Source organism: Chenopodium quinoa, unplaced genomic scaffold, assembly GCF_001683475.1.
Source record: "Chenopodium quinoa cultivar QQ74 unplaced genomic scaffold, ASM168347v1, whole genome shotgun sequence".
Taxonomy (NCBI): domain Eukaryota; kingdom Viridiplantae; phylum Streptophyta; class Magnoliopsida; order Caryophyllales; family Amaranthaceae; genus Chenopodium; species Chenopodium quinoa.
Window position 1 is genome coordinate 3,918,577 of NW_018744991.1, and position 72,089 is coordinate 3,990,665.

Below are 72,089 nucleotides of genomic sequence, written 5' to 3' on the forward strand. Positions count from 1 at the left end.
AAACATAACTCATTATTGATACTTTATAGATATATTTATAGGTGTGCTATGGTTTCAAACGACGTTATATGACCCCGGGAGTCACCCCACATATTCAGTTCAATTTTTACAAAAAGTCAAAAAATGACCCTAAAACGTGTATTATAGCCTTCAATTTTGGACAAGTTTTTACTTTTTAAACTCGGGAAAAAAAAATTCGAGATGCTTCCCATGGACCCTAATACACCCCGAGAGTCCATTTGGGTGGGTTAAACCATCTAATACACCTTCAAACTATCAATTTATCCGTTTACAAATTGTACCGATTTCATAAACTCGATGCTACCACGGACATTTATGGAAACATATAATGATCCTATATGGTTCCAAACGACATTATATAACCTTGGGATGTATCCTATGATATCTCGAGACTTTTTGTCACCGGATCCCGAGACCTCCGAAATTGGCCAAAAAGCATGTATATAGCCTTCAATTTTGCCAATTTTTTATAATTTTTGACCGGAATCCAAAATTGCTAAGAAGCTACCTATAGACCCTAATACCCTTCGGGAGTCCAATTGGGTGGGTGGAACCATCCAATTTTCCTTTAAGCATCCAATTTACCAATTTTCATACACGCCCCTTGTATTGGTTAGTGGCTTCCACAAGGCCTATATGTAGCCGAATTATGGTTGTATATGGGTCCAAAAAACATCATATGATATCGAAATGCATCCCGTAAAATTCCGTGAATTACTGACACCGGATCCCGACACCTAATAAATTGCTCCAAATTTGGCTTATGCACATCATTATTTCACCCGGCAAGATTATGCATTCAAGTACTTCCATGAGTTCCCAAAGGGCCCTAGGAGTCATGGATAATGCCCAGAACCATCTCATTCATCCATAATCACCATGTCTTAAGGCAACAATGGCATACCCTCAAACGACAAAACAAGTTGTTTAATTTTGTATGCTTTGTCATAAGGTGCACATGTCTTGTGCGCATGCCACACGACCCCTTGCACCATCCCACACCCCAACAATTTGGCTTTGTGACTTGTATCAATCCACTACATAGCAATTTTTAGCATATAAGAAGCCACGCTAACCCAAAAACTTTTGTATACATCCGGTTTACACTAATATTAATGTACATCGACCAGTATAAGGGTAACTTTTATCTAATTTTAGAACTTTTTGCCTGTTTTTGGGTAACTTTAAATATAATACAATTTTTATATAAATAGACAACAAGAAAAGTTTTATAAAGGTAATTTAATTACATTCAATCACTAGTAATTGATTTTTAGTCATTTAAAATGTGATTCGTTACTAATAAAGTGTAGGTAGTTTTTATTTGAATTGGGTTACTTTTACGCATATTGGGGTAACTTTTATTCATTTCAGATGTAACTTTTAATCACTTTAAGATATATTTATAATGGATGTACAATAATTGTTGTCCACTCGATTTTTTTAAAAGTTTGTAACGCTAACCTTGTTTCGGGGTTTTCTGATGTCCTGCGGGAGAGTTACAATTCCGAGACTGGAACCGGACGCCTGTACCTGCAAAATAACGGAGACTCCTGAGAGCTCCGCCTCCAACGGTCAAGTTAGTACCTGATTAAGGAGTAATCAATACAGAAATTAAAGTAATGAGATTTCTCTAGGTGAGAGTGCTTAGTGTTGGTAATCTGCGTTGTTAGCGAGATTAACCGGTTGTTAATAAGTCTGTTCTTCTCTGCTTGATCTCTTAATTATTTCGTCTCTTGATTAATGAGGATTAATCGAGTATTTATAGCCTTGGGAAGCGTGCAACTCTCTAGGTTTAAGGTAAACCTAGGGCTGATCGGGCCTCTAGACTGGACTGGGCCTTGATGGCCGGTTTTCCCATTTGGCATATGGGAGGACACGTGGCGTGTCTTAAGTGGTCCGTGGAGGACATATCTGTGATTGACACGTGGCAGGCTCCTGTTGGCCTTCGTGAAGGACACGTGGCGGAACCTGGTTGGTCCACTTGTCAGACGGTGATTGGTGGATAAAAATCCCCTAATCAAACCTCGTTTTCCAATATTATGGCCATATATCACACCAATATTTTCCTTATATGAGATTATTATACTCTTATGACATCCCATCATATTATGACATCACATCATTATAAATATAATTACATAATATGACATTATTATACTTTTATGCAATCATTAGATTCATATAACATCATTATTGTCAAATCACATCACTTCAATATACATTTATCACATCATTACATTCATATGACATTATTACTATTGTCAATTAGTATCACTTCCATCATTATATTCATATATATGACATCATTATTGTTAAGTCACATCACATTAATTTACTTTTATGACATTATACTATACTTTTATGACATCATTATATTCTTATGATATCATAATTTTCAAGTAATATCACTTTAATATACTTTTGTGACATCATTATATTTCAAAATAAAAACATAAATCATTCTTGGTACTTTATGGACATCTTTATAGGTGTGTTATGGTTTCAAACCACGTTATATGACCCTGGGAGTGTCTCCACGTATTCCGTTCAATTTTTGAAGAATGTAAAAAAATGTCTTGAAATCGTTTATTTAAGCCTTCAATTTTGGATAATTTTTTCACTTTTTTAGACCCGAAAACAAAAATTGCTGATATGCTTTCCATGGACCCTAATATACCCCGGGAGTCCATTTGGGTGGGTAAAACCATCCAATATTCATTCAAACTGTCAATTTACCCGTTTACAAATTGCACCGATTTCATATCCTCAATGCTTCCATGGACATTTGTGGCAACATATAATGATCATATATGGTTCCAAATGACATTATATGACCCTGGGATGTATCTCCTGCTATCTCAAAACTTTTCGACACCGGGTCCCGAAACCTCTTAAATTGGCCAAAAAGCGTGTATAATAACCTTCAATTTTGCCAAATTTTGATAATATTTCTTTGGAAACTTAAATTGCCGAGAAACTACCTGTAGATCTTAATACCCTTTGGGAGTCCAATTGGGTGGGTGGAACCATCCAATGTGCCTTTAAGCATCCAATTTATTAGTTTTCGTACACGCCTCTTATATTGGTTATAGACTTCCACGGGGCTTTTGTGACTTGTCTCAATCCACTATTTAGCATTTTTTAGCATATAAAAAGCAACGCTAACCTTGTTTTCCAATATTATGGCTATATGACACCAATATTTTCCTTATATGAGATTTTTATACCCTTATGGCATCACTATTGTCAAGTCCCATCATATTATGACATCACATCATTATAAATATAATTATATAATATGACATCATTATACTTTTATGTTATCATTAGATTCATATAACATCATTATTGTCAAGTCACATCATTTCAATATACATTTATCACATCATTACATTCATATGACATTTTTATTGTCAAATAATATCACTTCCATCATTAGATTCATATGACATCATTATTGTCAAGTCACATTCCTTCAATATACTTTTATGATATCATTATATCAATATGTGTAGAAACCTGATTGTGTCTCCACAAAAACCAAACCTGGTGATGAATATATTTTACGTCATTGAATATCGAGCAAGGTAAAAATGTGAAAAGTCTTGTGAAGCGGTTGTTTTAATAAAAAAAAATATTTCTTTCTGTATTCAAAAATATTTATTTTCATACTCTATTTATGAAAAATGTCCAGTCTAGCGTCCAACAATAGTGTAGTTGGGTTGGGCTCGAAAAGAGCTTTCCAACGATATCTTATAAGCCTAATTCCAATGAAGAATGAGGAATTTATGGTCAAAATACTAAATTGGGCTTAAAATGGTTTTATACGGACCAATGATCAAGTGAAGGGCCCATTAATTATTATTCCTAAATTCATTAGGATTGTCTTTAATCTTCATTAATTTAGAAGGTTCTTTTTAATTTTAGTGGGATTATGATTAATAATTTTATCTTTTAGAAAATAAAGAGTTTTATTTGGAATAAAACAAGTGTTTTAAAAGATTAAATTTGATTTAAAAAGAGTACGGACTCTAATTAATCTAATTTAATTAGATTAAAAATTTTGTACAGATTTTAGATAACGCTATATCCATCGCGAAACGACAGGAGGATGGGGCCTGTCGCGCAGCGATGGAAGCAGTTTTACTCCAAATCAAATTCGATCATTTTCTGATCATTTCAGGATTTTTTTTTCTCTATAAATAGGGTTGTATTTCCCCGTTTTCAATAATCAACAATCATCTAATTTTAATTCTCTTCTATCTCATAAGCGATAGCTTGTTCTTTCTCCCTCTTTTTAGCCTAGCCTTTATACAAACACAATACCGCATTCACTTTTATGCATGCCATCATTAGATTCATATAACAAAATATACTTTTATGACATCATTATTTTCAAGTCGCATCACTTCAATATACTTTTATGATATCATTATATTCAAATGACATCATTATTGTCAAGTAATATCACTTCAATATACTTTTGTGACATCATTCTATTCCAAAATTACAAAATAGAAACATAACTCATTCTTGGTACTTTATAGACATCTTTATAGGTAAGTTATAGTTTCAAAGCACCTTATATGACCCCGGGAGTCACTCACGTGTTCAGTTCAATTTTTGAAAAATGTCAAAACAATGACCTTAAATCGTTAATTATAGCCTTCAATTTTGGATAATTTTTCATTTTTTTAGACCCGCAATTGTCGAGATGCTTCCCATGGACCCTAATACACCCCGGGAGTCCATTTGGGTGGGTAAAACCATCCAATATACCTTCAAACAGTCAATTTACCAGTTTACAAATTGTACCGATGTAATACCCGAGTCTTTTGTTATTTCATAAAACATAAAAATTAGAATTTTTATATATTTTAATTATACCTTTTTTTAATTTATTTTATCTATATATTAAACCTCATATTATCTTGATCTGGCTCTCTTATGAGCTATTAGATATTTATTTTCATAAACCCTACATGATATTTATAATCTATATACTAAGAGCCGTAGACTTTTCCAATAGCCAATGCGTTGTACCCCGTATTTGGTAATCAAACCCAATTTGTTTCTTTCTTTTCAGCTTTTATTTCATTCTCTACTATCCGCCACCTTAATTATTGATTTTAATGATGATTTGTATCGTGTGATCAATAGAGAAGCCGCAGGCAAATTGTAACTCGATCTATTTCTTGCCTTGACTACATGTAGTTCGATTGTAATAAGTTGTAGGTAATCACACTAAATTTTAGATATGTTTGTATTATATTTCGTATTATTATGTGTGATATGATTTATTAATGGTACTCCTTGTATATATGATTAATTATTATGATATTGTATGATTTGATTTGATTTGAATATCATATTACTTTTGTTGTATATAATTGATTGTACAATTATTTTTCTAGGGTTTTTAATGTTGTTGTTATAGGGAGTATTGTTTTATCGAGGTTTTAGGGTTGTTAATGCAGAGTATTATTTTTGGGTTGTGAGTTAATTATTTTTGGGTACTAGTTTTATTTCCCTAAGAGTTGAGATGTTTTTGAATTGAATTGTTATATTATTTGGGAACTCGTGCCATTGTGGAGTTATTATTATTAATTTGTGAATGGTTATTTGATCGATGTGTGAGATCAAAAGGTTGAGAATTATATTTTATTCTTGGTCTAAGGCTCAACGTTGTATACCTTAGCACTTGGCATGTTGGTAAGCGGATGATAATCATCATGAGTTAAGAATGAGGTACAATCTTTATTATTTATTTTTATATGGTCCCCTACAATGGGAATTGGCCCGTATGTGGTCTGGTTTAAGGTGTTTTTCTGGTTATTGAGAGTATTCAAGTTTTTATACTTATTGGTTTTTTATTTGAATACTCATGTCCAAGGCTAGGTATAAAACAAAGAGCGTGGCACACTTTTGGTTATGAGTTAATTGAGTGAAGGTTTGTATTATTATTCGAGGTTGAGTTGATAAAGGTTATTTTTAGAGTACAACGTGTAATGTAGTTTTGAACTACATTGTTTAGTTGAGCTAGTAATATTAATTATTCAATTATACTTTATGTTTTGATAAGTGGTGATTACCCAGCTTTTTGCTGACGTGTGTGTTACTTTGTTGTGTTATTTGTGTTTGCGGCCATGTCTTTTTCCTATGGTGGCCCTGCGACGACCTATTTTGGAATTTGTCCTTAATGGTGAGCAGTCAAGATTTTCTAAGCAGGTTGATCAAGTGGTCGTAGTTAAAGGAGCTCAAGTGTCTCGATTAGTGTGATGTCATGAGTTTATAAAGTTGTATAAATAGCTCACTTAGAGTTATTGGGTTGTAATTATTGGGATTTTTTGTAAGCCTTAACACTTGACAGGTTGTTGAGTATGGCAGTAATACCTCCGATTTAGGTGTATGCTTCCGCAATTTTATTTAAAGGTTGTTTATTTTTCTTTTATTTATTGTTCATTGTTAATAGAAAATCGGGGGTGTTACAACCGATTTCATAAACTCGATGCTACCACGGACATTTATGGCAACATATAATATCATATATGGTTCCTAACGACATTATATGACTCTGGGATGTATCCCCTGCTATCTCGAGACTTTTCGATACCGGATATCAAAACCTTCAAAATTGGCCAAAAAGCATGTACGCATTCAATTTTGCCAATTTTTGACTCTTTTTTTACCCGGAAACAAAAATTGTCGAGAAGCTACCTATATACCCTAATATCCTCCGAGAGTCCAATTGGGTGGGTGGAACCATCTAATTTTCCTTTAAGCGTCCAATTTACCAGTTTTCGTACATGTCTCTTATATTGGCTATAGGCTTCCACGGGGCTATTATTTAGCCAACTTTCGTATATGGGTCCAAATAACATCATATGACCTTGGGATGCATCCAGTAAAATTTCGTGAATTTCTGACACCGGGTCCCAACACCTGCTAAATTGCTCCAATTTCGTGTATTATAGCCTTTAAATTTGGCTTATGTTCATCATTTTTTCGCCCGACAAGATTATGCATTCAAGTACTCCCATGGGTTCCCAAAGGACCATGAGAGTCATGGATAATGCCCAGAACCATCTCATTATTCATCCTTAATCACCATGTCTTAAGGCAACGACGACATACCCTCAAACGAGAAAACTAGTTGTTTGTATGTCTTGTCCTTGGCTACACATGCCACACGACCCCTTGCACCAACACTTTAGCTTTGTGACTTATCTAAATCCACTACTTAGCATTTTTTTTTAACATATAAAAAGCAACACTAACCTTGTTTTCCAAAATATAGGTGTTTTTAATTAGAATCAAAACGACATATGGAATCTCAGTGGATGGTGGCAACAAGGCTACTTACAATACTCCGTCGCTTATTGAAGTAATATTTATTACAAAAAAAATTGGTACAAAGTAGATAGATTGCTATGTAGATCAAATCTGACGTGGAGATACGACAGTTGAGTAGAAAAATCAGGATGCCAAATCATAATGAATCATAAACACCATCTTATTGGGGATGGTATCATATTCATAATCATTATGAATTAATGATAATCATAATTTTGTTTAAGAACCATATTCCAAATATCCACCGAACACCTGTATTGAAAAATCAAATAAATTTTGTGTAAAAAAATGTTGTATGGCAGGCAACATTACTGCTCTTTAGTCTTTACTCATTCCCACGGTCCCATTAAGCTGGCCCGTCAATTTCTTATGTCCAATTTTTATACATTAAAAATTATAAACAAGCTTTATTTTAATTAATTTTATTGAAAATTATAATACTCTCACGTCTGAGTATACAAATAATAATTAAATAGAAATGAATCTGATTGATAGTTTTGATTCTCGAGTCCCCTGTACTATCAGATTCTTTTTTGGTCAAACTTAGCGCAACTAGGAGTATTTTTTAATACTCACTATTGTTGAATTATTTTGAGAATTGGAGACAAAATTCATGTAATTAATTAATTTACTTAGGATATGGTGTTGTAGATTAATTAAACAAGATTATTAAAGCAAATAACAAGATTAATTAACCTTGGTAAAAAGGTTGAAGGTAGGCAGTACACTTCGCAGTTTAGAGAAGTAATAGCTGTCGGCCCGGTTCACCGCCCGATCTGGGTGGTGCTCGCCCGATCGGGCGCGAGGGTCAGTTCTGGAATCGTCTCTGCCTCCCGGTCGGGCGGTGGCCGACCCGATCGGGCGCGAGAGGAAGTTAAATTTTGACGTTCCAGTTAGCCCGATCGGGCGGCGGCAGGCCTGATCGGGTGCGCGAGTCAGGGAGGACGTTTGAGGCTGTCAGTTTTCTGACAGTTTTGCTTGGCTTTTGACGGTTACATTCGTGGCTGTTGGAATGTTTTTGCTTTAATATATATATGTTCAAAGAACATATGTTGGAAAAAACTTGAGAAAAATAATCAGAAATTTATTTTTCTTGAAACCTTTTTGCAACTTATTATCATCATCATAAATCCAAAGGCTTATCTACATTGAATTGTAATCATCCTACTTGTGATTGCAATTGTTCTTCGTTGTATCTCCTAAGTAAATTTCCGTGAAACCCGGTTGTAGTATAGGGTCGGAATTATACTTTTGGGAAAGTGATTCCGTTCACGCCTCGAAGATTTTACCGGTTTATTTTGTTTGCTATCTTTGTGACCCTTGTTAAAACACAAAATCCCCAACAATCCAAAAGTATAATTTCTACAAAGATGGCAAATGTGAAGGGTTTGATGACGAATTTCCAGAAATTGAACAAATCCGAGGGTGAAGATCTTGGTATGAAGATGGAAACGAAGATGGTGATATTTCTTGTGGAATTACAAGGAAAAAGGTTTGATGGAAGGTTTTCTCTAGTTAGTTATATGATTAAATTCACTCCATTCAAGTAAGAGGTTTCTTATTTGTGATTAATATATATTTATAATAGTTGGTTCGTGGAGGCGGATGCACGATCCACATGGTGCATCCGCTCCAAAATACAAAAAGGCGGAATGAACATTCAGATATATACTAATGAACATGGTCATATAAAAGAACATAGTAGTCATTTATAATGTACATGGACATATATATAAAAGAACATAGTGTTTATTTGTAATGTACATCAGTTTTTTATGCAACAATTTTGTATATATATTTTTTTTAAAAGAAATTTTGTATAATGAAATAGATAAATAGTACTATAATTAATTTTTTTTACCATACATTAATTACAAGTCATTTCAATTTTTTACCAAAAGTTCACTTTCTCTCTCCAAACAAAACTTCAAACCCATTTAAATTCTTCAAACCTCAAACAAAATTTCAAGAAATTCGAAATTTTGAGCCCAAGATTGTTCAAGATGACAAATAAAAACGAAAGGTAAGACCAAATTCGACATTTATACTTGTTTATTTGACATTTATACTTGTTTATTTGACATTCATACATGTTTATTTTGAGTTTGAGTGTTTGTTTTTTATAAATTTGATTGAAAATTGTAATATTTGATTTTATTGAAAATTAATTGCGATTTTGATATAATTTTGTTGTTGCAATGAGAAATACAATGAAATTCTTGAAGAAGATCAACCGATTAATATATTTTGGAAAAAGAAAGCAAGCAAATAGACAAATTTAGAAAAAGTTGTAGATCCAAATAATACAATGTACATTGAAATACAGTAAAATGTTCTTTTTTCATATACTTATATGATGCAAATAATACAATGTACATAAAACATGTAACCAACATTATAACATATATGTTCATTAGAATATAATACAATGTACATTATAATACAGTAAAATGTACATTTTCATATACATACATGATCATTTATACCAAATGTACATTTACTATATGAATAATGTTCTTTAATATTATCATGTTCTTTACTAATATTACAAATGTTCTTTAGATTTACAAAAAAACATATAAAACTGGATGTTCTTTATAAAATAACTATATGTTCTTTACAAAACAACTATATGTTCTTTACTGAATAGCTAAATGTTAATTCCGCCTTTTTTTAAAGAACATTGGATGCACCAAGCATGGTGCATCCGCCTCCACAGAAAAAAATTCAATATATTTATATGTTTGATTATTTATCTCTATGGTTAATTCTTGACATGTTTAATTAATCTAAGTTTATTGATTATGTCTTGATTATTATTAGAGATATGTTGTCTTGTAATTATGCCATTAAAGATGATTGGTAAAAATCATGATGGTTGGTTAAAACCATGATGGTTGGTTAAAACCATGCAATTTAACTTTGTTAATGAATGAACTAAGTATTATTATAGTTCATGAAATGGGTGTGAATTACTGTTTATTTTTACATTGTTAATAATATACTTAAGATGTTTTTCTGGGTATTGTTAATATATTTGCTATATAGAAGGTTAATTCTTGCTATGTATGGACGGTTTAATAGCCATGATTATTTATTATACAAAGTACGTATTATTTCATCTTGTTACATGGGTGATGGGTTGTCAATTGATGGTTTGTACTTTGTATGGCCTAAGTGATATCGTTTCGTTTATGGCAGTTATTTATAGCGGTTACTCGTGTAATGTGAATTATGTATGGTCTAATAATGTGTTACTCCATGGTACTTATTCATGAAAGGTTGAATGACCTTGTTTTGGTTTATTTGTGATTGTAAGTTTACATGCATGAATTAAACCAAGTAGTCATTTAATTATTGACAAAGGTATATGTGCATGTATGCCGGCAGTTTATATGTCACTTTGTGATGTGATGGTATTGTATATCATGGCAAGTATAGTCTTGTGATTAATATGTTATAATTATTAGATTTATTACTGTCTTGTTGTTTTGATATAAAAGTTAATGACATATGTTAAATTGATGATTAATTTGATTCAAGTTATTATTCTATGGTATAATAGAATAATGAAACTGCAATGATAAATTATGTTGTAGTTATAGTGAATTAATCATGAATATATAATTCCTTGGTTTAGAGGGTTATGAGTTATATGTCAAGAATGGTTGATCAATTAATAATAATGAATATTCTATGGTGAAAATAAAGGTATGCAATGTGTGTCATGGTCTATGACATGAGGATTTTGTATTGAATTATTGTAATTGATTATATCAATGTTTAATTTAATTATTGATGTAATTTTATGCCTCTATGGTGATAGCATTATAATGAAGTGTTTGTTGATATTGTTTGTGAAATTTATTCAAGTTATATGGATAATGATAATCTCTTTGTGATTATGAGTTTATACTCTTGGTTACAAAAGGGTATATATGCATGTATCAGACAAAAGCTATGTAAGTAGGCGAATATCACTTATGTGATTGGTCAATTGAATAGGCTCACTAGTAATTCTAGAATGATATGTTAATGCTATGCTAGCAAACGGTTTATTGTTTGTTGTAGTATTTGTTGAAAATCATGGATTATGGCTTGTGGTTTAGTGGGTATCCTTCGGTTATTGAAGGATATTCGGATGCAAGTTGGATCTCAAATAGAGATTGTTCATTCACAAGTGGATGGTATTCCCATATGGAGGAGGTGTCATGTAATGGGCATCAAAGAAGCAAATTAACTTGCATTGTGCATTCTATAAGACATTGGAGGTCATTGCATTACATTCCGCTGGTAAAGAAGTAGAATGGTTAAGGGTTTTAATGCATGATGAGATTTCCTTGTTGCAAAAGTCAATATCACTAATAGTGATGAATTGTATAACAATGTAATTTTGGCTAAGGCATATAGTCAAGTGTAAAATAATGAGTTAAGGTATATTGGTGTAAGGTATAGTTACATCAAGTACTTAACAAGGATAGTGTTAAATAAATACTATTGTTTATTTTCATACGAAGTGTTATCTCGCCAGTTGTTTTAAAAAATATGAGTTAGAGATGTTAATAAAAGGATGGCAATCATTTTAGATTGGAGCCCCATTGTAATCACAATTAGGAGAATCTCAACTTAACGCCCAATAAGACGTTTGGTCTTAAGTTCAATGAGATCAATTCTCTTATTTGATGATTGGGAACTTGTTAAATCATCCAAGGTTAAGTTCCGGTTTTACTGTGATGAAAAGAGGTTGTTTTAACTTAATAGAATTCCTGATATACTGCTCGGTCACAGGAGCATGTTTGGAAATCTACCTATATAAGTATGAAGTTTAGCCACTTCAAGAAGCTATTGGGGCATAGCTTTGATGTACTTATGAATAGATATGGACACATGGCTTATAGTGTCAAGCTAATATGTATTTAAGTAATTAATCTTGTGTGTGTAATATCTTCAAGTTTCCAATATGTGTCGCTTTTGGTTCAAACGTTTTACGATACCAAATAGATACAGATTCTTGAATTGTATATTGCACTAAGTGGGAGTTCAAGTCTATGTACACTTTCATTTATGCATAAGATTGTTTTGTGATGATGATGTTTTTGCAATGAGTCTAGTTTAATTCTCAAAATGGGGGAGGATTGTTGAATTATTTTGAGAATTGGAGACAAATTCATGTAATTAATTAATTTACTTAGGATATGGTGTTGTAGATTAATTAAAAAAGATTATTAAAGCAAATAACAAGATTAATTAACCTTGGTAAAAAGGTTGAAAGTAGGCAGAACACTTCATGGTTTAGGGAAGTAATAGCTGTTGGCCCGGTTCACCGCCCGATCTGGGTGGTGCTCGCCCGATCGGGTGCGAGGGTCAGTTCTGGAATCATCTCTGCCGCCCGGTCGGGTGGTGGACGGCCCGATCGGGCGCGAGAGGAAGATAAATTCTGACGTTCCAGTTAGCCCGATCGGGCGGCGGCAGGCCCAATCGGGTGCGCGAGCCAGGGAGGATGTTTGAGGCTGTCAGTTTTATGAAAGTTTTGCTTGGCTTTTGACAGTTACGTTCGTGGCTGTTGGGATGTTTTTGCTTTAATATATATATGTTCAAAGAACATATGTTGGAGAGAACTTGAGAAAAATAATCAGAAATTTATTTTTCTTGAAACCTTTTTGCAACTTATTATCATCATCATAAATCCAAAGGTTTATCTACATTGAATTGTAATCATCCTACTTGTGATTGCAATTGTTCTTCGTTGTATCTCCTAAGAAAATTTCCGTGAAACCCGGTTGTAGTATAGGGTCGGAATTATACTTTTGGGAAAGTGATTCCGTTCACGCCTCGAAGATTTTACTGGTTTATTTTGTTTGCTATCTTTGTGACCCTTGTTAAAACACAAAATCCCCAACATTTTGGACGTCAGTTACCTTGGTCAATCAGCGCTGGAAATCGATTACCGTCCCGGGAGACCGGTTTTGAGCGTCGGTTGGGCTGGTCTCCGGGAATAAAAAAACCACCTTCTCGTGCGATGAGGGAATGTGGTGGGTCATCGATTTTCTAATGGTGGTTGACTGCTGCCCACTGTTGGTGGTTGCCGGAAATATAAGGAGATTGTTGCAAGTTAAAAAAAAAATTGTACCTTTTTGCCTCTTGGTTCTTGTTGGCGGTGATGGTGTAGTGGGTGGTGTTGGTTGTAGGCAGTGATGGTGCAGTGGGTAGTGGTGGCGTTGGTCGTGGTGGCGTGGGCGGTGGTTGACGATTAAGTCTGTGGCTGGATAGATTTAGGAGAGAGAAAGCAAAGTGGGGATGAGTAAGGGTAATTTTGTCCCTTCATTACTTTTGTTGACGGTTTGATAAAAATTGTTGGCGGTATTTAGCAATTCACTTAACATATGATGTTTTCTTAATTTTATTTGCCTATTTTGGCTTCTTGCCTCTTGTTGTGGCTTAATTTCTTAAATTATTTGGCTTCTTGCCTCTTATCGTGGCTTAATTTCTTAAATGTTTTGGCTTCTTGCCTCTTATTTTCGCTTAATTTGTTAAATATTGTTGGAACCCAATGTGTATCACTTGTGAGTGTCCCACATTGGAGAAAGAGGAGAGGTGGTTCCACTTTATAAGGTAGAGGAGTAACACCTACTATTGCCAATTGGTTTTAGTATGGAAGCTCCAAACCCTTGTTTGTGGACCAAACTCTCCTCCTCTTTATTTGGATTGCCCAAACCCATTTCATATTGTTTTGAAATTTAACATGGTATCAGAGCCCAGATGAGAGGTGGTTCCACTTTATAAGGTAGAGGAACAACTCCTACTATTGCCAATTGGTTTTAGTATGGAAGCTTCAAAACCTTGTTTGTGGACCAAACTCTCTTCCTCTTTATTTGAGTTGACCATACCCATTTCATATTGTTTCGAAATTTAACAAATATTTTGTTAGAATGAAAATTCAATTTTATTTATAGTTTTAATTCCACAATCTAGCATTTTGTTGAAAATATGATGCTCTAGCTTTGGATTTGTCACCCAACTTCCTTCAATACTTTCTAATGCCTTCCTTGAAAATGCGTTGATTTTTTTTTTCTTTAATTGTTGGTATTTTCTACTTTTGGCTTTTGATTTTCTCTAATAAAAAAGCTACAGAAGTTGTGTACTTTTCTTCCGAGAAAAAAAAAAAAAAAAAAAAAAAAAGAGTTTGGATTGGAGTTGAATTCCCGCCATATTGTTTTTTATTAAAAAATCTGAATTGTGTATTTGTAGAATTATACTGATATATGGAATCCCTTTGCTAAAGTGAGTATAAAAAGAGAGGAAGTGGTCTCGAAAACATAATCAAGATCGAAGATGACGATTGGAGCTGGTATCAATGTTACGGCTGATAATAAGCTGGTGGTGTTCGGGAAAGAGGTGCTCTCCAATCTTGATCACAACATCTTTTTAACACATCATCACTCTGCCGGAGATTCTTCTTCTGCCGGAGCTTTCATCGGCGTTGCTTCCAATTCTCCAGGAAGCCGTCATGTCTTCCCCGTCGGCAACCTCCGGTTTGTTTTCTCCATCTCTATTTATTATTATTGATGAAAGTTTGTTGATTTCGTAATCTGATTGGAGATTTAATTTTCCCAGGGGGTTGCGGTTTATGTGCGTATTCAGATTCAAATTGTGGTGGATGACTCAGAGAATGGGTAATTGTGGAAGAGACATTCCTTTTGAAACTCAATTCTTGATGCTCGAAGCCAACAACAACTCTGCTCCAAATGCCGCCACAACCTACGTTGTGTTTTTGCCCATCATTGAACATAATTTTAGAGCTGTGCTCCAAGGGAACGCCCAAGACGAGCTCCAAATATGCCTTGAAAGTGGTATCTATATATAATATTACTCCTTTGTGTCAAAAAATGTATTAATTTTACATATCATGATCATAATTCATAACTAACTGTTGGCATTCCAGGATGCCCTCAAGTTCAAAATTTTGATGGGACTCATTTGCTCTATGTGGCTGCTGGTTCCGACCCTTTTGATGTCGTCTCCAATGCCGTCAAGTAAGCTTCAAACATCCTTCTCATTAGCTTTCTACTAATAATTTAGGAAATTCTACACTTCTGGTTTGCTTTCATCTTCCTTTGGTGTTATTTTGATTGATCATGTATGTTGCTGTCATATGCTTTATGTAAATACTCATTCTTCTGCAGGAGTGTAGAGAAGCATCTTCAGACATTCTGTCATCGCGAAAGAAAAAAGGTACTTGTGAGAGGTTCTACTAAGAAACCATTACCTGATTTAAGTATAAACTTGTGTACATCTTATTGTTGTTCTAATTAACTTCTTTGATGTAAAATGGTTCAGATGCCAGATATTCTCAACTGGTTTGGCTGGTGTACTTGGGATGCATTTGATACCAATGTTACCTCACAAGGAGTCAAGGAAGGATTACAAAGATATTAACTATTTTACACTCCCTAGCTAAGTGCCTATGACATGATTTGCTTGACTGGAATTGTAGATCTGTCAACTGATTGTATTCCTCAATTCTTTATATTTAGTTTTGAAAAGGGTGGAGTTTCTCCAAAGTTTATTATTATTGATGATGGATGGCAATCGGTAGCCATGGATTCCGATAGTGTTCCATGTGAAGAAGATAATTGTGCCAAGTGAGTGTTCATTCTTTCTTTTATTCTTATTTTTGTACCTATTGTATTGTGTCCTTGCTTGTCAGTTGGGCACTTTGGTCTGACTGCAACTTGTTGCTTTTTAACATGTATATTTTTCTTCTTCTTTGCAGTTTTGCTAATAGGCTGACTAACATAAAGGAGAATCACAAATTTCAGAAGAGTGGTAAAGAAGGATCTAGAGTGGAGGATGGCTTCCGTGACATTATAACTGAAATTAAAGAAGATCATGAGATTAAGTATGTACAATTTCTATTTCACATCCTATCTACTCTGTATTTTTTATAAGAATCCCTTATTCAGTTCTAAAATTCATTGAGTTTGTGCTGCTTTATAGGTATGTTTATGTGTGGCATGCAATAACAGGGTACTGGGGAGGTGTTAAACCCGATGTTGCTGATATGGAACATTACGAATCCAAGTTAGTCTACCCAAAAACATCCCCAGGTGTTCAATCTAATGAGCATGTGGATTATCGGGATAATTCCTTGGTAACCATGATGAAAAATGGACTTGGGCTTATGAATCCTGAAAAGGTTTTCAGCTTCTATGATGAGCTTCACTCATACCTTGCCTCAGCTGGTATTGATGGGGTGAAGGTTGACGTCCAAAGTGTCCTTGAAACACTTGGTGCTGGGCATGGTGGAAGAGTCAGTCTATCTAGAAAATATCACAGGGCCTTAGAGACTTCAATTACCAAGAATTTCCCCGATAATGGAATAATATCTTGCATGAGCCACAACACTGATGGCTTATACAGGTACTCATCGTAGTCTTTACTTTCATCTTCTTTAAGGTCCTTTCGTCTTTCTTCTTTAGGATTCATTTTGATTTAGTTCATTGCTGTTTCAGTGCCAAGCGGGCCGCAATTATTAGAGCATCTGATGATTTCTGGCCTAGAGATCCAGCGTCACATACCATCCACATTGCTTCAGTTGCATACAATACAGTTTTCCTAGGGGAGTTTATGCAGCCAGACTGGGATATGTTTCATGTAAGTTCATGCAGTGTGATTCTTTTTCCCCTATTCTTTCTGTTATCCTCAATTTTTGTTGGATTGAACTTGAAATTGCAATTTTCCATGGCAGAGCTTGCACCCTATGGCTGAATACCATGGAGCAGCTCGTGCAGTCGGTGGTTGTGCAATCTATGTTAGGTATGTTATTGCTTTTTGAATCAATTGAATAGCAATCACTCTTTTTTATCAGTCTAGATTTTTTCCATATGACTATATTTATAATTTCCTGGTTGATTTATCCAGTGACAAACCTGGACACCATGATTTTGATTTACTGAGAAAGCTTGTACTTCCTGATGGCTCTATATTGAGGGCCAAACTGCCTGGGAGACCCACCAGGGATAGCTTGTTCACTGATCCTACTAGAGACGGTAAAAGGTACTCCGTAATATTTATTTGCTGCCACCTTGAGGCAAATCCTAACATATTAAATGTACGTGATCCTGTTTTCTTCTCATTGTTCTGTTGTCTGTATTTTAATGACTTTTTCCTGTGAAGTCTTTTGAAAATATGGAACATGAATGATTACACTGGGGTGATTGGGGCTTTCAACTGCCAAGGAGCTGGTTGGTGTAAGGATGGAAAGACAAATGTAATCCATGACGAACAACCTGATGCAGTTACTGATGTCATTAGAGCTCGTGATGTAAATTATCTTAATAAGATTGTTGATGCTGGATGGAATGGAGATTGTGTTGTATATAGTCATCTTAGAGGTATGCTTTTTATAGAAATCAGTTTCATGGTTTACCTTGAGAGTTGTACAAGTCAATTAATTGGTGAGATGGCTTATGCAATTCTACTTGAAATAATTTTATTGCAGGAGAGGTTGTATATCTTCCTGAAAATGCATCACTTCCTGTCACATTGAAAGCCAAAGAATATGAAGTTTTCACAGTGGTTCCTGCAAAGCAGTTGTCAAATGGTGTCATTTTTGCCCCAATTGGGCTGACTAAAATGTTTAACTCTGGAGGTGCAGTTAAGGCCTTACAATATGAGGCAGAAGGAAGCGCTGTTATTAGCCTGAAAGCTCGCGGTTGTGGTACATTTGGGGCATATTCCTCAGTCCCACCAAAAAAGTTTTGCGTAGATGATGAAGAAATAGATTTTAATTACGAGAAGGCCTCTGGGTTACTGACCTTAACATTAAGAACTCCAGAAAAGGAATTGTACCCCTGGAATATCAGAATTGAATTGTAAACAAAAAAATTTAATAATTGTTGTACTCAGCATTACATACATGACGGGAGATCTTTATGTTGCTCCTGGGAAATCAGTTTTCCATGAAAAAAGATTGAATGACTAGATCTCAGCTAAAAATTTGTTGAGGATGCTGCTAGATTATGCAATGGACGATGAAAATCTTCAAGGACAGCATCAGATTAGTTTGTAATGTCAGGTTCGATAAGTTGCAACATCTGCTAGTTAGGAAATTGGTATGAAGCAAACCCTATAGATCAAAGGGTCAATTCAAGAAATCATTGTACATGGAATTTGGCTGAGTTATTATATGAGTAACTTGTTCTTAATCTTTCCAATTCTGACATGTCTATCTAAACCTTGCATTAAAAAAAGTGTGTGTTGCATCTTAATAGCTAAGGATATTTTGCAGTCTGTTCCCTGGAATTGAATACAAATACTAAACTGAGGGTATGTTTCCGTTAATACTTGGTATAAATAAGAATAAACATATTATGTTATTACTGTCACTCACTCATAGTTAAATTGTTGTTAACGTATACTGGTGTACACAAAGTTTGAAATTATTATAATAATAAACTAGAATTTTCCCCTCTTACATTACTCAAATAAGTTGTCAAAATAAATTTAACCAAATTAGGAGCAACACACCGTATATGCAGAGAAGATTAAATAAAAAGCACTGGAAAGTAAAAGACAAGGGAGCATGCATAAAAGGGGTGCATTAGATGCCCACGTATTCAGGGTTAAATGACACGGAGACCTGCGATATGCATGTTTGTATATACCACTTGTCAGTTGTCACTTACAAAAGGCTGCCTATTATATATTCATTATATCATAAAATAAATAAATAAATATATATTCAAGGGTTGCTGCATTAGCTTTTAGCTGAAACTTGCATGCATCAAGCCACCAACTCACAACACAAGTATAACTTGGTAGTATTTAGTTACCTGTGAGAGTTTGTTTGTTACAACTTACAAGAAAGAAAGCAAAAGTAGAATGGAAATGGCAGCAAGTGATGAACAAAGGATGATACCAATTAGTAGTTATGATGAAGACAAGACTGCATCATTTGGGTGGTTAAGAAGAGTGGTTGGTGCGACGGCAGCAGCGGTGGTGGTAGGAGGTCCACTGTTGGTGGTAATGGGGATAACAATGGCAGTAACACTGAGTCTGACAGCGATTGGGTTCCCAATCATGGTTATATGTAGTCCTCTATTGATAATACCAACTTTCATTTTGGTCACTTGTATTGCAGGCTTTACTCTTGCAGCTGTCATGGCTTTGGCTGGCATATCTACCTTAAATTGGGTGTTTCGCTCCATCCGCCATCGCCTTTACATACATGGTAACGGTGCTGGGAAAGCAGAAGATACTATGATGACAGAGGAGGACGACGACGCGGCTGTTGCAGCTGCACAGTATCTGCAGCAAAAACAGCAGCGGAAGGACGACGAGGAGGATGAAGAGGAGGAAACAGTTGGCAACAAGGATGGAGATAAAGATAGTGAAGAAGGTATTTTGGAGAAACCGAAAGAGGATGTCACCCCTGACGAATACGATGCAACTCCTCCTACGGCTGCTACTGATGCTGATGCTACAGAAAAGAAACAACAAGCGCAAAAGGTTAAGAAGACAAAAACCCCTAAAAAGAAGTAAGGGGTATCAAGGGATAGATTATATGTCACTTACATTTTGGTAATTTGGTTAATTGGAATATCGAGTTTTTGTTTTCTTCAATTGGATTATCAGTTTTTGTTTTCTTTCTTGTCAATAGTTTATTTACTTTAATCAACAATCTTCACTTATGTTTTGCTTTCAAGTTTTGATAATGCAAATAAATAACTGGTTGAATTTTTTAGATAATTTGAAAAAGTATATCAAGTAATAAGCGCCTCGTATCGTGTTTGTGTAGGACAATTCCTAATTTTGTAGTGTATTTTGATGCTTATGTTATGCGGAAAGTCCAAAATAACAATTTATACATGTGCATTCCTATTCCAACAATTAGCAAAATGTCATTCAAATAATGAAACAAGACAATTTGTGGACTCTGTCACAGTACCCTTGCTCCTTTATGTTTAAATTTCAATCTATAACCAAGTATTTAAACAGTACCCTTGTACAGCCAAGTATAATTATGATATTGCATGTTAGAGTATATCCGTTTGGCTTATATTTGGTAGGTTGAGCAGCTGACAACCCATTTCAGTGAATTTTCAACACTATTCTGTATATATGCTTTAACGTTTTCAAATTTGAGGCCAAGGCAGACAGCAGTAAAAGTTGAGTAATACGTACGTAGTATATGTACGCAGACAGGACCAATAATTGTTAATTGTTACGAGTACATGCTCAAATATGGACCTTACGTGCAGTGGGATCGGAGATTGAGACTTATCACCAACCACACTCCCAAGTTGCAATCCCATTCCCCATACTAGTTGTTATATTTGTATGATTAATAATAATAAGAATAACTCATTCATCAGATGGCAAAAAGCACTTCTCTAGAGATATCTTCCACTTCCACCTTCATCACTTCCTCTTTTGATCGTGATGATGATGCTCCAAAGAGAGCCGGTAATAATCTTACAATCCCATCCCACTCTTATTTCTATCTCTGCCTTCAGTAATGTCTATCTCTTAAGTCTGCAATTATCCCCAACTTAACAGGAACTCTGTGGACGAGCATTGCTCATATAATAACGGCTGTTATCGGATCTGGTGTTCTTTCCTTGGCATGGAGTACCTCCCAACTAGGATGGATTGTTGGCCCGCTTTCTTTGCTCTGCTTCGCATTCGTTACTTACGTATCTGCATCACTCCTATCTGACTGTTACAGGTCTCCCAACCCTGTTACTGGTGTCCGCAACTCATCCTACATGGATGCTGTTTCAACCATACTTGGTATCCAAATATTATACCCTACCTCATCCAAACCTTTTTTACCAAAAAAATAAAATAGATGCATTGATTGTCTTAAAGTGACTGTACAGGAAGGAAACAGCTATGGTTCTGTGGTTTTCTACAATATCTAAGCTTGTATGGTGCCGCTGTTGCGTATGTAATCACTACTTCAATCAGCATCAGGTATACAAATCAACACTCCTTACTTTCCTAATTTTAACATATAATCTTTTCATGCTTAGGGACGACCTTTTCTTTTTTACTCTTAGATCAATTTCCTTTGTCAGAAGCAAGGGGAATAGAGCTATGAATCATTGAAAAAGGATGTTTTACATTTATTAGCTTAATTAATTTTTAGTTCATATTTTTTCTTGAATGAGTCTAATTAAGCAAGCTAGTCTATCCTCTTTTTATATTATATTTCACTCTGAGTCTCTAATCCACTTGAATTAAATCCAATGATACAGAGCAATTCAAAAATCAAACTGCTACCACAAACAAGGACACCAAGCATCTTGCTCTTATGGAGATGGCATTTACATGCTGCTGTTTGGATGTGTTCAGATCATAATGTCTCAGATACCTGATTTCCACAATGTTGTGCGACAGCGGAAGCAAAGGTCGAAAACAAACAAGAAAACAATAAAGAAATTCAATGCAAACAATAAGAACAACACCAAGAATTTACGTGGTTCACTATCGATGTGATAGCTACGTCCACGGGCACCGAGATCGAATGATTTCACTATAAACTGCAAAGATTACAAAGATGATTCTTGTATTTCTCAAGAACGGCTCTCACTCTGTCTCTCTTCACCCTAATACTGATATTAGGGAGGTTTTATATTAATCCCTAATTAAAAGATACTTGGGCAAAAAGATAATAAAATAAGATAACCTAAAACCGCAAAATCCGCGTTCCGTATTTTTCCTTCTCCGCCCGGTCAGACCGGGCAAGGTCTGCCCGATCGGGCGCGAGAAGAAAACTCCATACGAATGCTTCAACGTATCCAACCCCCACCGCCCGGTCAGACCGGGCAAGGTCTGCCCGATCGGGCGAAGGCTCGCCCGGTCGGGCGAAGGCTCGCCCGGTCGGGCGCGAGAGCAGCTTCTTCAACGAATTTGCCAGGCACCTCTTCTTCTTCCGCCCGGTCAGACCGGGCAATGTCCGCCCGATCGGGCGGACAAAGCTACGAAGTACGAGTCACCTAATATACTTATCAACAATCTCCACCTTGACGAGAACTCGTAGTCAGCAAACGACCCCATCAAGACATAGTGAAAAACATCTCAAGCCAAACCCGATGCAGGACTCATGCATAAGCCATACATCCCGATAAGTCTTCAACCAAGACCCATCACATACTCGTCTCCAAGTATAACAACTCATAATGCTCCACCTGCATCACAAGCCCCGGGCAAGCTCCACCTTAATGCCAACACACCTACACCAGGAGCTCCCCAACTTCGCCCCTCAGGGCCTACTACATCACGTAGTAATCAATATTTAGCAAGTCTAAGCAATGTTTAAACTTGCTAAACGGAACAGGCTTAGTGAAGAAATCAGCCGGGTTGTCAGCAGTCCCAATCTTCTTCACCTTAATCCTCTTGTCAGTACGCAAGAAATGATACCTGACATCAATGTGCTTCGTCCGATCATGGTGTACTTGATCTTTAGCTAAGCAAATCGCACTTAGACTATCACAATATACTGTAGCAAAATCCTGTGCAATACCCAGTTCACCTACTAGGCCTTTGAGCCAAATAGACTCCTTAGCTGCAGAAGTTAAAGCCATATACTCAGCTTCAGTAGTTGACAACGTAACTGATGACTGCAATGTAGACTTCCAACTAACCACAGAACCACCCAAAGTGAACACATAACCAGTCACAGACCTCCTGGTATCCACATCAGCTGCATAATCAGAATCACTGTACCCAGTGACCAAGCATTCCCTACCATTCCCGTACACAAGACCAATATCAGTTGTCCCTCTCAGGTAGCGAAAAATCCTTTTCACCCCTTGCCAGTGTTCCCTCCCAGGTCGAGCCATAAACCTGCTTACAACACTAACAGCATGCGCAATATCCGGCCTAGTACAGACCATAGCATACATCAAACAACCAACCGCGTTTGCATATGGAACTCTAGACATATAAGACAACTCCTCCTCTGATTGAGGTGACATAGACAAAGACAACTTACAACTAACAGTAGTTGGCGTACTTATAGGCTTCGATTTTTCCATCCCAAAACGAGACAGAATCTTTTCAATGTAGCTTTTCTGAGTCAAGAAAAGCTTACCTCTAGCCCGATCCCTGTAGATCTCCATACCCAAAATCTTCCTAGCTGCACCCAAGTCTTTCATGTCAAACTCCGAGTTAAGCATCTCCTTTAATCTAGCAATATCAGATTTATTCTTTGTGGCAACCAACATGTCATCAACATATAACAAAAGATAAATCATGGAACCATTATCCAGCTTACTATGATACACACAGCAATCATATGAATTCCTGTCAAAACCTTGTGAAACCATAAAAGAATCAAACCTTTTGTACCACTGTCGGGGGGATTGCTTAAGTCCATACAATGACTTTAGCAATCTGCAGGCATAGTGTTCCTTTCCAGGAACTTCGAATCCTTCGGGCTGCTTCATCAGAATCTCCTCCTCCAAATCGCCATGAAGGAAAGCCGTTTTAACATCCAACTGCTCCAGCTCAAGATCAAAATGTGCTACAATTGACAATAACACACGGATAGAAGTATGTCGAACCACAGGTGAGAATATCTCAACAAAATCAACCCCTTCTACCTGACTGAACCCCTTAGCAACTAGCCTAGCCTTAAAACGTATTTGCTCAGTTTCCGACAACCCTTCTTTCTTCTTGTAAATCCATTTACAACCCACAAGCTTCCTCCCTTCCGGTACTTTTACCAGTTCCCACACTCTGTTCTTGTAAAGAGACTGCATCTCTTCACCCATTGCGGCAAGCCATTGCGCAGACTCACTACAACTAATTGCTTGTTTATATGTGGCAGGTTCAAATGACTCTACATCATCAGCTACACTCAATGCATAACCTGTCATCGCATCAACACAGCAATTTCTTCCCTCCATCTCTTCAATCAATCTAACAGGCTTCTTGATAACTCGTTTAGGCATCTCAAGAATGGTGTCAGGTTGACTAGATGACCCCTGATTAGATTGCTCCACCTCATCCCCAGAGTTAGAATGAGTAGGAGTAATCTCAGGTTCAGGAGTACCCGGCACTGGAACATCAGCATCATCATCAATATATTGTACCCGAGGTAAATCAGCAATGGTAGACTGATGTACCTCAAGTACCCCATCTGTCTGTAATAAATTGTCTCCTTCCCTTCTCAAATCTGAAATCTCTGCATTTTTAATTGAATACATGGTGTTTTCATCGAAAGTAACATCCCTACTAAGAATGACCCGACCCTCCGAAGGTGAAAAAATTCTAAACCCCTTCACACCATCCCCGTACCCAACAAAACACCCCTTCTTGGCTCGTGGATCCAGCTTACCCTCAATAACATGATAATAAGCAACACAACCAAAAATCTTCAAATTCGAAAAATTAGGCAACTTACCACTCCAGATCTCAAACGGAATTTTGGAATCAATTCCAGAATGAGGACCCCTATTAATGACATAACAAGCTGTTAACACAGCTTCACTCCAGTACCTCCTCCCAAGCCCTGCATTAGAGAGCATGCATCGAACTCTCTCTAGCAGTGTCTGATTAACCCGTTCTGCTACACCGTTCTGCTGTGGTGTCTTCCTGACAGTATGATGCCGACCTATACCCTCATCTGCACAGAACTGATTAAACTCGTCTTTGCAAAACTCTAGCCCATTGTCCGTTCGTAGCTTCTTGATCTTCCTTCCTTGTCGATTTTCCACCAAAGCTTTCCATTGCTTGAAAACTTTGAAGGCCTCATCCTTTGACTTAAGCAACCTAAGCCATGTGTATCGGGACTTGTCATCAACAAATGACACAAAATAGTGGTAACCTCCCATACCTTCAACTCTAGATGGACCCCAGCAATCTGAATGGATGTAATCGAGCACTGCATCAGTAATGTGAGCACCCTTGCTGAACTTTGACCTGTGTTTCTTACCAAACACACAATGCTCACAAAATTCAAGGTTGGCAACCTTGACCCCGGATAGAAGACCCCTCTTGGACAATAGCTGCATCCCCTTCTCCCCCATATGACCAAGCCTCATGTGCCAAATCTTAGTCATCTCCTGGTGAGATACAGATGCGCAAACCGCAGAACTAGGCAGTGTAACACCCTCAAAAACATAGAGGGTGTTCCTTTTGATACCCTTAAGTACCAACTCAGAACCTCTGAAAATACACAACTCCCCATCTGAAAACACACCATTGTACCCCAAGTCATCCAGGGTACCCAATGAAATCAGATTCTTTCCTAAAGCAGGAACATGCCGTACATTAGTCAAAGTTAACCTCCGCCCATCAACAGTCCTCAACCTCATGGAACCAATACCTGTGACCTTACATGGAGCATTGTTACCGACTATAACCATACCCCCATTGCGAGGTTCATATGTATCAAACCAATCTCGACGTGGACACATATGGAACGAACACCCCGAATCTAGAACCCAGTTATCAGATAAATCATCAGACCTAGCAGAACTGACTAATGCTAAATCTTCCTCTGAATTATAGCTCTCATTCGGTTTCTCTTCAACTACAGCAGCCTGGGACTTGTTTTTCCTCACCGGACAATTATTCCTAAAGTGACCCGGTTCTTTACAGTAATAACATGTTTTAGTAGTAGTTTTACTAGATCCATCCTTGCCGTTTCCAGCACCCGACCCAGCATTGTTCCCCTTGTTAAACCCCTTATTCTTTTTAGACTTTCCGGACTTAACAAACAACCCACTACCATTATCCCCATTATCACTCGTAGCTTTCATTCTGAGTTCCCTAGTATGAAGTGCTGCCTTCACTTCTTCTAAGGTTATAGAATCCTTACCAACAACAAAAGACTCTACAAAATTCTCAAAGCTAGACGGTAGAGATACAAGTAAAATCAACGCAGCATCCTCATCATCAATTTTAACATCTAAATTACGTAAATCAAGCAAAATAGAGTTAAGTTTTTCTAGATGTTCCCGTAAGGAAGTACCTGACTGCATCCGGAGGCTAAACAACCGCTGTTTCAGTAATAATTTGTTGGTCAACGACTTAGTCATATACAATGACTCCAGCTTCAGCCACAATCCAGCCGCCGTTTCCTGATCAGCCACCTCCGTGATGATTTGATCATCAAGACTAAGTAATATGGTAGAGTGTGCCTTCTCTTCCATAACTTCTAACTGCGAGTCAGTCGGTCCGTCTCCTGACTCCGAAGTAGTACTCTTTGGAGCCAACGGACGCCATATCTGCTGTTGTTTTAACAGAGCCTTCATCTTAATTTGCCATAGCCCGAAACTATTTTTCCCGGTAAACTTCTCAATTCTTATTGTTGAATCTCCTGCCATTGTTATTTTCAAGAAACTCTCCAAGGATTGAACCTGAGCTCTGATACCAATTGTTGTGCGACAGCGGAAGCAAAGGTCGAAAACAAACAAGAAAACAATAAAGAAATTCAATGCAAACAATAAGAACAACACCAAGAATTTACGTGGTTCACTATCGATGTGATAGCTACGTCCACGGGCACCGAGATCGAATGATTTCACTATAAACTGCAAAGATTACAAAGATGATTCTTGTATTTCTCAAGAACGGCTCTCACTCTGTCTCTCTTCACCCTAATACTGATATTAGGGAGGTTTTATATTAATCCCTAATTAAAAGATACTTGGGCAAAAAGATAATAAAATAAGATAACCTAAAACCGCAAAATCCGCGTTCCGTATTTTTCCTTCTCCGCCCGGTCAGACCGGGCAAGGTCTGCCCGATCGGGCGCGAGAAGAAAACTCCATACGAATGCTTCAACGTATCCAACCCCCACCGCCCGGTCAGACCGGGCAAGGTCTGCCCGATCGGGCGAAGGCTCGCCCGGTCGGGCGAAGGCTCGCCCGGTCGGGCGCGAGAGCAGCTTCTTCAACGAATTTGCCAGGCACCTCTTCTTCTTCCGCCCGGTCAGACCGGGCAATGTCCGCCCGATCGGGCGGACAAAGCTACGAAGTACGAGTCACCTAATATACTTATCAACACACAACATGAAATGGCTTTCTATTTTGGCTGCCATCATGTCATTTGCCTACTCAACCATTGGATTAGCCCTCGGCTTTGCTACCATGATTGGTAATCAATCCCATATATTTCATTCATTTTTTAATTCAGCAGTGCATGGCTGGCTTTCCTACCCAGAGTCTCAGAGACATTGCAAAATTTTTCTCATATTAATTCATGGAAAGTGCAGGAAATAGAGAAATTAAGGGAAGTATTAGTGGAGTTCCAGCTAGTTCTACTCTGAAGAAATTGAGCTTATCATTTCAAGCAATTGGAGACATTGCTTTTGCCTACCCCTATGCAATCATTGTTCTAGAAATTCAGGTTGATTTGTACCTGATAAGTGACTACAAAATACAAATGAAGGAATATATGTTTTTTACTAATTAATGAGATGTAATACTGTGGGTTGGGAGTGTAGGACACATTGAAGTCCCCTCCACCGGAAAATCAAACAATGAAGAAGGCCTCAATGGCAGCTGTCTTGATCACCACCTTCTTTTACCTCTCTTGTGGATGCTTTGGTTATGCAGCCTTCGGGAATGATACACCTGGGAATATATTGACAGGGTTTGGATTCTACGAACCTTATTGGCTCATTGACTTTGCCAACGCCTGTATAGTTGTTCATCTTGTCGGAGGATATCAGGTACTTTTTATTGAAATTCTGTATATCAGATATACATATGACATAACACTAAATGTGATAGAATTATGGCAATGATCAAGAACTCTAAAGAGAGATTCAGTTGTCCGTGGTATGTTGTAGGTTTATAGTCAACCAGTATTTGCATTTGTGGAGAGAGGGCTTGCTAAAAAGTTTCCCAATAGCGGGTTTGTGAATGATTTCCATTCAGTGAAGCTGCCGCTGTTGGCCACTGATCTTCAAGTGAGCCTACTCAGACTGTGTTTCAGAACAGCTTATGTTGCATCGACAGTAGGGATAGCAATGATATTCCCGTTCTTCAACCAGGTTTTGGGGTTGCTGGGGGCCATAGGTTTTTGGCCCTTGGCCATATATTTCCCAGTAGAAATGTACATTGTCCAGAAAAAGATGAATGTTTGGACAACAAAGGGTATCTTGCTCCGAACATTTAGTGTTATTTGCTTACTGGTTAGTGTAGTTGCATTAGTTGGATCAGTGGAAGGGCTTGTGAGTGCCAAATTAGAATGAAGACAATGGTTCTATTCTCATCTATCTATCTATCCGTTAACCCGATCTCCATAATTTAAACACTATTAACACAAAGAATAGATTGTTGTTCATTTGATTATCATAGGGATGTACTAACTTGTTCATCTTTTCTTTTCCCTTATTTATCATTGTGATAACTTTGAGCGAGTATACTTCATAGACGATGTCATTAATTTAATCTGTATTTATGTATCATTAATGGTATAGATCGCAACTTGTATTAACTAAATGTCATTGATTTACATGTCTCATTTTTGTCGCGATTTGTAAAAGACAAAAGGTTTACGGAGTATAAAATAAGCAGCACCAAAAAAAATATGAAATACTCTGTAGTACTCTGTATAAAGGCAACAGAGAATATTCTTAAAGTGTGTATGGTGGAAGAAAGGTTAATTAGCAGTCTTAAACGACAGACATTTGTGGTCTAATGAATGGCTGGAATCATAATGGACAAGTAATATATTCCCAAAAAAACTGGAATACTTGACTTGCTTTCTACAAGTGTTGTGAGTACTAAATAATAAGATTAAGTTATAAAATAGCTAACGTAACTCATTGAAACAAAAATAATACACGTAACTAAAATCTAATTTCTATCATTGGAGAGAGGCATTTTTTGATACAAGTTTATGAGTTGTTGCGTTTCCTGCTTTCACTAGAATTCTCCGGAAAAAAAAAAAAAGGGTAATACGGAGTACTATATTTTGTTTCAAATTTTCATCACTCTAAACACGAGTAATAGCAATTGATCCGAAGGCCTATTCTATAATTCATTTACATTCAATTGTATCCCCAACAAAATCTGATCGAATGGGAGAAGATGGAGATAGTAAAAACACCCCTTTATTACTCCAACCATCATCGGAAACACGACATCCCCACAAGAGGACTGGTAATTACTTTATCAATTTTTATTATTGTTGAACAATTTGCATATATATATCAATTTTTATTATCGTTGAACAATTTGCATATATATATTTCATCAAGTGATCATTTAAAAAAAAAATAAAAATTGCAGGGACTTTATGGTCTGCAGTAGCACACATAATAACAGGAGTGATCGGGTCAGGAGTACTATCTTTGGCATGGAGTATGAGTCAGTTGGGTTGGATAGCAGGTCCCATTGCAATGCTGGTCTTCGCCTTCATTACACTCCTTTCTGCATTTCTCCTGTGTAACTGTTACAGGTCTCCTGACCCTGAACACGGCCCTGTCCGAAACCCGTCTTACCTTGAAGCTGTTTACTCTAATTTGGGAGAAACCAGGGCCTGGCTATGCGGCTTCTTTGTTCATATTAACTTATATGGGATTGGAATTGCTTATACTATCACTTCTGCTATCAGCATCAGGTACTTGTTACCATTAGCATACATACTGTTTCAGCTTTTCTGTTTCTCAAGTATCATCTTACACCTGTCTTCATCTTAATTGGCAGAGCAATACAGGAATCAAACTGTTATCACAAGCATGGGCATCAGGCACCCTGCAATTTTGGGGATGCCTACTACATGTTAATCTTTGGCTTTCTACAGATTTTTATGTCCCAGATACCAAATATGCATGACATTAAATGGCTTTCATTAGTTGCTGCTATCATGTCTTTCTCCTATTCCCTCATTGTACTCGGACTTGGAACCGCTCGTGTTATTGGTACGTACATTATCAGACTACCACACAACTTTGTACATGCTAGCTTAGTTTTCTTGAAATACTGTGAAGAATTCTTCGTACTTTAGTAATTTGGAACTGTTAATTGCTCCAGAAAATGGTGTGATTAAGGGGAGCATACAAGGAATACCCACCGCAACTGTCATGGAAAAAGTATGGCTGGTTGCACAAGGAGTAGGTGATATAGCATTTGCCTACCCATACTCCTTGATTCTTATTGAGATTCAGGTGTGCTACTTTGCCTTTTTTTTTTTTTCTTTTCCTGTAATCTGTTTGATATGTGAGGTATAAGAAGTATAATCCAAGGCTTGAACAAAAGTTTAACTCTTTTGGATCTGATTTAAACTGAAGGATACTCTGAAGTCTCCCCCATCAGAAAATGAGACCATGAAGAAGGCTTCTACAATATCTGTTGCATTGACCACCTTCTTTTATCTCCTTTGTGGAGGATTTGGTTATGCTGCTTTCGGAGTTGATACTCCCGGAAATCTTATGACAGGATTCTATGAGCCATACTGGCTGATTGACATTGCTAATGCTTGCATTGTTCTTCACCTTGTTGGAGGATATCAGGTATATCACATTCCAAGTTTTTAAATTACCTAATTAAATTTATCAGATATTGATCATACAATTGCATTTTCTGCCTACGTAGGTATTCAGCCAGCCACTCTTTGCAGCTGTTGATAGATGGTTTGCTCGGAAGTTCCCTGACAATGAATTTGTCCACCATTCACACAGATTGAAGCTTCCACTTTTGCCATCTCTAAGAGTGAACCTTTACAGGCTGTGTATTCGAACAGCTTATGTTGCATCCACTACCATCTTAGCAATAGCATTCCCTTATTTCAACCAAGTCTTGGGGATCCTTGGAGCTCTCATCTTTTGGCCTCTGTCAATATATTTCCCTGTCGAAATGTACTTGAAGCAGAGAAATATTGAAGCATGGACAGGATGGTGGATTGCTCTAAGAACTTTCTCATATGTTTGCTTAGTGGTTACAATATTTGCTCTATCGGGATCTATTGGTGGTCTTGTAAATGCAAAATTAAGTTAAGAGTTACCTTAGTAGTGATCAGTGAAAGGAAACACTAGAAGATTTGCTTTAAGATCTTATGAAGGTGATTCTTACAGGTAGTGAATTGAAGTGGTAAAATAAGCTCTATTTATTTTGGAGTAAAGAGTTTTACAGGAAATCTCATATCCAAACTTTTCTCTATTTGGATTGTACGGGATGAAAAAAAAAAGGAAAACTCAGGGAGATATATTTACTTTCCAATTAGGGGAAACCATTTTCCTCCAAATTAGAAGGGATGCTGTCAAAAAAGATAGCAGAGGAAGACGGAGAGTAGCAGCTAGGTACATTCCTTCTGGCACACCAACTAGACAGAGCTGTTGATATGGCCGTAGTCCAGAAGACTCTAGAGTTTTCCATACCAAATGAAGGATAATCAATTTTTAATCGCATTTTCTATAGGAAAATAATTTTTAGGTGAAAGTGTATTCTGTCCAAACAAACGGAGGCTTAGTTTTTCATCTACGGCTTTAAGTAAGAATATAATGAGCATTTGTTATGCAAAAGGTAGGACTGCTATTCACTTCAGACCATGAAACACTTGTACTCCTAAGCAACAAGTAATAGGGCATTCTGTTTGTAAGACAAATAAACCTCTAATAGACATTAGGTGCAGGACAATCAAGTTGACACAATAAGTTAAGCTGAGCTTTGCCTAATGGAACCTAGTTATACATATACATGACATGTTTTTTTTTTTTTTTTTTTTTTTTTTTTTTATGTTCATGTTTATGGGACAGTAAGCATTTTAGGGGCAATGTGATATACGCATAAAACTCGCAGCAATATAATCGTAGCAAACAAAAAAAGTATTACTGTAATCTGAAGGAGGCAGGAAATAGGAAATAGCATTATGTAATGATTGGCAGCCCAAGATTACCCGCCAAGTATTTAGGGAGAAAACTGACAAAATAACCGCGGCACGTGTGGACGAGGAAGCAAGAGAAAGAGAGAAAGTATGATGGGAGATCTGAAAGCCAACTAACACACTCGTGCAAGAATGAATCCCAGAAATCCATAAAATCCCAGAATCAGAAAAATGAAGGAGAGAGAAAGAGAGAGAGAGAGAAAGGGAAAGAAACAAGGGTGTTGTGTTGTGTGATGTGTGTGTTGACCAGGTGTCTTGTGGGTGAGCTACCAGCCTCTCCTCTCACACACTCTCAATGGCGTTGAATTCTTTAATCAACTCATGCACCTTTCCTGCTCTCTTTTCTTCACCTCCTCCCTTCATTTTTCTTATTACTCTCTCTTCTCCTACACCCTATATAGTACTATTTCTTAATTTCCTTTTTCTTATTAACATAAACACTTCTTAATCTTTCGATACCAATTCTTCTACTCTTTTTTCTTTTTAGGTTTCCTTAATTCTTATTACTCACTGCTATTATCACTAATTCAGCTCCCAAACTAGCTACCCCTCCAAGCTTCCCCTGTTTCTTCAATATAACCCACCATTATTTAACACATCAACCATGGGTAGAATTCCTTGTTGCGAGAAGGAAAACGTAAAGCGAGGCCAATGGACTCCTGAAGAAGACAACAAACTCTCTTCTTACATCGCCCAACATGGCACCCGTAATTGGCGTCTTATTCCTAAGAATGCTGGTTAGATTCTCTATCTTTCCTCTGCTTTTTTTTTTTTTTTTTTTTAATAAACCAAACCCTGGATAGCATTTGCAATCATTGTTACCGAGTTCTCATTAAACATTGCCAATCCATACATACATAGGTCTCCAAAGATGCGGAAAGAGTTGTAGGCTGAGATGGACAAACTACCTAAGACCTGACCTTAAGCATGGCCAGTTCTCCCAAGCAGAAGAAGAAACCATAATGAAGCTTCATGCTGTTGTGGGCAACAGGTACCAACACAAACCACATCCTAAAGGTCCTTTTTCCCACACCATTGCAATAATCTCTTACAGAAATTTTTAATTTTCAGATGGTCACTCATTGCTGCTCAACTTCCTGGTCGCACTGATAATGATGTCAAGAACCATTGGAACACCAAGCTAAAGAAGAAGCTAACAGGCATGGGAATTGATCCAGTTACGCACAAGTCTTTCTCTCACCTAATGGCTGAGATTGCAACCACACTAGGACCCCCACAGGTTGCCAATCTAACTGAGGCAGCCCTTGGGTGTTTCAAGGATGAAATGCTCCATCTCCTCACCAAGAAGCGAATTGACTTCCAGCTGCAACCTACCAGTTCACAAGGAAATATGAATGCCACGTATGGTATGAGTACTAAGCCCGACGCCAAGGAAGATACCGTAGTGAAGATCAAACTTGGATTATCAAGGGCAATACAGCAGCCAGACATGATAATCTCAAACAAGCCTTGGGAAACAACTGTAGGAGCAACACAAACTCATGTCAATGGGGGCTGTAATGCATTTACCGCTTTTCAGTATGGTCAATCTGCTTTCATTGCTGAAGAAGATGGATCACCATGGAACCAAAGCATGTGTTCCACAGCAGGAGACCAACTAGGGCACTTGAAACTCGAAGATGAAAATGGAGAAGAGTCTGAAGGTGGAAAAGAGATTAGAAATGGATCCAGCATATTTAGTACCGACAGTATCTTGTGGGATTTACCATCCGATGACCTAATGAACCCCATGGTCTAGACTTTTTCAAACAGTAAAGGGGAAAAAAGAAAGAAAAGAGGGGGGAGGGGGGTATTGCATAGCCAGTCTTTTAGAAATAATGTATTTCATTAACCTTGAACCTGATACTACAAATGTAAATAAGCTACATTTATGAACGCATAAATATAATTTACCCATCTATAGCCTAATTCTGTGAGTGAAAATTCAAGCAAAATACGATGATGAAGATGATGTATCAGCAAGAACCTGCAATGTGGTGAACAGTAGATGTAAGCTTGCGGTTAGGGAAAGATACAATAATATTAAACAATATCATTTTTTGAGGGTATTGAACAATGTCTGTTGAAAGGTCTAGTCAGTAGAAATTTAATAACTACAAAACTCAGATACCTCTAGTTGTTCTTCAGTAAATTGATCTTTTTGAAAATTCCATGTGTCTGCATGAGTCCTTCGAAACTCTGCAACAGCTTTAGTAACAGTTGATCTCACAGGTGACAGTTCACCAACAAAGCGAGCCAATAAGGTAACATGCTCAGGCAACCAACTGAAACAAAAGAATAAATTTAACAACCATGGTTCGTTCAAGTCAAAAGACCACAGAAATGCAGCCAAAATCAAGCTCTTACAACTGCAACTTAAATAGAGGCAGATGCATACATTAAATCACCAGACACCTAAGTCAACCAATCCCTATATTTCAGCGAATTGACCTATTTTGTACTTTTGCTGACATATAAATGTAAAATAAATTTTGTAAGGGCATTTTACCGTAATTAGTCTGCACACCCAGAATTTTACCATAATGTAGTGCAACTCAGAATTAAACCCAACTATGACGTCATTATATCACTTTAACCCATGGTTAAAGCCCTTAACCATGACGTCATTATACCCCTAAACCATTTTCTTTTTTTGGGGGGCTGGTTGAAGCCCTTAACCATGGTCAAACACGAGTTAAAGGGTTATAATGACGTCATAGTTGGGTTTAATGGGGGTTTGGTAGTAATCGCAACATCTTAAAATTTTTTGCGGTAGTAATTCACAACTTTTTTAATTTGCGGTAGTAATTTACAAAGTGGTATTAACTTGCGGTAGTAATTGGCAAATTATCCTTTATTTAATATACAAAAAAGGATTAAAAATCACCAAAATATACACAGTAAGACAAAAATTTACTAACCTAACTTTCTACAGATTAATATATTTTCTCTGTTTCAAACTCTTCAGACTTTTCAAACTCGGGCCGAGGCATTTACCTAACTGTATGTATAACTTTTTTTTTTTTTTGAAACCAACTGCATGTATAACTTAGATAAGCGGAATTGTTGCCTTACTGTATGTATAAATTCGATGATGTCTCAATCTACCATGCTCAACAGTGAAGTCGTAATTTCCAAACAAAATTGAATAACTAAAATATAACTGTATCTTTCATCCCTTCCAATTGTCTCGTAATTATGGTATCAAACTAATTGCTGAAAAGGATTATATATCTACTCCCCCCCCCCCCCACTTCTCTCTATTTTTAAGTCGTTCCGGTTTGACTTTTGCACTATACATAAACACCAATCTGACCAACAATTATGCTTAATATATACGATCACACGTAGTCATGTTGGTACTTGATAGAATCGTCTTATTGTATAGTTTATGAATAACAGCATTTTAGAAATAATACTTATTGATAATTTAAGATATCGTTGGTCAAATTGCATTGGCAAATGTACCGGTCAAATTGCATTGGCAAATGAACCGGTCAAATTAGGACATTTAAAAAAACAGAGGGTTTATATTGTGTGTAGTATCGTCCTCTAAGTAAACTGATCTCAAAATATATACGTACAATAATTACTTCCTCCGTTTTATGTGGTTGCATCAGTTGCAAAACACAGAATCTTAGATAATTTTTGGAGATGAGAGGGATAGAGAAAAAATAAAGAAGATGACTCATGTGATATAAAAGAGATAAGAAAGAATTTATTAAATAAAAAAGAAAGTGATGCATCTAATTTGAAACTTCCTTATTTAGAAAGTGATAAATCTAAAAAGAAACAGAGGAAGTATCATCTGTTGTTTCATTGACTCTACTCTAATTCTAAAATCCTTAATTCTGCATCCGATTAATCTAGTAACAGAAAATGCTAAGATACCCCCACCTTTCTTCACCCACAAACCCTAAAAAAAAATTGAAAAAAAAAAAAACGATTTACTTTCAGTCAAACTAAACATCAAAGGCAGCATCATTATGCCTTCATGGGTTTATGAGCAGTTGGCAAATCTGAAAATTTATCCAGTAAAACTATGTAAAGTTGAAATAGTGCCTACAGTGTAATGCACCAAAATTAGGCAAAATAGAGCAGAAGGACTTGAAATAACATGAACCACCAAAGAAGCGAAAAAGTCAGCCATGAGATTTACTATTTGCAAACCAAATTTTCTTAAATACAACACAGAAAAGGATGAGTTGTGTTAGGAATAGATCAATATGATCTCAACGTACTGTGTTTCTTTCTCGGTGACTAATAGATCATTTTGTTTTATTTTTCCCCGACTTATAAACAATTAAGCACCAACCGAGTTCTAAATCATCTATAAATTTGCATTACCAATGGAAAACTTTCAACTTATTCCAATCATCGATTTGTTGTATGACCAACGAGAATGTGAGAAACCTTATTACTTATTTTTTCTTTCACTTCAATTGACTCATATTGTTTGCCATAAAGGTTCATTTATAGTAAGCATCGATGATAACAAGTTGGATCCTAGTATTTTCAAGATAAATTATCAAGAGAAACAAAACAAATGGAATTGGAACCCTTAATAAAAATGACTTCCAACAGGAGAGAGCTTAAAGAGAGAAAATATCCCTTCAAAGGAATAAAGAACCGAATCAAAAGAAAATTTACAAGCAACATAAAGCATTTAAACTTCAGTACCCCTCTTTTAGACAGAAAAATGGCAACTAGACATCTCCAAAATTATGGCAGCAGATTATAAAATTTGGCAGCAAAATTTGAAATATTCTAAATTAGGAACTTCCATAGTTACCTTGGCATATCATATGGAACAGATAAGACACCAGCTGCCAGCGCAAGCACAGCACCATGAACAGCAGCAACAGAATAGCCATCTCTTCGACTGTTTCACAAAGAGATAATAGGTTAAAAGTGCATTTACATAACAGATTCAACAGAAAATGCACTGACACCTGAAAGAATTGGTGCATCAGATGCACCATTTAGTATTCATAGGCAGTTCCGAAACATTTAATCATATCAAGACTTGACCACACCAATATAAGATAGAATAGAAGAAAAACAATGACAAAATTCACAAACTATGTAATCGCTAGCAGAATTTTCTACAGTGACCAATTAGATAGGGGAAGTTTTTAAAGAGACCATCATCGGCTGCTCCTTATGAACTCAACATCCAAAGCAAGAAGAAACGAAGCTAGAAGACCATCTAAACAATTACACATTATGAACAATCACCGGCCGAGGTTATGATGAAAACAAGATGATGCAAAGGATATAACTTTCATTCAAGAGCTGAATCTCATCAGTTACCACAGACCACCTTAATCCTCTCAATACAATGAAAACATGCACAACCTAAGTAGAATGAGTGAAATACACAACAAAAATTCACAGAAGATAAATTTCAAATCAAAGGCTTATCAAAGATCCAACCTTTGTTTTCTCTTCTTGAGAATAAGAGTTGCCTCTGTATATGCCCTTTCGCGGAAGTCACCAGCAAGAACTTCATTTCCGCCCTTCATTAGCCCAGCCAAAACTGCTGCCGCATGCTCTCGTACCTGAAACCAATTAATTATCAGGAGAAAAATAAAACACAGTATATCATGCCTGCAAAGTGCCTTGACTGCCACACAAATTGAAAATGAATACATCCCAAGAGTTGTACAATTCCTCATGTTACGCGATTCCAGATGTTGGTTATTTACTCATATATGTTAAAACATTCCAGCTATGAACTACGTACAATAGCTGGAATAAGCATGATAAAATTCTGGATAACAGAGATACAAAGAATGAGATGCAGCAGTGAACATTAGAGAGACTAAATTAGATGTAAAGCAATCAAAGAATAGAAGAGCTTATACGAGTTAACCTAGTAGCCCATCCTTTGCATGTTATACATGGTGGCCATGTGAGCCACAAGCATACAAAACTTGAAGGAAAACAAGCATCAAGTATGCTGTAGATAACTCGAAAGGAAATAATTATACATAATCACTCTAACAAACTTGCAAAATTTTCGGTCTTTAAGAATATGAACGAAAGAAATTTAAGTGTCCAATACTACTAAGCTTGAGGAGAACCCTTCAATAATTCTCTTAAAATGTCACAAACTTGCAACTGGTGATAATTGTTTAATTCCCCCATGTGTTTCCATGTCTGTACTTCTTTTCATGATCTCATCTCTCATATTATTCCTTCAATCCGTCCACAGTTTACTAAAAAAACACATCTTAACCAGGCACCACCAGCATAAATTGCTTGTGTTATACAGAATTTGCTAAGTTTGGAACCTAAAAAAAGGCAATATATCATATAAAATCTCATGAAAAACTTTTGTATACACCCGGTTTACACTAATATTAGTGCACATCGAGCAGTATAAGGGTAACTTTTAGCTAATTTTAAGGTAACTTTTTGCCTTTTTTTGGGTAACTTTAAACATAATACAATTTTTATATAAATAGACAACAAGAAAAGTTTTATAAATGTAATTTAATTATATTCAATAACTAATAATTGATTTTTAGTCATTTAAAATGTGATTCTTTACTAATAAAGCGTATTAATTTTTATTTGTATTGAGTTACTTTAATGCATATTGGGGTAACTTTTATTCATTTCAGGGATAACTTTTGATCACTTTAGGCTATCTTTATAATGGATGTACAATAATTATTGTACACCCGATTTTTTTAAGAGTTTGTGGAATCTCATAATGTCAACACAACCCCAACACATCACTGCTTCAGAAACATCTGTCTGCTGATTCTATTCTTGTTCTTGGTGCACTAATTGAGCATGAGCATGTTTACAATTAAAATCCACCGGGAAAATAATATATTGTAATTTATAAGAACAAAGGAAGGAACTTGCCTCCACTTGGCTATCAATGAGTAACTTCTCAACAGTTCTCCAAATCTGTAGCTTTTCATCATGTGAAAGGACAAAACTGTGCCTGTTATGAGTAACACGGATGAAAATTGACCATATAAATAATAATGATCAGAAAAACTCATGCATGACATTGCCTCAACATTACCTATACATAAATGTTCGAAGATATGTCAATGTAGCAGATCTGATCCGCCAGTTAGAATCATTAGCTGACTTAAGGATAACAGCAACAGCCTTTTGGAGATGTGGTTCTCTAAATACACTCCATTTTAACAACGAGAAAGCAGCCTTCGCCAATGTTGATAAATCTTTATTTGATGTATCCTTCAAAATCCAAAAATAAACCTTTATTGACATGCTCAAATCATCAAATTTCACAGGACTCTATAAATCAGACTTCACCTAATCTCTACTACATAGTTTGATGTGTAAAGATACAGATTAGTGACATAAAGGTTCTTCGACCCTTTCCTCTTTCCCGTAAGACAAAAAGGCAATGAGATAGCTAGTTACGATATAAGAGCTTTATTCATACATTAATACAGATGTGAGAAACCTAGAAAAGATAAAAGAGGATATAGCAAGTCAGCAATCACAAAATAGATTGTGACAATTATCCTATGACTAATGCAAGAACATTTTAACCAGATTTTTGACATTTTTCATCTTTTTAAATACTAGCTATACTGCCAGCGAGATTACCACTAAACTAATGAGACATTTACAGGACCAACTGGAACAGAAAAGGAAGACCATCAGCAGATAAGTCTAAACATACAGGAAGGAAAGGAAGACAAGCAAGAAATCACTTTGCACACCTGTAATGAGATTACGGGATAAAGAATGCCGACAATTGTCTCCATCAAATACAATGATCTACCTGACTTCAGCGAAGAAATAACAAAATGGAATAACTGCACATTTTGAAATCAATGGTTAGAGGATTGACCATCTTAAGTATAGAAACATCAGTCAATCATTTCATGACACAGTTGGCAAAGGCAAACCCAGCCTTTTCCAAAACAGAGGCTGTTAGGTTCAGTTTCCTCCATCCCCAACAAAGCCAAGTAATCAAAATGAGAATTACAGCAACGAAGTTCCAATCATTACCGTTTCCATCCATTTGACATCTTCATCTGAATCATTTGTAATCCCATTTTCTGGAACTACTACTTCTTTAGAATCCATATGGTCAGAATGAGTTGTTTTCTGGATTCTAATGGCACGTTCAGTAGCCTGATCTGATAAGAGCTGATTCCAACTACCACCAAATAAATCATCTTCCATACCACTGCTTCCCCTTTGGGCAGAACCATAACTAGCAAACAATTTGTGGAGCTGAACATTTGAGCATAACACACAAAGGGTAACACCAACAGCTTCCCTCACCTGTACCATTTAAAGTTTAGTCTTTATATTCAGAACGGACAAAAAAGAGACAAACCCTCACATGCAGTCATAGGATTTAAGCAGCCAACATGACAGCAATCAGTTAAAAGCTCCATGACATAGAGAGAATGATTTTTTTTTTGGCATATGGTAAAACAAGAAAAAGAAAAAATGAACATTACAACTCCTCACTTCACCACAAACATATGATGTGTCGCAAAAGCAAAAGCCTACAATGACAAAGACCAACAGATTAACTCCTGAATGGTAACAAACTTAAACATTGCTATAGCAATCAGCCAATCACCACAACGTCAACAGTAGGAGTTGAAACTTAACACAAACAATACCCTATCACTGTCTACTGTCAGAAATACAGTTGACATTGACAAACTTGAAAGCAGCAACAACAATCGAAAACAGAAATACACATCTCTAATAGAGGAAATGAAAGTAGTGAATAAAATCTTCACACAGAAACAATGAAGCTACGTGATCTACAACACATAGATGGACCGCAGATACTTCATATCTGCAGACAGTATTCATAACATTGGTGACAGAGGTTATCAGGACAAATGTGATCCAAGCACAAATCCACATAGAGAATGGGGTCAGTTTCTGCCAATAAAAAATGAAGATCTATCCTTACTGATATCAGGATTTTTGGGAGTCATCCTTACAAATTTTACCACTTGCTTCCAATAAAGAAATTATCAGCTTTGTTTTCCCTCAATATTTTCTGCCTCAGCCATTGATAAATTATGATATGAAAAATAAAGACATGTCACAAAGACCCTTCCTTTGAGATCTAGAATAATCAGCATTAAACTTCTATCAAGTACCAAAGATGCCAATGAAGAAGCAGCTAGATATAATCTATTTAATTAAACAAAAAAAGGAATAATCCTAGTATATATGGACTTTTAAAGCTCAGCTCTTGGCAAAGCTGATAAGAGAAACATCCTTCAGACTCAACAGCATATGAAAATGTGTAATTATCCTGAGAGAACTATTTTAAAAGAAAAAACAACTAATGGATGACTTACTTGTGCAGATGAATGACTCATATTGATCAGCAACTCCTTCAGCAGTCTGTTATGAAGCAGTAGTTCTGTTTCTGGCATTTTTGGAGGTGACACTTCTATCAACACAGCTGCTAGAAAAGCATAGCGTTTCGCAATAATAGTAGTAGTCACAGTCTGGGGCAAAGGCGTAAGCAGGCAATCCATGATTTTCTGCCTTAGAAGAGGAACCCGTGTACCGTTCTTTCCCTTCCCAGTCACAGCATAGCGTATGCAAGATGCCCACTCAGGCACAGATTCCACAGACGGTGCCATAATGATATCCTGTAGTTTAGCCATTATCCAATCGTCCCATGCTTCAAGGAGACCATTTACATCAGAATGCAAAATTCCAGCAAAAGCCTCAGCAGCAACGCATTGTTTAGATCTCTCCTTAGAGCTCCCAAATTCATCTAACGAACTTTTCAGAGCTTGTAACACAGGGGTTCCACATTCTTGAATCAACCGCTTAAATATTCGAGCAAAGTTTGAATAGAAAGTATCACTTCCTAACAAAGAAATCCAACTAGGAGTCCGAGGCCAAGAAGCAGTGAAGTCAAAATAAAAAAAGGTAATTGATTTGTCAGCTACACTCTGAAAGGAAGAGTTCCCATGATTTCCCCTAGAAGTGGTTTCACCATCACTAATTATATGAACATGGGAAAGGCTGTTGAAGGTCTCATTAAAAAATCCCTCTTCCTGAAATATTTCAACCAAAGTTCTTTCAACAGAAGATTGGGTAATCCCTTCAACCTTTTCTGAGGAAGACTTAGCTGACATTCTATGGGGTGATTCTTTCAATAATATATTGAGAGCAGAGATTGCAAGAATTCTAGTTTGAGGAAGTTGACTTTTTAAATTCTTCAAAAAATGCCCTGAAAAGGAAATGAAAAAACATATTTGGCATGGGTGATGAAATCATAAAGCATAGAACAAATTAATTAAGATGATATAAAAAGAGAATTAGTTCTTTAAATACCATTAATAAACAAGTCAGGATATGGATAATTTAAGGCCTTATAGCTTGGGTTCATATGATGTCATTTATGATCCCAAGTGTAAGAACAAGAACATCTCCTCCAATTCCTATAGAAAAATTACATCAACCACTAAGGATCTAAGAAGCCAAGTCTTTTAATATAGTTCATCAAGACCCCACTTGATCCTAAATACTAAGCACCTAAGGAGCAATTACTATAAAAATATTACATCAACCACAAAGGATCTAAGAAGCTAAATCTTTGAAATTGGTTCATCAAGATCCCACTTGGTCCTTACAATATCCAAATTCCATACCTATGTCCAAAATTCAGAGATTGTGCTAAATTTATGGGCATTGACAAAACCAGACACTTGGATATGGATAGCCTACAGCTGTGCCCAAAAGGCTGAAACCAAAAAATTGGCAATGAATACAATTAATTATAATGTCATATATGAATCCTAAGCTTCAAAAGAGACTTCTTCTGGATGCTCTAAGATCTCTGTTGATCCTGAAAGCCTTCTTCCTAATTTCGGGCAAAAAAATTACAAGGTTTTGAAATTTTTGATTCCCACACCTATTCTTTCAAAATACTATACTATATCTCCATTGTATCACTTATAGGGTAATCTCTAACTTGGAATCCATATCTTTTCTCTAACGTCATTAATGGTCACAGCGACAATTGAGGATTTCCATGTGCACTTGTAATACTTCCTTTTAACTTCTTACTCCCTCCGTCCCCAAAAGTTCGGCCCTTATGGCCAAAATTTAGTCCCAAAATGATCATCCCATTTGCATTAAAATATCATCCAATTTGCAACAATATTTGTGCAAAATTAGCTTCCCCATATACATTTTGCTTTTCCATGTACTTGTATTACTTTCTCTCTCTACTTTTTCCCAAACCCCATGTAAATTTACATTTTCAATGTACTTTTACTACTTATTTAACTTTTTGAATATTCGTGAAAATTGCCCATAAGGGTCGAACTTTTGGAAACGGAAAGAGTATTAAAATTTTCATTCCCATTCAGATACCTTCAAATACCTTCAAGAGTTATATTATGTGTCATCTAGGTGTTTATGTTTATTAGCAATGGAGTCAAAAACCCTTATCATTTTTTGAATTTTAAATTATAATAAAGGGCTAAAGTATAATGGCTCATTTAACTATTCAAACTTTTAATCACTGCAGATTAGCACAACCATTACATACAGAATACAGAGTGAATTCAAAACAATCTCTCTAATATTGGAAGGTTAAGGCTTTACATCCAACCCCACTTATCCTACCCAAGATGGGAGCTTCTAACACTATAAGGGCATTCATATTAATATTTTGTTGTAGTCATCAATCTCATCATCATCATCTATGTTTTTTTTTATTTTTTTATTGTCATTAATTAGGCAATAAATTTAATAAAACAAGTTATAAAAGTTTCTCTAGATTAAATTTTCAATTGTGACAAAATTTCCAGTCAAGTTATTGTATATCAGCATATTTATAACTTCAAAGCCACAGGCAGTGCCATTATTTCACAAACAATAGCTAATACATTCTATTTTTGATGGCTGTGGCTAGTTCATTTCTAAAAATAGTTGATAAACAGTAGGTTACAACTCAAATTTGAATAAGCAACCAAATATAAATATGCATTTTCTAGTACTAGCCTTACATATATAGCAGGATGCTTGAACTTAAAGCTCACTCACCAGCAGTTTCGCTTAAAAATGTTGTAGAAGAATGTGGATCGTTCCTAGATGCCATTGCCACTAATAACAAAACTCTGTTAGCCATCAGATTGTACCTGAAAGGTATAAACAAAATAAAAATTACAAAAAAAATCTCAAATCAATATCAGGATCATGAATAATAGTCCGATCAAAATTATACTTTAATAACCGGAAAAAGTAACGTGTCAACCAAGAAAATTCTTGCTAATTACAGAAAAGAGCAGGTTGATGGAAAAAAAAAAAAAAAAAAGGTTTCCATATAGCGTTACCAAAAAACTAATTACAATACAGTTTAAATCCTTAGCTTCACAATTAAGAATTACAGATTTCAAATTATAGCACACATCAGAATCGTGAAATAACAATTTACCTCCAATGCAAACCATTTGTATCAAAACTCATTGAACCTATCTGAGAAATTAAGTCTGCAAAAATTTGCCCATCTGAGTGGCTATCTGATGTCTTGAAAATATTTCTAGGTACTCCAGCAAAAAGAATATTGAATTTTACAAAAAGCTGTGATCAATCAGGAGAAGCTCAATAAGGAAAGGCTGCAATTTAAACACATACATGCAAGGCCAAACACAGAGTAATTAAGTTTGCATGACATTACCTCAGTGATTGCCTTTTGAGCTTTAAGGGATTCGTGATGCGCACTAAACAAGAAAATCAGATGAATAAGACGAAGGCAGAGTAATAATGCTCCCAAAAAAAAGGGAGAGTACAAAGCAACACACAAACTAACATATGCCAAAATACCTCTTCAAAATGCCGAGAATGAAAGAAGTAAAAGCCTTTCCATCCTGAATATATACCAGAGGAAATTATACGAGAACGTTAAAGATATTTTCACAACAAACATTGGCAAGTGGCCCAAGTGAAAAAGCCATTAAAATATTTGAGCCGTTGTAAAAATATCTTATACATTAAAAAAATATTCTTGAATTACCACTGTCAGATGCTTGAGAATTGTTTGATTGGATAGAATGGTGCAAGACCCAAGAACAGTGTATTCAGGTGAACTGGGGTTTGATAAATTCTCAGTCAAGACAAGCATGCACCTTGAGACCATAGATGGCCATCTCTTCAACATCTTTAAGAGGCTCTTTCCAGCAAGTCTGATTAGCAATTGAATACAAACAAATAAAATCAAAACCTGGGTGATTAAAAAAAGAGGGAAATAAGCGATGAACAAGAATTTCTTCTTTATATTTGAAGGGGAGGGAGGAGGGAAATCGTTCATAAGGTACAATAAAGCTATCAAATATTCAACTGAAAGAAAAGGTGGATTTTTTTAACAGTTACAGTTCAAGAGGAAAATCTTAGAGCAAAGAGCACTAGATAAGTATCCACAAGTGACCATGATATCTCTATAAATTCTACTATAGGTTACGAAAGTGGTAGTCCCATTACCTAGTCAGTCCAAAGAGTCGCTGATCTAGCATATGTTGTCTAGTATATTGCTCTCCAAATTGCCAAAAAAAAAAAAAAAATCGAACTAAATACATTGCCTAGCAGCCTGTACTGAAATGTTTCTCCTCTTTCAGAAAATTATAAAGCAGCACACAAAACTTCAATTCAATGGCAACAATACTTCATTATAACGAAGTTAGAGACCCTCCAATGGATAGATCTGGTGGGGTGGATCAGTAGATGGAGGAACACGGATCTAAACAACAGATGAGTGAAGCATTAAGGAGGGGAAAGGAGGCGCAAACTATACCCAATGGTTATGATCATTCTAAAATAACCAAGATCTCAACATCCTAAGGGTGCAGGCACTCACCCACAGCTCCTCAATCCAAGTAAATTTATGGAAAGTGTCACATAGTCAAGTTTCAATAGTCATACTAATCCAATATTAAGCTAAAAATATATCATACATGTGATTGAGATGGAAAAAATAAGGAAAAAAAAAAACATGGGAACTCACGAGCGAACAGTTTCATATCTATGCAAAGCTAATTTTAGAAGATCATCCATGAGAAGAATTGCATGACTTGATGGAGAGAAATTTCCACTGGTACGATACAAATGAAAAGAGGACTGAGATGCTCTCCATGTGTTATGCATGTATGCCTTGTCAGCAAGAGCCCAGAGTGGCCTGGATTGAAATATTCAACAGCAATTAGAGATAAGAAACTGGAGACTGTGATGCATTGAATGGAGCAAGAAAAAAGAAAAAAAGAAAAACTACCTTCTTTTTCCATTAGAATGAGAAGATGTTAGAAAGTTTATAGAAGGTTCTACAATGGCAGCAGATTCCAATTTCCAAGCATGCCTGTGATTCGCCCATTCATCATATTCAAGACTTCCTATAACAACAGAGTAAACAAAATAACCAAAAATTGTCAAAATAATGCAAACATAATTTTCTTTTCAACTTAAAGAATAATTTCAGTCAAATCAGTTTGTTTGAATACAATTTCAAGAAATTTTCAGACTTTGCAATCCGTTACTCCATACAATTATAAAACATAAGGAAAATATGGAAGCTAGTGCCCCTGGCTATTTAGTGGTGTACTCAGATGGAGAGGAATTACTGTACTTTTAGTAAAAAGCGTATATTGTTAAAAGCAATTATATCACTCTTCTGCATTCCAAATTTTGTTAAGATCTACTTTTTGCACAGAGATTAAGGACAGTAAGTAGTGATTAAAAAAGAAGGTGAGTGGTGCAGGTTCAAATTTTATATAATAAGTTGAGAGGAAAAACTTAAATAACAAAAAAATGTAAACTTAATTGTGGAACAAAAAAAGTATATGAGCTCCGATAAAAGCAACAGTCGTCTTTCATTTTTTTTATATTACTAAGAAAAATTGTGTAGGGGAGGGGGTATGAGAGAGATTCAAAGGGGTTTTGGGTCATGGAATCTTTGGTTCTAACCATACAGTTTTAATAGAATTGAGGGTTGACACCCACTTGGTCTATAATATTATAATTGTTTATTTAATATTTTAAACCAGTGCTGATAATAATAATAATAATAATAATAATAACAATAACAATAACAATAACAATAACAATAACAATAACAATAACAATAACAATAACAATAACAATAACAATAACAATAACAATAACAATAACAATAACAATAACAATAACAATAACAATAACAATAACAATAACAATAACAATAACAATAACAATAACAATAACAATAACAATAACAATAACAATAACAATAACAATAACAATAACAATAACAATAACAATAACAATAACAATAACAATAATAATAACAACAGATATAAAGAAGAATTATAGGAAAATTTCAACAATTATGACATTTCAATCAAATTTGGCAAAAATACAATCGATCAAGAACATAAAGTTTTAATAAATTCAGTTTAGCGCAGAATAATTTAGTTGAAAACAGTATCTATATCATTTAGCATACCAGAAATCTTACCAAAATTTACTAAAGCATCCATAATACGGATAATGAGAATTAGTAATATGCTATCATCTGGCTTTTCCTCCAACAAGTATCTGGCCAACACCACCCAAGCAATTTAGCACAATAAAATAACAAAACAATTATGAAAAAGTACATATTTTTGTCTTTCCAGGTTCATTTGTATGTTCCACATACATTGTTAACCTATAGAAAAGATTGCAAACATGTAGTTCATATAATTCATTTATTATAGTTCATATAATTCATTTATTATGAACATATAATTCTTTTTTACTCCAGAAAAAATGTAAATATAGTTCAAAAGTTATCAACATATCATATATGTACACAATTTTGAACTATATATTCATCTGAGACTGGGATGCGCATCATGATCCTGGATCCATGATGAGGAAGAGGGAAACCCATAAAGTGAATACTCAAAATAAATGATAGTTTAGGTAATTACCGACAAGCTGCATGTATGACCTCAGCTGCCCTCACTCGCATCTCAGTACTGCCAACTTTAGCACCTGCGGCACCTGCCAGGAAGAATAAACTTTGAACTGTATCTTCAGCATCAGCAGGTGTGACAGGATCAAAATCCGGCAAGCAAGACAGTATGCCTTGCAATGAAGAATCAATCTGCAGAAGAGTCACCTTGAGATGGTCTTTCTCAATTCCTACACAATGCAACATACTAGTCAAATATCTCTTTCAGAAATTAGATCAGAAGTCACAATATAAATCTCTGAGGATGACCCATGATTTAAGTCATAAGAAAAAGAAAGCAAGTAGAATATTTTGAACTTAAATAAACAGGACATCTGGTGAAAGCAAACAAAAATTGCTATAGTAGAAAGTAAAAGTAGGAAGACAACACTGTGACCCCAACTCTGAAGCTATCAGTGCAAATTCTGGAGAACTATAACTTTTATAAGTACACCTCATTTGGAAACTAAATACATGGTTAAATCATATACTTCCTCCGTTTTTCTTTTATTGCACCATAAGGACTTTTACACTATTCACTTAATCTACTTTGACCATCTTTTGTGATTTATCTATTAGGAAAAACATAGTCATGTGAGATCTAGTTAGATTCGTCTTGAAATCTACTTTTTAAATATTAATTTTTTTATAATTTTTACAAAAGTATAATTAAAGATATTAATAGCCAAAGTAATGCATTGGCAAGCGTAAAACCCCTTACGGTGCAATAAAAAAAGAACGGAGGAAGTATATCGAATTTCATACGACAGAAGTAAGAAGTCAATCACCTGCATCAGTATGAACTTTATCTTGGCATATTGTAACCAGTGTGTCTAGTGCTGATTGAAAATGAAGAGATAGAAGCTCATTTGCATATAAAGTTTCCTCCTCTACTGGAACATGCCATTTTGGGTAGATGAGTTTGTCACTTAAACAATCTTTTGTGCTGATCCAATTCTCCATGAGGGGAGAATCAGGATGTTGCCATATACACCTACAGAACCAATCTGTGTTAAATAAACTAACTCAAAATTAAAGGATAAGAATCAGCTAATTCTTTGTGAACGTGCATTTGAATGTGAATGTCCAGAGCCATAAAGGGAACACCTGTATTGGTCAATTGGATAATAAAGCACCAAGCTTCCAAGGAGAGACCGGAGCACATGGTCACCAGCTCCATTGACCTGTCTCACACGAAAAAAACAAACCCGCCAAATTCAATATGGGACTCTGAGAAATATAATTAGACTGTATCAATATACAGCCCAATAACACTCAAAGAAACCGCCAATACAAAACCTTCCAAGATGGTGATTCAAACGCTAGGTCGATAGCTTCTTTAAATTGATCCCTGCAGCGTAAAAGATGGGGGCCCCCGTAACTAATACAAACAGACAAGACTTTCAACTGATAGTCAATTGCAGTTTCAAGAGCTGGAGAAATTGAAGGTTTTGCCTGGAAGATTAAGCTTGAGTTTAGCCAAAAGAGATCCGAATATAAACTAGAATTAAAAATTGGAGAATATGCAAAGACCAAGACCTTGCATATGATAGATGGATCTAAAGGACTTCCTATGAATCCCGTTCTAGGCGTCCCTTTCATAGATGATATAACTGCTGATAGCATAGGTATAACAAGATGAAGAACAGCCTCTTCTGGATTTGAGTGCACACAAGCACAGCAAAGAAGTCCAACCTCAGCAACAGCTCCAGGGAGTACATTGGTTTGTACAAACTTGGAACTTTTCTTCAAAGCCTGTATAATAAAAATCAATTGGAATAGAGTCCCCTTTAGCATTTTGCAGGAAGTAAAAGCCTGAAGGATTATCAGTTAAGAGTCTAAGACCTGAGTGAAAAGTGATTTTGACAGTCTTCCAAGCAAGATTTCCAACATGCAGAAGTAATAAGGACCGTCTTCAACAAGAAAAGTACCAGAGGTAGCCATGGTACTAAGTCCTTCGTTCCTGGCACCACCCAAACAACAAATGATTCCAGCTGCATGTAAACAATAATGGACAAACATGCACACATGCTGAAAACCAATTAAGTAAGTTAGCTATTCATAGTATTCCAATTTTCCATGAACTCCTATTTAATCATTCTTGGAATTCTTAATTTCAGGATTTCTAGCGTTTCACTTAAAACTCTGTCTCCCATATAACTTGACCTTCCACCAAATGCAATATTCCAAAAGGATGTTATCAATGGTGAGAAATAATTACTGCTATGAACTCTTACGTGACAGAACTTGGCTCCAGATGTAAAAGTAAAGAGAACAGGCGACATAGAAATTCATCAAGCCACTCCGAGAAGCGGATGGCAGAAATTGGCGACGAGTCATCAGTACTATCTTCTATAACAGCCATCTGCCAGAATTCAACACAGACGTAAAACAATCGAATATAATCAAGTAAACCAACCAGATATAAGTATATATTAAGTTAGTGAATTCTACTGACACATTCCTTACATTTGAAAATATGGAACCAATTAGTTGCATGCTTGCTAAAGTTTTTGGAGGATCGTTGGCATCCATGCCCAGCAGTGCATTGGATAATGAGATGACCAAAAGATCGACATATGAGTAGGAATCATCAGAATCAGCAGGTCTTTCTACTGAAGATGAAATAGATGTGAAGAACAAAGGCCGGCCAATATATGCTACAGACGTGACAGCTGTTTTCAACTGGTGGGTGGCTGTCATCTACAAAAAAGATAAACGAATCTCAATTGCCACTTCTAAGGTTAGCTTTTCACATGAAAGTATCATATCTTATATTGTGGTGGAAGATGTGTGGTAAGTCTACTAACCGTCTCCAAAGCCATATGAAACCGAGAGGCTACAAAGGGAAGGACCATAGAGGGTTCTACATAAGACAATATTGAAGTTGCTGCAGCAACTGTTTCAGATAAATGTTCATTTTTGCTGTATTGGCCACGGTCAATCAGCTTTAACACAGTGCTGACAAAAGAGATCCTCTCCGATTTTCCCAAATATAGCTCTGTTCGTCTGCGACCATTAGATATCCTGCATGAAGAATCTTATAAGTGATAAGATCTAATAACAGAACCCTTGCTGACATGGAAGACATCATTCAAGAATGAATTCCTTACTTTTGCTCATGCTGTAAGCGCTTCTGAAACATAATTACCAGATACAGCAAAAATCGCTCCAATGAATAGGTCCAGCGACCACCATTAGAAGGATGATAATATCTAAAACAGCAAAATTAGTGTGCAACACATTATTGCTATTAATATTCTAGACATGGAACAAACTTAGAGAAAAGCATGAGACTACGCACTGCTCCAAGAGATTAATAAGCTTGTCAAATTGCTCTTGAGCTGAACTCCCAGGTCTAAGTAAATACACCTGCATCAATAAAGAAGTACAGCACACCATGTATGATCAATATAAAAGACATTGAAATAACTTCTAAGGTTGAAAAAACTTATGAATGAAGTACACTTGATCTTACAATAGATTTTGCAATGGCCTTAGATGGAGTGGATGTCTTGTTGGAAAACAAGAACCTTGTATTTCTTGGAACATTAACAGAGTATGGGTACGAACTAGCACCATTAGCCACAGGAACCTGAAATTACCAAAGACATCATTCTTTTCAAGCATGGTAATGAAACAGAAAAACCAGAGGTGAAGTAATTTGGACAAAATAATTTCCCAGATTTCCGAGATCACAAAAAGAAAAAGATATGTGGATATGCCACAAGGACCATCTCATGCCTATGATACATAGAATCCACATAATCTAATTATTTGATTAAATTCCCTAGTTAATGCTGCAAGAATTTTGGAATGCATAAAAACAAGATTTGCTGGAGTGACCCAGAGTCCCGGATCATAAAGTGTTGTTCATGATAATAAGAGCTAACCAGTAAGTATGGAGTACCTATAACTAGGTGTGTTTCAGTACAACATATTTTTATATTTATGCAAGTATTCTCTTTCTCGTGGTTGAATGTGGTCAATTTGCTATCAGACTTTCATGCACCTATAAAACTTACAGAAGCAAATTCTAAAACTTAAGCAAATGCAAATCCTATCATTAGGTGCCCTGGCTGACTACGACTACCCAACCTCCCAAATCATTTGAATGAACTGCATGGAACTAAAACCTTCAACCTCATAGTTGGTGTGAAATAAATCAAAAATCGAGCTCCATAGCATTAAGCATATGATTACATAAAGGATGCATATTTACTTCACTTAAAGGGGGTGTATTAGCTTCATGGTTTGTCATGCTGTCAAGAGCAGAATATGCCAGCTGACTTATCAAAAGGCAATGTTAAGTCCCAAACCAAAACCTTCAAAAAATTGATTGAGCTGATCCTAATCACACCCTAAACAATCTACTAAGAAAAAAGGGAGTGCAAAGTTGGCAAGTCTATACCCTGGGGAGTTTGGATGTAAGTCGTGAGTTCATGACCAAAGTTCAGCCAAAAAAAGCATAAACAAGATAGAGAGCTCAAAGGTGTAGAGTTGTGATTAATGCTAAGGTAAGGAAATAAAAGGGATCAAGAAATCACATAGACTTAGGGCCTGTTCTCTTACGTTGAAATTTAGTTCAATTCAGTTCAGTTCAGCTCCGCTCCTAATTTCCTTCTCTTATAAAATATTCAGTTCAGCTCAGCTCATCTCAGTCAATGAGAACAGGCCCTTAATAAACATAAAAAATAAAAATAAAAAATAGTTGAAAGGTCAGGGATCTTGAGACAGGGACACTCTCTTGACAGCTTTCTCCAATATTATACAATTATAATGGCAGATTGTCATCTGGAATACCAGGGTTTTCAGCAAATTTGAAACGCTTTTATGGTATCAAGAAGGCACAACAGCAGTCCAACTACAGCTCTGCAGTCTACAGCTTATCTCAACAAAAATTGGCCAGCTGTTAATTGCTGCCAATAAAATGAAGGCTGGTCCACAATCACTTCTAGTAAAGTAGTAAGCGATTTATAATTTCAGTATTAATGATTTAATTAGAGTGAATGAATAATGTCATTGATTACTTATAACGGTTTCCTCATTGGTGAGAAGAGAAAATTTGTATTCACAATTAGATCTCCTTCTTTTTATTCACAAGTGGGTGGAAAAGTTCCTTAGGTTGTCGGAATGGGATTTTCCTGCATGAAACCTACATATAGTGATTGTCTCATAAGCAACTGATATTCACTAATTCAATTTACAAAACTCCTGTTCCTACATATAGAGATTGTCTCATAAGCATCTGATATTCACATTCTTTTTTCACAATTGAAATATATCTTTATCTAGAAAAGAAATTGGTGCGTGCAAGAATATTATAACCATTAGGGACCCAAAATCTCACCTCAAACATATTCAAATACTTAGCAAAAAGTACAGGCAATAAAGGCTCCCATGTAAGTGCGTCATAGTTCTTTATAACACGAGCAAGTACAGCAGCCCATTGACTGTTCCAAAATTGGCAATTTGGAATAGAATTCCATACTTGTATGCATTTCCCAATCCAATCCCTGCCGTTGGCATGCAAAAAAGAGGAAATTATAAATCCAAGACAGAAGAATTTAATAATTACCCACAGATAATAGAAAATTCCTAAGCATCCAAATTCTTACAAAGAGAAGAAATCCTGGTTGTCCAAATTAGTAGGAAGAAAAAGTTTGATGAAGCCAGAACCTTCAAATGCTGAATTATGCCATGGATTTTCCAAAAGGGAGCTACAAGCATGTTTAGATTATGATAGTCAGAATGATAGTAGAAAAGATACACAAAAAAAATGTCCAACAAATGAATTAGATAATATTATCACATTAAAAAAAAAAAAAAAAAAAAAAAGATACACAAAAAAAAAGTCCAACAAATGAATTAGATAATATTATCACATTAAAAAAAAAAAGGTTAAATAATATTTACCCAAACTCAGACCATGTCTGGAAAGCAGAATTAGGGGGAAAGAACCTCCTACAAGCTCGGACAAGAGCAGTGAGTGTCTCAAAGTGTCTCTGTTTGATTCTCCATCCTTCTGGGCCAGTATTTCTGTAGAGAAGATATTACGCATGAAATAATAAAATGGAAAAAAATAAAGCGGAGAAAAGAAATAATACCTGGAGAAATGGGTACGGAGCAAGATGTCATAAAGAGGGCGCCAGTGAAGAGTGAGAGATAACTTGTTTCTAAACTTGTTAATGATTCTAACAAGTAAATTGCCCCATCTAACCTAAGGAAGGCAATTAGAAGAATACTGTAATTAATGAGTGGGAAACCCAGATTGAAATAACGAAGAGGATGATAGATACCTGGACGTAGAGTTTGCCGGAAGAAGCATAGAAAATATCCAGTCCAAGTTGAACAAGAGAACCAACATCCTCGAGAGACACGTCACTTTTAGCCTTGATGAAACTGGATTACAAAATAAATCGATGAAGATGATTCTGGAAAACAAAAAAGAAGAGAAGAAAAGAGAAGGTACACACAGGTCTAGCACAGAAATCCATTTGAGAGTGGAGTAGACGGAATCTGGATCTTGAGGAAGAAAGCAGAGTTTGAGTGAATTCACGACTCCGGAGAAAGCCTCCTTCTCTTTCCAACATTCTTCAAGGATTGGACCAGGAAGCCATGCATTGTAGAGATGCATTTCCAGGATCAAATCAAATCAAATTATTATCCCCCTTTCTCCAAATCACTATTCTATTTCTTCTTATTAATATACCTAATTAATTACCTTAACTGGTCACCGGGAGTATCGGTCTTTCCTTTTTTTTCTTTTTTTTTTTTTTTTGAAAAGCCGGTCTTTCCTTATTTCTTATACGGAGTACTCCGTATTTACATTTGCATCAGCATCCACTAAGATATGCAGCCTATCAACCAGGATAATCTGCTTTTTTTTTTTTAATTTACTACTCCGTAGTATAAATTATAAACTCAACTGCCTTTCTCACACATGCCTGATTCCATTTTGATACCTTAATAAGGTGGGAAAACTAGACTTCTACTGTCTGCCTCCTCCTTTTCATGCCCCTTTTTTTTTTTTTTTTTTTTTTTGTCTTCCTCCCTTTTTCGATTTTTTTTTTCAAACCATATTTTCCACTTTAATTACTACAGTAGTGCTTTCTTTTCCATACATGTTACATCTTACATTCACCTTTTTTTTTCAAAAAAAAAAAAAAAAAAAAAAAAAAAAGGTTACATTCACTTGTTGTCTAAGAAATGGACTTTTTGGATATCACATGTTCTCCTTTTCTCTCCAACTCTACTTATTTTTGGTCTTACACCTTTGTTTCTTTCATCTTCTTTTATTTAGGCCTTATTTGGCAAATGGTTGTTGACTGGTTCACTTGGCTTGTTTGACCAACTAGAATGTTTAGTTGTTTATAATGGCTTTTGAAATTGGCTGTTTATAAAAGTATTTGGTAAATTAATTCTTGGTTGTTGGTTATTTATTAGATAATTTGTGGGTCAACAAGCTAAAAGCCAACAAAAAAGCTACTCAAAGCAGCTTTTTCATTTTGGCTAAAAGCTAGCTTTTTCGCTGACTAAAAAGCCAATTACCAAACACATTTTTTGGCTGATTGACCACCTAAAAAAGCCAAAAGCTAACCAAAAAGCCATTAAAAAGTCAATTACCAAACATGGCCTTAGTATGGAGTAACCACTTTCTATAGGCTTGAAATTACATATTCACGATTAATTTGCCTTACATTTTCTTTTCTTTTTTTTTTGTTGACAGGCTCACAAAGTGGCTTATATAAATTATTAACTATGATATATTAAAACAATAGTTTGTAACATTGTATTTTTGATCCCAAACTCCATATCTCTGTCTAAGCACTAATGATACACGTGCATGTCACCTTGACCAATTATACTTCATTTAGTGAAAAGGTCAAGATTAAAATATCTTTTAATGTGTGAACATCACAAATTTTGAATATTATTGAGTTAAAAAATCTGAACCATCATAACGCATCACGCCTTACTTTTAAATATTTAGTAAAAAAAATCTGAACAATCGCGAATTTTGATGTAACACCCTAGAAATTCCTTTCCTTTAAAATACCTATCTTACTCTTTAAAATACGATTTAGGAATATCTAAGACATTACCGCCACCGTGAAAATGGCTAAGACAATTACTAAAGACACACAACGAAAGACACAAATAAAAAATCATTCAAAACAAGTCAACTCGAAAGTCAACCAAACGAAAATGAAGTTAAAACCAAAGTCAAATGAAAATCAAATAAAATCAACCTACAACCTGGAACCATTAAACGCCCTTATTAAAACCAAACCAAATCCAAAACTTAACATTAGTTCGCACATAAATAATATCATAATTAATTAAAACATAAAAACACATCATAAACTAGTGGAAACTAGCATGATTCGCTCTTCACTCATGCCCCGTCATGAATATGCTTCAATACCTGAAAAACTTATCTCTACTTGTTTCCATTACTTTTCATTAAAAATGGGTCATCAAAGGGCCAAGATAAAGACACAAGGCCAAAACTGTAACACCCTAGAAATTCATTTCCTTTAAAATACCTATTTTGCTCTTTTTAAAATATGAGATAGGAAATTCTAAGACATTACCACCACCGTGAATACGGCTAAGGCAATTATCAAATACACACAGCGGAAGACTAAATTCAAAATCATTCAAAAACAAGTCAACTTAAGAAATCAACCAAACGGAAGTAAAGTTAAAACCAAAGTAAAACGAAGTCAAATAAAATCAACCTACAACTTGGAACCATTAAAGGCCCTTATTTAAAACCAAACCAAATCCAGATCTTTGCGTTAGTCCACACATATAAATAATACCATAAATAATTAAAACATAAAACACATCATAACTAATGGAAACTAGCATGATTCGCTCTTCACTCATGCCCCGTCATGAATATGCTTCAATACCTGAAAAGTTTATCTCTACTTGTCCCCACTACTTTCCATTAAAAATGGATCATCATAGGGCCAAGATAAAGACATAGCCAAACACATAAACACACACAATCAGCAAAGCTGGTACATAAGTGTAAATAACATGCTTTCTCCTAACAACACACACACTTACCTCAATGCACCTGTTTACAGGCACACACAACATTCAACAAGACTTTTCAACTAGACCACTAAATAATTTATTTAGCGTTGATCACGCATCGAAAGGGTTCCCAACTCTACCTCCCCCAAATAAATTGAGGTTAACTGACACGGGAGCTAACCTTGCCAGCACAAAACCACACATAGGTGGCGAAATTCCAGCGCATAAAAATAATAAAAAGAAAAGTACAGCGTCCTGTACTCCATTAGAAGTTATGATCAAATATAAAGTCACATAACTCCCCCCATATGTTCATACTCAAAGTATATACGTTCCAAGAGTTTTGGTGCGTAATCTCTTTCACTTTACGTTGTTTACAGATTATTAGACTTGGTGATGACTCTCAAAGCATAATAATTCAATCAACAACAATTATTCAATCAAAAAAAATATACCAAATTAATTCTTGAATATTTAGTGACCACATAATATTTAATGTTGAACCTTTTTAAAATTCTACCTCAGTGTCAAAGACACCTTAAACGCATAAAGCGCCAAAAATCATATCCCTCGGTGCTAAAAACACCTTAAGTGCACAAAGGCACTGACATGGTAGAGTCGTATCCCCTAATCAAAAATAATTACCTAAATCACTAACTAAGGTAGATAGGGAAGTAGGGTCGATCTCCACAGGAAAACAAGTCTTTTTACTCCTAATTAAATATTATAATCTAAATTATTTAAGTAACCAATATTTATAATTAAGTAAAAGACTAAACTACTAAGGTTGAGAATGGGAAGAACACAATATATGAAAGGATCTAGGGCATAGGTTCACCAATAAATAATACTCCAGGGTAAAACATAGTAATCAATCATTGACATTGCATAAATAACATGATTAAGAGGCTCTCGCAATTTATTAATCAACATGATTAACAGGCTCTCGCAATTTACTAGATCTAAGTCCTTATTGAAAATAGCCTTTAATATCAAATTAACATCTGCTCGATTCATCAATTTAATATTGCTATACTTTTACAAGCCGCAATTGTAAAACATTAAAACAATCCAATAAGAAATTATCATGCAATACCAATAGTCAATAATAGTCAATCATCAATGCATCAATTAACTAGATTGTAAAGGGCTCACGCTACGTATTACAATCACACAATTAATTTACCGGTATTAAATCTCATCTCTCGAATCTTGACTTAACCATTTATAAATTAACTTGCCTATTGAAACTAGACCTAAACATTAATTCTCATCTCTCGATTCTTGAATCAATATTGTCAAACTCATGCATAAAAGATAGGCCTAATCTAGTCACAGAGCATTTAATCAATCAATAGGAAATTAATCTAGCATTGATAATCAACAACAATAATTTACCCCTTCATATTATTTATTAGATCCCCATAAACCCTAGAAATTAAACTACTCACACATAATTAAATATAAACTAAACAAAGCAAATAAATAAATCATGATCAAAGGAATAGAATAAATAATTAAGATTAAGGGAAGAGAAATTGTTACCGAAATAAATAAATCTGGAATTAAAGAAAGAATTAGGAACAAAAGTTTAGAGAGAGATTAAGAGAGAGAAAATTAAGTAGAGAGAGAAAGTCTAAGAGAAAGGGATTAAGAGAAGAAGAAGAGGGTCTCAGAGAAGAGACCCTTAATTATTCCGCACAAAACGTATTTTAAAACAAAACTAAAACAACTCCTAATTAGAAACTAATTGCTCGTCAAAAAATGGTTCTCCAGAAACACGCGCCCGATCGGGCTAGAGGCCGCCCGATCGGGCGCGCCTTTTTGCTCGCTCAGGTCTTCTCATATCCCCGCCCGATCGAGCTAAGCCTCGCACGATCGGGCGCGCCTTGAGCTACGCACCAGCATGCATCTCGCCCGATCGGGCATATGCTTGCCCGATCGGGTCCGGTCTTCTTCTTCGAGGCTTGGACTTCGATTGGGCTAGATTTCTCGGCCCAATCCATATTTCCTCTCGGGTCTCGAATACATGGTCCAATTGCCTCGTGATCCAAATAACTGATCCTTTAATCACTGACTCGATGACTCTAGCCGGCCTTGGGCTCCAAAAGTGGTCGCGTTCCTCCAATGCTCGTAGTTGCTTCATAAAAATCCCGGGAAAATGCTCCAAAGGTGCAATTCCCTGCAAAACTCCACCAAAACTACGAAAACACTAGAAAACACATATTAGTAATAAAAGTGGCCTGAAAGAGCCAAAAACACTACTAATAATGACCACGGGACGGGGGTAAAATACTATATAAAAATAGACATATCAAACACCCCCAAGCCAAACCTTTGCTTGTCCCTAAGCAAAGAGCTCTTCAATGAACATATAAAACATACTTCACCCCAATCAACAAATCAAAAGCCAACGATTCAAGGTAAAATTAAACAAACATGCTTCAACGTCAATCAATCTTATTCATCTAATCACCCTTCCTCCCCAACAATTGTCAAGTAGAGCAAACCACAAGAGCATATAGAATTCAAGACTAGTGCTCACACACTCGACTCTCATTTATGTGGCGAGTAAAGAATGTACTCGATCGCTCTCCACCCAACCCCTTTAATGTGAACAATGCCCTCCCAACTCACACTCTCGTGTGTATAAAAACATTGAACGCTCATCCTACTAGTCGACTCGAAATATGTCAAGTCATAACTTGCATTGAAAACAACACTTTCACATTTAATAACTTCTATGCACAAGGTTGGAAGGTCTTTTAAGCTTGTTATGTAAGGCTAGGGTAAAGGTAGGATAAATTTGGGATAATGTGAGAGAAAAACTATGCATTAAGGGAGCCAAATCCTAATAAATCCAAGATCAAAAATAATGATCATACACATCTCCAACATAACCAACTCCAAACAACAATCCACCAAATATACTCCAAACAATAAAACAACCCCAACACTCACAATTTCACTCATAAAAATATGATAATGTAGAACAAGAGTGAATAACAAACCTTGAACTCATAACTTGAAATATTTACATTGAAACTCAACTTTTTTTCTTTCTCTTGATTAACCTTCACTTAGAACATTTGAACATCAAGCATTTTTTTCCTTTTTTTTTTCTTAGAAGTTCACTTTCTTTTATTCAAATTTCTCATTTTTTTTTGAACTTCTTTTTTTTTCCATCACACTTTTATTTTTCTCAAATATATACAACTTTTAAACTCATAAAAACAAAAATATGATCAAGAACAAATTACTTCTCAAAACCCACCCAAATTGTGCAAATAATGTGCACACTACAAACTCCCTCACCTCACTCACTAATAGCTCCCCCAAGCCAAGCTTGGGACTAGTAACCAAAGGGGCAATTAAGGCTTGTAATATGGCTATAAACAATAAAAGGGCACAAGCAACAACATGGGTGACAAGAAGGGAACAAATGTATCTAAATACTCTGAAGGCTACCTAAAAGAATGAATGCCTTCGTCCTCCTCATGTGCATAATAAAAAGTCATGAAACACTACTCATAGTTGCAAATCAATACTCAAATTCATTGACATACCAGGAATTATGGAACTATCACACATTTCCTAACCAAATCAACTAGTCAAGCACCATATTCACAAGTAGTTGGACAAAATTGACGCATGTTTAGGAATCCAAACAATTAGACTTCAAATCATGACCAACAAATCCACAATATTCATCATCAAATACCAAGGATCAAAACAATTTTCTCAAGTATGGGGCACAGGGAAGCATGATTTACAATTCATTGGAACGTATTTTTGAATTTTTTTATTTTTTCAGTTTTTTTGTATTTTTATATATAAAGAAAGCAATAAAAACTACACTAGGAAAGCAAGAAATCTAACCTAGAAAGCAAATAAAGGGAGAGAAGGAAGATAATTTCCAAGTGAAAGAACACCCCCCCAAGCCAAATCAAGCAATGCCCTCATTGACTTGGGAGAGTAGCCTACTCCTCATCCTCATCCATCCGAGAATAACCCCCGCCATGGCTAGAACCGGCTCCCCCATGGCTAGAACCACCACCATACCCCGAACCACCAGTATAGTAGTTAGGGTCTACATTCCCCCCAAACCCACCAAAAGGAGCATCGGTCCCATATCCATGGACCGATGAATAGTCCACATAGGTACCGAAGGCACTTGGGTCCGTGTAACCCCCTTGGGGGTATTGGAACCAATCAGGGGCAAGTGAATCGGGGGGAATAGCCCCTCGACGGGCATAATCATCATACATGGGGTATAAACCCCGCCCTAGGTTCCTCTCCACAACCCCAACCCTAGCATCTAAGGCTCCTACCCTAGAGTCCAAATTCCTAACCATACCCTCCATCCTCCCTTGCCTACTCTCTATCCGATCCAATTGGCTTCTAAAAGCCGAAAAGTCATATGGGGCGTTAGGATCGATGTTGTAGTTGGTTGAGGAAGTGGGAATGTTATGTGTGTAGTGTTGGGGTGATGGTTGGTGGAATTGTTGTGGTGGTGAGGGAGGTGCTTGGTGGTGTGCTTGGGCCTCCCCTTGGTCTCCTAATTCAAAGGTATAGGAGGGAAGACCCTTCTCGAATTTGGTCAAGGCCGGGTTAGGCAAGGTGAAAGCGTTGTCTTTCCTACCCGACTCCCTATGAATCACCCACCAAGTCTCACCCCCTATCACATTTAACCAGTTAAGGCCTCCTAAGTAGGGTGCGTCCATTAAGGTAGGTCCGGCTACCTTACCATCATCATCAGGGGTCCAACTAAGGTATTTGACCGCAATGTGGGTTACTAACCCACCAAAGTAAATTGGGACCCTAGACCTACCCGATTCGGCCGCATTGGCCACCCTCTGAAAGTGTTGGGCCATCCTATGAACTATGTTAAGCTTGTCACTCTTAGGAATCATGTATGATCCCAATAGTTCTAGTTCATCTCTCCTCACATTAGCCGGTTCATGCCTCCCAAAGATGGTGAGGCCAACAAACCGTTGCCAAAGTTTTGGCACGGGATGTTGAATCCAAGTGCCCTTGGCATGTTGGAGGTTTAAGTTAGGATTCCCTGTTAGAGCACGGTAGACAAAAGTAATGTTGTCTTGGGGTGGTTCAATTGGTCTATCGGCTTTCAATTCAAACAATTTTCCAAAATCCTTCAAGGACAATCTAATATCTTTATTAAACAAACGAAATTGAACATGAGAGATTAGAGCATTTGATTTTATGACGTTAAAACTAGAAATGAATTCTAAATTCAAATAATCATATGTATCATAATGGAATTGGAACAAGCCACTCATGCCAATTCCCTTGAACAATTTCTCAACATATTTATCAATTCCTAGTCTAGAAAGCGTAGGATGATGAATAAAACGGGTAGGAATTACCTGTCGCGTGACGAGGTTGAGCATCCTTTGCCTTTGCTCTTGGGTGGTGATGACCACCCTCTCCCACCCCGGAATTTGCAGCTCCGGGTCAATGGTAGGTGCTTGTTGCCTCGATCCCTCACCCCGAACAGTCCTAGAACTCTTGAAAGCCATTTTAGAGTGAAAATAGTAGGAATTGAAGCTTTCTCTCGCTTAGGGTTTGAGAAGAAATTGAGAGAGAAAGTGTTGAAAATTTAGTGTAGATTGTAGAGGAAGATGAGAGGAGTTGGAAAATGTAAGAATTTTCAAGTTTGGATGGAAGAATTGGAAGAGATCTTGGATTGAAGTGTGAGTTGAAGGTATGAAAATGGAGGTTTTAGAGAGAGAAAGTGAATGAAGGAGATGAAATAAGGAGAAAATGAGGAAAGAAAGAAGAGAAAAGAAAATAAAGGGGAGAACACCCTGAAGGCGCGCCCGATCGGGCGAAAGTGCAAAATTCCATAATACAAGTTGCGCGCCCGATCAGGCGCGAACGCGAACAAAAATTCGCCTTTTGCTCGCCCGATCGGGCGAGCTTCGCCCGATATTTCTTTTCTTCTCACTCGATGAGCGCCCGATCGGGCGAAAAGAGAACTTGTTTCCAGGTCTCCTCTCGCGCCCGATCGGGCGGATTGTGCTCCGATTTTTGCCTCACTTGCGCGCCCGATCGGGCGAGCCTAGCCCGATCGAGCCCATACCAAGCACTGGAGTTTCTACGATTTCTTTTCTTCTTCAAAATTTTTCTAAGTCTTTATACCTATCCAATTCATACCTGTACAACGATACTTAAAACTGGTGAAATATCACTCTCCTCACCTCTCTAAAATAAAAATAAGAGAAAATAAAAACTAATTTAGAAAGCTTGAAATACGGGTTGCCTCCCGCAAAGCGCTGGTTCATATAGGTCCCGCACGACCTTCTTACCAAGTACAATACCTAGGACCCTTTACCCAACGCTTGATCGGGTGGTTTCTCACCCGGTCTAGCGATGTTTAGGCTGTGATGCGGCTTCCTGACATAACCTGTGGGACGCCAAGTCGCCTTATGTAGTGGATCCTCCTTGACTTGGAATGGGGGATTTACAATGCGACGCACTAAAAACCCTTCTTCGATCGAATGTTGCTTTAACTTGTCATTGCGTTCAACACTTGCAACTCGATCTGGCGGAACACTTACCGTAGGCTCGATTCGCACAACTTGCTCGATCGGTTCCACTTGTTCATCCTCGAAACCAAGACCAACATTATAGAGTGCTCTTTCTATTGCATCGACTTCCTTCTGCCATTTGTCTATCTCATCTGAAAGGGATGCAACACAAGATACCGCCTCCAAGGGATCTTTTTCAAGAGCTTGGTGCTTGTTAGAATAATTTACAACCACATTGACACTAAAACATTTCTCCTCAGTCATGGAGCTTTTGGGGGCATTATTCAGATTAAAAACAACTTTATCGTCCCCTACTAATAGTGTTAACTTACCACTTCTTACATCAATGACTGCTCCTGCAGTGTTAAGGAATGGTCTACCCAAAATAATTGGGGTTTGCATATCCTCGGCCATATCAAGAACAACAAAATCTACAGGTATATAAAATTTACCTACTCTAACGGGGACATCCTCTAAAACACCTAGGGGGTATTTGAAAGAACGATCGGCCATTTGCAGAGTTATATTGGTAGCTTTTAATTGACCCATATTCAACTTAGAACACGCAGATAATGGCATGACGCTAACACTAGCACCCAAATCACATATTGCATTATCGATCAAGAGATTACCAATATGACAAGGGATAGAAAAACTACCCGGATCTTTTAACTTAGGTGGAGACTTATTTTGAAGTACGGCACTGCACTTTGCAGTGAAAGCTACTGTCTCTACCTCACTAATAAACCTTTTTCTCGTCAATATTTCCTTCATAAATTTTTCATATGAGGGGATTTGTGTGATCAATTCAGTAAAGGGAACTGTTACCTTCAAATCTTTTACCACCTCCAGAAACTTACCAAACTGCTTATCCAAGTTCGTCTTCAATTGACGATTGGGGAAAGGAAGTTTGATAATTGGCTTTTGAGCATTCTTATCTTTGTCTGGAGTAGCCACCTTTTTTGGAGTTTTACCCTGCAATGTAGAATTAGATGTGTTAGTATTATCCTCTAGCCCTGCAGGGCTAGCAACTACATTGTTTGGTTTAATGGAATTAAGATTAGAATTATTTAATAAAATAGGTTCATCAACTCTAGGCATAGAGGGCCCTTCATAGTTTGAACCGCTCCTTAGAGTAATTTCAAATGCTTGATCCGTAGGCCTAGTCGGCTGTGCCGGCAGGGCTCCCTGTTAGCGTGCTTGTAGAGTAGCGGAGAGTTGCGCAATTTGATTATCTAAAATTTTATTATGCGCTAAAATTTGATCAATTGTCGCATCTCTGCTCTCCATGTGCTTTTGCATATTGACCAACATTGCTCTAATTTCCCCCAAAGAAGGGTCTGAAGATGAGGGGGGTTGTTGTGGTTGATTCTTCTGGCTAGCATTTGGGTGATAATACTTCTGCTGATGTTGTTGTGGCACCTGTGGTTCTTGTGGTGGTGGATTTTGAACATTAGTGCTCCGGTAGGAAAGGTATGGATGATTCCGATACCCAGGATTGTAAGTGTTGGAGTATGGGTTATTCTGCCTATAAGCTTGGAAGGCATTAACTTGCTCCACGGAACTCCTGCAATCCTGCTCCCAATGACCTACAATACCACAATTTTTACAGAAAGCCTCATTAGAATTGTTATTAATTGTAGAAACATTAGCTACGCTAGCAGTGCTCAGATTATCTAATTTTTGACAAATAGAGGTCAGTTAAGCTTGCAAAAAGGATACAGAGTCGACGCTATGTTTCCCTTTATTAGCAAATCCTCTGGGATTCCCATATTGGGAATTTTGTATCGCCATATCTTCAATAACCTGACCTGCATCATCAACATTAAGATTCATAAATCTCCCACAAGCTGCAGAGTCTAAAATTATTCTAGAGGAATTTCCAATGCCGTTATAAAAGGCTTGGATTAACTGCCATTGTGCTAAATTATGGTGGGGGCATTCTCTTTGTAAGTCCTTGAACCTCTCCCAAGCCTCATATAAGAACTCATCGGCTTCTTGGGTGAAGTTCTGAATCGCACTCCATAGTACTGTTGTTCTCTCTGCAGGATAATACTTGTTATAGAAATTCAAAACAAGAGTTTCCCAGTTAGTTATACCAAGTGTAGTTCTATTTAAGCCATTGAACCACAATTTAGATTTTCCAGTTAAAGAAAAGGGAAAGAGAATCTCCCTGATTTGGTCTTGAGTGACCCCGACTTGCCTGATGGTGTTGCAATATTGACAATAGTCGACAATGTGAAGATTCGGGTCTTCACCCTTGGCTCCACTGAATTGCTTCCTCTCTATCATCGTTATAAATTGGGGTTTGATTTCAAATTGAACCCCATCAAGAGACGGAGTAGGGGTGAGATGTGGAAAATCTGTAAGCTTTGGTTGTGAATAATCACTAAGCTTCTTTGGAGCCGCCATCTCTGATTCGGTGTCTGATGATGTCTCTGAATTGCTAGAATCAGTCGGAGGATCGCGGTGATTATTGTTAGTATCACCAGAATCCGCCAGGATTTGCTTGTAGAAGTTTTTTTGTCTATGGAAGGAACGTTCAATCTCAGGATCGAATGGGATATAACCTGATCTGGAACACCTGGGCATAAAAAAAAACTAGAAGCAAATATGAGATTTGTCTCAGAGAACTAACGCTCTCTGAGACAAAAGAGAAATAATCTAGACTACAAAAACAATCAGAAATAAAAATAAAACCGTTTCCCCGGCAACGGCGCCAAATTTTGACAGGGTAGAGTCGTATCCCCTAATCAAAAATAATTACCTAAATCACTAACTAAGGTAGATAGGGAAGTAGGGTCGATCTCCACAGGAAAACAAGTCTTTTTACTCCTAATTAAATATTATAATCTAAATTATTTAAGTAACCAATATTTATAATTAAGTAAAAGACTAAACTACTAAGGTTGAGAATGGGAAGAACACAATATATGAAAGGATCTAGGGCATAGGTTCACCAATAAATAATACTCCAGGGTAAAACATAGTAATCAATCATTGACATTGCATAAATAACATGATTAAGAGGCTCTCGCAATTTATTAATCAACATGATTAACAGGCTCTCGCAATTTACTAGATCTAAGTCCTTATTGAAAATAGCCTTTAATATCAAATTAACATCTGCTCGATTCATCAATTTAATATTGCTATACTTTTACAAGCCGCAATTGTAAAACATTAAAACAATCCAATAAGAAATTATCATGCAATACCAATAGTCAATAATAGTCAATCATCAATGCATCAATTAACTAGATTGTAAAGGGCTCACGCTACGTATTACAATCACACAATTAATTTACCGGTATTAAATCTCATCTCTCGAATCTTGACTTAACCATTTATAAATTAACTTGCCTATTGAAACTAGACCTAAACATTAATTCTCATCTCTCGATTCTTGAATCAATATTGTCAAACTCATGCATAAAAGATAGGCCTAATCTAGTCACAGAGCATTTAATCAATCAATAGGAAATTAATCTAGCATTGATAATCAACAACAATAATTTACCCCTTCATATTATTTATTAGATCCCCATAAACCCTAGAAATTAAACTACTCACACATAATTAAATATAAACTAAACAAAGCAAATAAATAAATCATGATCAAAGGAATAGAATAAATAATTAAGATTAAGGGAAGAGAAATTGTTACCGAAATAAATAAATCTGGAATTAAAGAAAGAATTAGGAACAAAAGTTTAGAGAGAGATTAAGAGAGAGAAAATTAAGTAGAGAGAGAAAGTCTAAGAGAAAGGGATTAAGAGAAGAAGAAGAGGGTCTCAGAGAAGAGACCCTTAATTATTCCGCACAAAACGTATTTTAAAACAAAACTAAAACAACTCCTAATTAGAAACTAATTGCTCGTCAAAAAATGGTTCTCCAGAAACACGCGCCCGATCGGGCTAGAGGCCGCCCGATCGGGCGCGCCTTTTTGCTCGCTCAGGTCTTCTCATATCCCCGCCCGATCGAGCTAAGCCTCGCACGATCGGGCGCGCCTTGAGCTACGCACCAGCATGCATCTCGCCCGATCGGGCATATGCTTGCCCGATCGGGTCCGGTCTTCTTCTTCGAGGCTTGGACTTCGATTGGGCTAGATTTCTCGGCCCAATCCATATTTCCTCTCGGGTCTCGAATACATGGTCCAATTGCCTCGTGATCCAAATAACTGATCCTTTAATCACTGACTCGATGACTCTAGCCGGCCTTGGGCTCCAAAAGTGGTCGCGTTCCTCCAATGCTCGTAGTTGCTTCATAAAAATCCCGGGAAAATGCTCCAAAGGTGCAATTCCCTGCAAAACTCCACCAAAACTACGAAAACACTAGAAAACACATATTAGTAATAAAAGTGGCCTGAAAGAGCCAAAAACACTACTAATAATGACCACGGGACGGGGGTAAAATACTATATAAAAATAGACATATCAGGCACCAACATACAATTTATTCCTCGTGTACATAAATACTTATATAGCTCCTTTCTCATGCTTAAAGCATCAATAAAAAAAATATATGAACCATAATAAAATTCCTTTTCAATATTCCAAGCCAAATTAAACATGTAGTTTAATTAAACATGCATTTTAACATGCCATAAATAAAAGTGTAGTCCATATAATCATGCTAAAAATATATTTTTCCAATCTATAGTCCATCACAAATAAATCATGATTCGCAATTCAATCACCAACATCAATAAATCTTAGGATGATACTACTTGTAATTGATTTAAATCAAGCACAGCATGATACTACGTCACCAAAATATGCTAAGTACGTGAACGTATCTTGAGTACGATCTTAAAATCGCCACGACTAACAAAAATCGCTTACTTCAAAGTCTCCTACACATAAAAATCATAGTAGAGTACTAAAATCCATTCTAAACAAATTTCCAACAATATATACTCTTATAAAACCCCTCATAACTCAATTAAAATAAGCTGAAATTATATTTAAAACGTCATACTTGAGTCTCAATTAATGGGAAATTGAAATTTCTTAAGGAAACTTAGTTTTAAATACTCTACTAAAAATTCCAGCACTTTATTTTAATTAAAACTTGCTGTAATTAAACCTTAAAACACATTAATCTAAGGTCTAAACCATAATACATCAAGATCCTTCAATTATTCATAAATCAAGAACCTAGGGTTTAAAAAATTGGGGTTTTTTAATTAAAAACATAATCTAAAAATTAATCAACATAATACTTATAATCAAACATCAAAATTGAATCCCAAAACTCATACTTAACAATTAGATTTAAGCATAGATTAGTTTTAAACAATAAAGATTATTTTTTTTTTCGGGAACCGCAAGTGGTAGCAGTGACAAGGTAAAGTCGTATCCCCAAATAAAAAATAATTCCTAAGTCCTCTAACTAAATTAGATAGGGAAGTAGGGTCGATCTCCACAGGGAAACAAGTCTTTTTACTCCTAATTAATTATTATAATCTAAATTATCTAAGTAACCAATATTTATATTCGAATAAGAAACTAAACTACTAAGATTGAGAATAGGGAGAAAACAATATATAAAAGGATTTAGGGCATAGGTTCACCAATAAATAATACTCCAGGGTAAAACATAGTAATCAATCATTGATATTGCATAAATAACACGATTAACAGGCTCTCGCAATTTATTAATCAACATAGATCTAACAGGCTTTCGTAATTTACTAGATCTAAGTCCTTATTGAAAATAGCCTTTAATATCAAATCAACATCTGCTCGATTCATCAATTTAATATTGCTATACTTTTATAAGCCGCAATTGTAAAACGTTAAAACAATTCAATAAGAAATTATAATGCAATACCAATAATCAATAATAGTCAATCATCAATGCATCAATTAACCAGACTGTAAAGGGCTTTCGCTACGTATTAAAATCACACAATTAATTTACCGGTATTAAATCTCATCTCTCGAATCTCGACTTAACCATTTATAAATTAATCTGCCTATTAAAACTAGATCTAAACATCAACTCTCATCTCTGGAATCTCGAATCAATGTTGTCAAACTCATGCATAAAAGATAGGCCTAATCCAGTCACAGAGCATTAAATCAATCAATAGGAAACTAATCTAGCATTGATAATCAACAACAACAAATTACCCCTTCATATTATTTATGGATCCCCATAAACCCTAGAAATAAAACTACTCGCACATATTAAAAACTAAACTAATCAAAGAAATAAAATAAATCATGATGAAAGGAATAAAATAAACAACTAAGATTAAGAGAAGAGAAATCGTTACCAAAATAAATCTAGAATTAAGAGTAGATTAAGAACAAATGTTTAGGAGAAAGAAATCTAAGAAAACAATTAAGGGAGTAAAAAAGATTAAAGAGAGAGGAAAAAGATTGTAAAATCGTATTACGGAGGAGTATTATACTCCGTACAAATCCTAAACTAAAACAGACTAAAACGACGCTAATCGTCAACTAATAAATACACGCGCCCGATCGGGCGAGGCACCGCCCGATCGGGCGCGCCTTTTTATCCTTAATACTAATCTCGCGCCCGGCCGGGCGCGTCACCGGGCGCCAGCCTTAGCTTCTCCCGCCCGGTCGGGCGCGCCTCCGGGCGCCAGCCTCTTTGGCCGGGCGGCTCACTTGGGCCACTATTTGGACTAAGATTGGGCTCCAATACTTCGGGCCAATCTGTGTTTCCTCTTCCGGTCTTGAATACTTGGTCCAAATGCCCCGGTATCACTTATACCGAGCCCTTAATCACCGGTTCGATGGCTCTAACCGGCTATGGGCTATAGAATCTGGTCGTGCTTCTCCAATGTTCGTGATTGCTCCAAAATAAATCGGGAAAATACTCCAAAAGCATAAATCCCTGCAAAAGTCAACCAAATCTACGAAAACACTAGAAAACACCAATTAGTAATAAAAGTGGCTCTAAAGAGCCAAAAACACTACTAATTATGACCAAGGGACGGGGGTAAAATACTATATAAAATAGACACATCAAGAAGCAGCCACCACGGCCGGTGGTGAGGTGGTGGTCCGGCCGTGCAAAAAGGGGAAATGGAAGAGGGAAAGAAAAAGAAAGAAAAATAAAGAGAAAAGGAAGAGAAGTTACTTTGGGTTTTTTCCACTCTGGGCAAAGTCTAATTTGCCTCAAGTGTTGAATATTTATACCCCTCCTCTAAAAACCCTTCTCTCTAAAGTTTCCTTTTTTAATCATTCCTAATACCCTCTCTATTAAAACTTGTTAGAAAATCATACTTTCCTAAAATAAGCCCCACTTTTATAAAATAATTAATTAAATAAACTTTCTTTTTATAAAATATATTCAAACTTACATCGAATAAATAATTAAAATATCATAATTAAAACATTAAAATTATTTAAATACCTTTACAAAATACATATTTTAAATAGAATACGTATAAAATACGGGGTATTACAAAAACACACAAACACACACAATCAGCAAAGCTGAGTACATAAACGTAATTAAACATACTAACATGCTTTCACCTATCAATACACACTTACCTCAATGCACCTGTTTACAAACACACACAACAACCAACAAGACTCTTCAACTAGACACTAAATAATTTATTTAGCATTGATCACGCATCGAACGGGTTTCCAACTCTACCTCCCCCAAATTAATTGAGGTTACTGACACGGGAGCTAACCATGCAAGCATCAAAACCACACATAGGTGGCGAAATTCCTGCGCATAATAATAAATAAAAGGAATGTACAGCGTTCGGTACTCCAGTAGAAGTTATGGTTAAATACAAAACCCTATAACTCCCCCCATATGTTTATACTCAAAGTATATACGTTCCAAGAGTTTTGGTGCGTAATCCCTTTCACTTTACGTTATTTACCGATTGTTACACTTGGTGATGACTCTCAAACCATAATCATCCAATCAACAATAATTATTTAATCCACCAAATATACCAATTTAATTCTTGAATAATTAGTGACCACATAATATTTAATGTTGTAACACCCCCAATTTACTAGCTAATAATAAACAATAAATTAAAGGAAAATAAATAAACTTTGAATAAATTGCGGAAGCATACACCTAAATCAAGGGTATTACCGCCACACTCAACTATCTGTCAAGTGTTAAGGCTTACAAAAATCCTAATAATTACAACCCAATAAATCTAGGTGAGCTATTTATACAACTTTACAAACTCGTTATCGCATACTAATCGATCACTTGAGCTCCTTTAGCTACGATCACTTGATCAAGCCTGCTTATACAAACTTGATTGCTCACCATTA

General features: G+C 36.3%; 5 protein-coding genes across 5 annotated transcripts; 4 read left to right on the forward strand and 1 right to left on the reverse strand.

Moving 5' to 3' along the window:
- The first annotated feature begins 14,386 nt into the window (after nt 1-14,386).
- LOC110707072 (probable galactinol--sucrose galactosyltransferase 1) lies at nt 14,387-18,593 on the forward strand. Its single transcript, XM_021885105.1, has 13 exons — nt 14,387-14,909; nt 14,992-15,227; nt 15,320-15,410; nt 15,561-15,609; nt 15,715-15,804; nt 15,910-16,019; nt 16,151-16,276; nt 16,375-16,797; nt 16,890-17,031; nt 17,126-17,193; nt 17,299-17,433; nt 17,554-17,771; nt 17,879-18,593. The coding sequence occupies exons 1-13, from the start codon at nt 14,710-14,712 to the stop codon at nt 18,253-18,255; spliced, it is 2,265 nt and encodes a 754-aa protein (XP_021740797.1). The 5' UTR covers nt 14,387-14,709; the 3' UTR covers nt 18,256-18,593.
- Nucleotides 18,594-20,720: 2,127 nt separating this feature from the next.
- On the forward strand, nt 20,721-28,841 carry LOC110707076 (probable amino acid permease 7). The gene is made up of 8 exons (XM_021885109.1): nt 20,721-20,844; nt 20,938-21,171; nt 21,261-21,354; nt 21,639-21,762; nt 27,399-27,489; nt 27,608-27,741; nt 27,839-28,066; nt 28,187-28,841. The coding sequence occupies exons 1-8, from the start codon at nt 20,754-20,756 to the stop codon at nt 28,589-28,591; spliced, it is 1,401 nt and encodes a 466-aa protein (XP_021740801.1). The 5' UTR covers nt 20,721-20,753; the 3' UTR covers nt 28,592-28,841.
- Nucleotides 28,842-28,934: 93 nt separating this feature from the next.
- LOC110707074 (probable amino acid permease 7) lies at nt 28,935-31,479 on the forward strand. Its single transcript, XM_021885107.1, has 6 exons — nt 28,935-29,504; nt 29,634-29,964; nt 30,051-30,265; nt 30,378-30,511; nt 30,635-30,856; nt 30,939-31,479. Exons 1-6 carry the CDS (start codon nt 29,423-29,425, stop codon nt 31,338-31,340), a joined length of 1,386 nt encoding a protein of 461 aa, XP_021740799.1. The 5' UTR covers nt 28,935-29,422; the 3' UTR covers nt 31,341-31,479.
- Nucleotides 31,480-32,025: 546 nt separating this feature from the next.
- On the forward strand, nt 32,026-34,055 carry LOC110707075 (transcription factor MYB80-like). The gene is made up of 3 exons (XM_021885108.1): nt 32,026-32,963; nt 33,088-33,217; nt 33,298-34,055. The coding sequence occupies exons 1-3, from the start codon at nt 32,831-32,833 to the stop codon at nt 33,983-33,985; spliced, it is 951 nt and encodes a 316-aa protein (XP_021740800.1). The 5' UTR covers nt 32,026-32,830; the 3' UTR covers nt 33,986-34,055.
- LOC110707073 (proteasome activator subunit 4-like) lies at nt 34,054-55,151 on the reverse strand. Its single transcript, XM_021885106.1, has 35 exons — nt 54,670-55,151; nt 54,493-54,595; nt 54,301-54,413; nt 54,110-54,232; nt 53,812-53,913; nt 53,544-53,709; nt 51,672-51,788; nt 51,498-51,565; nt 51,307-51,408; nt 51,004-51,220; nt 50,663-50,896; nt 50,431-50,558; nt 50,039-50,156; nt 49,733-49,948; nt 49,493-49,648; nt 49,301-49,377; nt 48,982-49,187; nt 48,171-48,384; nt 47,714-47,793; nt 46,496-46,613; nt 46,232-46,402; nt 45,248-45,416; nt 45,058-45,101; nt 44,912-44,954; nt 44,669-44,814; nt 44,278-44,372; nt 41,565-42,454; nt 40,237-40,515; nt 39,945-40,040; nt 39,272-39,450; nt 39,106-39,187; nt 37,663-37,787; nt 37,019-37,108; nt 34,358-34,511; nt 34,054-34,213 (listed from the first exon to the last, which is right to left on the reverse strand). Exons 1-35 carry the CDS (start codon nt 54,828-54,830, stop codon nt 34,172-34,174), a joined length of 5,424 nt encoding a protein of 1,807 aa, XP_021740798.1. The 5' UTR covers nt 54,831-55,151; the 3' UTR covers nt 34,054-34,171.
- Nucleotides 55,152-72,089: the final 16,938 nt, after the last annotated feature.

Excerpts from the sequence above, each read along its gene's own strand:
- LOC110707072 (XM_021885105.1), top strand. The coding sequence starts at position 14,710 with ATGACGATTGGAGCTGGTATCAATGTTACGGCTGATAATAAGCTGGTG. Across the intron at positions 15,228-15,319 it reads CCAAATATGCCTTGAAAGTG|GATGCCCTCAAGTTCAAAAT; the intron begins GTATCTATATAT and ends TTGGCATTCCAG. Across the intron at positions 16,020-16,150 it reads GAAGAAGATAATTGTGCCAA|TTTTGCTAATAGGCTGACTA; the intron begins GTGAGTGTTCAT and ends TCTTCTTTGCAG.
- LOC110707076 (XM_021885109.1), top strand. The coding sequence starts at position 20,754 with ATGGCAAAAAGCACTTCTCTAGAGATATCTTCCACTTCCACCTTCATC. Across the intron at positions 21,355-21,638 it reads ACTACTTCAATCAGCATCAG|AGCAATTCAAAAATCAAACT; the intron begins GTATACAAATCA and ends CCAATGATACAG. Across the intron at positions 27,742-27,838 it reads TCATTGTTCTAGAAATTCAG|GACACATTGAAGTCCCCTCC; the intron begins GTTGATTTGTAC and ends TTGGGAGTGTAG.
- LOC110707074 (XM_021885107.1), top strand. The coding sequence starts at position 29,423 with ATGGGAGAAGATGGAGATAGTAAAAACACCCCTTTATTACTCCAACCA. Across the intron at positions 29,505-29,633 it reads ACATCCCCACAAGAGGACTG|GGACTTTATGGTCTGCAGTA; the intron begins GTAATTACTTTA and ends TAAAAATTGCAG. Across the intron at positions 30,857-30,938 it reads ACCTTGTTGGAGGATATCAG|GTATTCAGCCAGCCACTCTT; the intron begins GTATATCACATT and ends CTGCCTACGTAG.
- LOC110707075 (XM_021885108.1), top strand. The coding sequence starts at position 32,831 with ATGGGTAGAATTCCTTGTTGCGAGAAGGAAAACGTAAAGCGAGGCCAA. Across the intron at positions 32,964-33,087 it reads TCTTATTCCTAAGAATGCTG|GTCTCCAAAGATGCGGAAAG; the intron begins GTTAGATTCTCT and ends ATACATACATAG. Across the intron at positions 33,218-33,297 it reads CATGCTGTTGTGGGCAACAG|ATGGTCACTCATTGCTGCTC; the intron begins GTACCAACACAA and ends TTTAATTTTCAG.
- LOC110707073 (XM_021885106.1), bottom strand. The coding sequence starts at position 54,830 with ATGCATCTCTACAATGCATGGCTTCCTGGTCCAATCCTTGAAGAATGT. Across the intron at positions 50,897-51,003 it reads TTCATATGGCTTTGGAGACG|ATGACAGCCACCCACCAGTT; the intron begins GTTAGTAGACTT and ends TCTTTTTTGTAG. Across the intron at positions 45,102-45,247 it reads TTCTCAAGCATCTGACAGTG|GATGGAAAGGCTTTTACTTC; the intron begins GTAATTCAAGAA and ends GTATATATTCAG.